A 72,089-nucleotide genomic window follows, 5' to 3' on the forward strand; every position below is an offset into this window, starting at 1 on the left:
TGGAGACAAGTATGTATTAGCCCATGATATACACAGGGACAGGTTAATAGCTAATAACAGCTTTCCTTCCCCATTCCAACTTATGGTTCTACTCCCTATGCGCAGCCAAGGTCCCTGCAACTTTCATGTTCACGATTCCTGCAACCATGGAGCTGCACATTTCTCCTGCATGTCTTCACCTGAGCAGCAGCCCTAGTTCACACCTCCCACTTCCCAAAGAGGTCATTCACTTGAGATATTTTTCACTGTAACAGTCACTAGCTTTCAGTCCTCTTCTCTTGATTAGACACCACAAAACTACTTCTCCGGATTCATCTGTCATCTGTAATTTTGTATCTGGATTGAGAGGACTTTGGGGCAGGGCCAGCTTTTTGTTCTGTTTGTACAGTACCTCCCATAAGGGCTTTCCTGCGATAACTGAAATAGTAAATATGTAACCTCCATGTCATTAAAGAGAGTCATTGGCAAAAGGAGGAAATGAGTAAGTGCTAATACCCATCATGCTAATCTGTGGATTATGCTTCCTCTCTATGACCACAGGGATCCAATGGAATAATTAAAACTGATCAGTCTAATTGTTTCAACATTAGATGCAGAACTTAAAATCAGAAACTGAGCAGCTGCAGGGATTGCTTGAAAGCCAGTGTAAGTATCACCATCCTTGCCTGTAGGTAAAGTGGTGAGACTGAAGATAGTATTCTGATTCACAGCATGGTAAAAGTACTTTACTCCAACATTTTCTAGTAGGCTTCTCTGCAAAGCTACCGTAACTAAAATGAATTTGAAAAGGTGTTCTTCGAGAACTCCACAGTAAAAGAGAGGGGGGAGGGATTTTACCGCTTTTTCCAAAGCATGCTAGTATCACTTGACAATTTTTTGTCACATTGATTCAAATTCACTTTTTCCCCTGAGAAGTATAAGAATTCATCAGCTTTCCCTGTCTGATTTCTGCCCTCAAACACATCAGAAAGCATGTACCTCTCCATAATTCAAATTCTTTCCTGCCCACCTTAATTGTATGTCTCTTTTCTAGATGTAACGTAGTAAGAATGGGCCATCTCGAAGGGAGATTTCCTCTAGATGTCCTTATATGGCAGGTATACATGATCACTGAAGGATAAGTCCTATGCGTAATCCTTCTGTCATCAATTTATTTTACGTCCCCATGCTTCATGACAGCCATTTTGATGGCCTTGTCTACAGGGAATATTGCCATGAACTTTCTTAGACTCTGAAAGGAATGAAAGGAAATTTGTTCCTCCAACTATAAGTAATTCCAGCTGTTTCAGGAGAAAGCAAAATAGTAAATTCATGCTCCTTAGAGGCAATAAAACAAATCCTGATTTAGCTGACTGTCTTAACGTAGGAGTTGAGGATAACTTCACATTTCTGTGGAAGCCAGTTAAGATCTCGCGTATTTCCATTTACCTTTAACAACTTCCAGCCAGCTGATAAGCAGATCTGTTGATAACAAGAGGTTGGTGTGACAGACGGTAATTGCTAGCAAAGAGTAGATGTTCATCTCTGTACTTCAAGTTTCACAGAGCTCTAACAGGCTGTAGGTCCTGGAATTTGGATGCACATGGCTTTTTGGTTATACTGACTCTGTCCCCAGTGTTATGCAGAAGGCATTTGGGCCCCTATGTTGTTAGCGTTACATCTTCATGGATTAGGGCTCTGCAACTCTGCGTCTCTACCCTTTCAACTCCAAATGTCACACGTTGCTAGGGAAGATCTTTAAAAATACCTAAAATTTGATCTGCAGCACTGTATTCCTTCAACACAGTAGCTTTCTGAAACATCTTTACTGTGAGATGCTGTGGTACCCTCTGAGGATTGTAAATATCGTAGAGGTAAGAAAAAAAAAAAAGGAATTTCTTTGCACTACCTAAGTACCATAAAAATATTGAACAAAAAAGAAAGAGAGAAGACTGAAAAGAGAAGGAAGACAAGCCAACTGTAATGAGGAAAGATGTTCTTACCCTAATACATTGGGGACTTCTGAAAAGAGTTCACAACTCAGTGGTGTGAAAATATGTCAAGGTTATTGAACCTAAGGCATGTCTCTGCTAACTAACTGTTGCTTACTCTGCTTGACCTTTAAGTGTCTGCTTACCCAGCTTCCCTAGGACTTTGTAAAGTGTATAAAATATATCCTTTACACTAGATGACCAATACTTTGGGCTAAATTCCCATTGCTTACTGTACAGCCAAAGAGCTGTCCCCTTGCTTGGCTCCCACGTTCAAAAAAACTAAACAGCTATCATCTCTAAACTTCATTGTAAACATCTGGATGCCTCAGAATAAAGTTATATACAGTTAGATATACGAAGGAGGTGTTAAGCTTGTTTCTGATCATACAGAATAAATATGGTGGAGGGGTGTGTGTGCATGTCTGTGTGGTGGTGGGGAAGCTACGAAGCTCTGTCATTGATTAACTTAACCGTAAATCCCTTCAACAGAAAAAAAATAAGCAAAAGAAAGCACATGAAATAAAATGTTGTTCCATTCTTTTCATATTCTCCCAGCATTCCAGAATATCTATAGTGGAGATTTCACCTCTTTTAAAAGAAGAAACTTCCTAAGACTTTTGATTCTATGAGACCTTTCCAGGCTTACCATTATTAAAACAATTTCTCGTTCAGTTAAACCACTGCATATTTTAGAAACCTGGTATTCAGTGTTGTATATTATTCCTTGATGCTCTCAGCAAATCTAAAGCTATGGCTCTACGGAACACACACCCCCCCCCCCCCCAACCTCCAAAACCTGGAAGAAAAGGCACCAGTAGCTGTGCTTGAGAGATGCTACTCTTGTTTTTCTTTTCCTTGCTCTGTTTAGACAGATTAAGCATTGACAGAACCCTGCCATTGCCTACCGCTGGCTGAAGCCCCTTCCTGTGGAAGTCAGAGAGAATCAGAATAAGGTTTGCAAAAACCTGAGAATAAAAATAAAACAATCACCCAGCAAACAGAGTAAAAAGACATTGTAAGCAAGTATTTCTATCAGTAAACTTGAAAAACATCGTCTGCTGTCTTCACTTAATGTCAATAGTTACTGATGTCCACTCTCATAAATATCATCTTGTAACTGGCTTTTCATCCCTTTCCATACGTGCCACCCCTCCCCCTCAACACACACTCTGTTGTAATATATGGGAAAATTGAGCTCTGTAAGTAAATTCCAGGCTGGTGTATTGGCAAATCTCAACAGATTTCCACGTAGTGCTGGCACTTTACACTGATAGCTAATTTGACCCATTAAAGAAGTTATTCTGGTCAATGGATTAGTTTGTTTATGAGTAAAATGAAGTAGTAACTAAAGTGCTATTTGAATATTCCTTATTTACAAACTCTGGTTCAGCAAGGCTTACACTATAGTTATATTTGATTGGAACTGATTCTGTGGTGCAACTTGAGTACAGGTTATTTAATGAGTATCTAACTAAAATAACACATTTTGCTAATAAACGGTAATACTGAACTCTACCTCTGTTTCCTCAACTCTTTCAGAAAAAATATATATCCATAAATATACATACATTGTTCACATGCCTGAAGGCCAAGTGAATATACTTAGTGCTAGTTGAAATAAGACAGTTGAATGCTGCTGAAATCTTACTGAAGTAGCTAGCAAAAGGCCTGAGGAACAGAACACAATAAGCGTTCAAAAACATCTCACAATGTAATAATCAATGTGTAATATGAGCTAGGGGTTAGTTAAATAAAATGTGAAAGCTGTATTAATGAACCCTTTCGCTGTCCAACACAGCATTTCATTTTCTTTCATAGGCTGCATAATGCAGGGCCTAGGAATAAATTATAGATGAAACCCCCATCATATGTTTATAAATACACTAACATTAGCATTTTACTTCCTCATAAATCTGCACCAAACATTCAGGCGCAAGATAGAAAGCCCTGTAAAACAATGATATATTCTCTGCTTGCAAGACTTGCCTAGCGGCCCATTCATTTCTACCGCTGTTCTTCAAACATTACTTTCTTCGCTCATGCCCCCTCATTTAAAATCCATTTTAATTTAAAGATGTTCGATGCAGTCCTAGTGGTACATTTACTCATCCTGGTTATACATCATGGAGCAGGGAAAAGAAAATTGTTTAATCTAGAGATACGGTTCACTGTGGTCACCACTGAACAGTGGAGTAATTACCAGATCAGCTCCGCTAAAAATGCACTCAGGGTGTTCTGTGACCTATCATCTTCTAATCTGCATAGTGAAGTATAGCTTCATAACTATAAATTGCTGACTTAATTAAAACCAGGACCTTTCTGTCATTTAATTACAGGGAGAAAGGTTATTGCTTAAATGCAATTTTCCAAATGTGATTTCTTAACAGTTATTAACTGCTTCACCATCATTTATTGTTTCAGATTTTTCAATTTGAAAATAGTCCCCGTGACAGAAGTAATGACTTCATGAAAAACTCAATCTAGATGGAGCTGAGCAGACCCATTTGTTTTTCGTAAGTGGAGCAGACAGAAAACTTGAAAATGTCACAGGAGGATCCTGTGATTGCTCCACTTTACAGGAGTAATTAAAAACCAAGAGGTTGCATTAAAGGTGAAGAGAAGAGGTTTATGACAATTTCAAGGTTTTTCCCCCTTACCGAAATATTGTGCTTGCATTTTCAACTCTATTAGGAGAGGTACAGATTAATAATTTTTAATTTATCCCAGTCCAATACACGATACTAGTACCAATACACTAAGATAAACCAGTTAGCTCTGCAGCTTTTCTACTGATCTTCCAAGAGCCACCTTAATTTGAAGGAAAATAGGTTCCATATGATTTCCCTCTGCATATAAAGCTTTTCACTTGCAAGAACTGCTGTTTCCATGAAGTGCACAAGTGCATTTTAACTAAAATTTGAACAGCAGCTCATTGTCTAAGACAGACCGTCTCATCCAAGAATGAACTTGATTCTGCTAAGCCACTTTTATACCAATCTGAGTCCGGTGAGAGAAAAAGCAGCATCAGACCTCCCCTGCAGAGTACTGCATGAAATTCTACTTGAAGGACAAACCTGGCCATTATAACTCAGAGGAACAGCTAAAGCTTGAAAGGCCTCTTGCAGGGCACTGCAAATCCAATGCAAGGCCAAAAAAAAAAAAAAGAAAGAAACCCGCACAAAAAAAGGAGAGAAAAAACCAGATGCTTGCTGTTGCCAGGACAACAATTTCTTGCTCCCAATAAGAACACGTTTTTAATCTGAATTTTCCTTGCATGCTTTTTTGTGTAATTAACAGTCCTTCCAAAATACGTGTGAATGTTACATGCAAGAGGTTTTGCAGACCAAGGAAAGCTTCATTGTTCAGGAATACCATTGGGAGATAAGAAGCTTTCTACCAGGCAGTCACATACTCCTTTGCCCTCGTGGCGAGACTCCTACATTCCCATAACGCTTCACTGACATCACTGATGGGGGCTTTAAGGTATCGGAGGAGCTGGTAGTGGATACGGCAGGCAGCACTACAGATCCATCCATTTTAAACAGCTTTGTGATCCCATAAGCATATCGTAGTCTTCAGTTCATTATTCCTCCAACATCCTCATTAGTGAGGGGAGAGCTGCTATCCCCAGGTCCTTGGTGTGGAGCAGGAGGAGAGAGGCCATGTCACTATGGTCCGGGACCTCCAGCTCCTGGGTCTGAGCCCTGAGAACAGAGCCTCTTCTTTCCCGAACAAGTCACAAGGATTCATTTTATGACCACTCTTCTGATGTATTCAGCTGCATATGGACTAATTGTGAGAATCTGAAACTTAGTGGGAACTGTTACTTAGTAGTTAAATTCTGCAGAGCAGTTTGCTGCAGATATTCACCGTATGCATGGTGCTGGCTGGATTGCATAAGCCATGTGGCAATGTTTCCCCTCCCTGCAGCAACACAGCTGAATACTGCCCATTCAGAATTTGCTCTGGATTTACTATTAACACAACACCCAAAATATTTTCAAACCATGTGTCACCTCTGTTCCAAATTGCGTTACTAAGTGGAATACAAGATTTTAACTCTTTTTTTTTCTCTTTTTATTGTGAGGACAAATCATGTTTTTGGTTAGTCACCAAACATATGTGGTATTGGTTTTGTTCCCTGACTGGTAGACTTGCATAACTTAGCAATGGAATCAAAACTGTAAACAGACAACATATGTGCATGTACGATGTGCAGTTTGCTTTCAGCTAATGATCAAGCACTCTGGGTTACAGTTTGCCCTTGGCAAGTATCTGTACTAGCATAGCTTGAATCCTTACATGTTTACACTCAGTGCTGGCAGGGGAGTGGCAGTGTGGCACAAGAAATAGCATGAGGGAACATGAATTATCTATTTTAGGACTCTCTGGAGATGGCCTCTGCAAGAATAAAAACTACAGAGAAAGAAAATGCAAGAGAGAGAGGAAAAATGGAAGGGCTTAGGAGAAAATGGGAGAGAGAAAATGCAGCCACCGTAGACAGAAAATAGGAAAAGGGACAGTGGGATACAGCCATATTCCCTGGAATGAAAATGCAGCAACTCTGAGCAGAAAGCACCAGGCATAGACAGTCTTGACAAATAATCAAAATCTGGACTATCCTGACAGGCCAAAGCAACATCCTAGTGATATATGCTGTGGCCTTACCTGTTTATTTAGAAACCAGGGTTATTGCCAGGTTCATGGAATTACATGGTAGGGCTAATAAATTACATGATTTTTGTGACCTTTTCACTATGCAGAGGAAAGCCTCTCTTCTTGCTGAGAGATCTGTCAGAGTGCAGAAGTATCTCCTAAAGAAAACAATGCACCTTCCATCCCCATTTAAAATGAAGCTAGAAATTATATTCTAAGGAATGTGCACTACTCTGGTGCAGTGGAGGAGTCTGGTAACAATTTTCCAGTCTCGGTTCTACACTCAAAACACTTCTGTTTCATTTCCCAAAGCCAATAGCTACTCTGCAGATGGAGGAGGGAAAGGCAGTGCCTGACACTGCAGACTTCCTGCTGGGTTGTGTCCTGTGGAAGCTGCAGAAGAGCTCCCTACTATCACATCCATGCTGGGTGTGAGTTTTCATAAAGCCCTTATATTCATACAGGACTCCTAGGGAACAGACATTCTCTAAAAGGGCCTAAAGCGCACTTGTAAAATACAATGATGGGTATCTTTTGTCTCCAACCCTTCTCAAATACTTTTCTATCTCCGATGCCATTGTAGATGGGACTAATCCGAGAATCAGAGACCGAGTTCTTAATAGCAGAGGACAGGTCCCCTCCACAGAAGAAAGAATTTTCCAGACTTACCCAAGTTTAACTGAAATTCAAAAAGAAGTAAACCTAATAAATTCCAGGTGGCATTTCCCATTTCCCCTGGCAGCTGCTGAGGCTCACACAGCAACAGGACACCTACCACAGTTCGGGGAGTGAGGAAAGTGCGCTGAGGACAGCGACAGTTACTTTACAAATACTTGAGGACTAAATTCAAGTGAACCCACTAACATCAAAGCTGTTTCTTCTTTAACACCTGACAGATTCTCATAGATTTCTGTAAAGTAGATACTCTTTTAGCGAACACCAAAATAGTAACGGATGCCCATAGGTCAGTTAAGTTCATCACTTAACCTTGGATATGCTGGGGACTGTTTATCTGCTCTGAAGCAAACTTCTCATGCTCACCTATTCAGAAATATGCAGTCCTATTTCACAGACAAAATTGGCTTGATCATGTGAAACAAGACCCGCTTTCAGTGGGGTCTGCCCAAGCGTGTGCTTACAAAAATCATCATGCCATGCTGTCTTATGAGCTTTACATGTTTCCCTATGAATTACAAAAACACGTACTCTCAGAGAAGCAACACATGGATTGCAAACCACACCATTAGAACAGGACATAATGGCCATGCAGGTTAATAGCCTGAAAATATAGAATGAGCCTTTTTTGTAATTCCCTATAGTTTGTTCATTTGATTAATTGAGCCCATTCAATTTCCATTTAAGACTATTAAGAAGTCTGTAGCTTTAGCTATTTTTGTCTGCGAGACTCAGCTTGGAGATTTCAGAAGCTTAACATTCTAGCTGCATGTCACTGCCACCATTGTCTCTTGTCACAACTCTAATTCTATGTTCTGATAATAAAATTTCATTAGTGTCTGCACATCCTTTGCCTTACCTTTGAAGTACTGTCTTGTGCTGAAACGATTAGCAGTACTTTACGTCATATCACTTGACTGTTTGACAGCCATTGTGAGTGAGCTAAACGGAGAGAAATTAAAATTTCTGACAATTTCCATTACATCTAAATTGCTGAGAAATTAAGGGATATTTACTTTTACAAATATTAAAGGTTGTTTAAAATGTAAACTGACTTCATTTTATTAGTAGATTCCACAATGTGCTAATTCAAAATGACTACATGGCCTTCTGTGAATAAATTACCAACTCATTTTCCAAAAGCGAAGGACATTTCCTCCAGGCTGCTTTTTGACTGTTTGTGTCAGTAGAAAAAGAAAACAAAAAAACTTATGAATATTTCAGAACAGAAGATATTCCTTGGTGCCTGTATTCCTTGTTTCATCTCAACAGAATAATGAGGTTATTCCTGTATGATACGATTTTTTAACAACTTAACAAAAAGTATGCCATGAAGCCCTGAGTTTATCATATGATGCTAGTTTATCTTGGGAGGCATCCCTCCTCGATCAATGTCTCGACCTCTGCTAATCCAGACAATCGCACCCCACATGCCCGTCCATACAGTGACTGAGCTTCATTTTAAAACTAGTTTAGGTTTTTCTATTCCCCTTCTCCTATGCACTCTGCACAAGAACCTCCCCGCTTTGAGAGGTATATACATGTGTATATATGATGACTTTTGCAAAGTAGTAGCTTTGTTCTTTCCACATGAACTGGCCGCCTTTCCCTCTGAATTCACCAGCCAGCCTTCCAGGCCTTGCTGGCTGGCCACCAAGTTAGACCACCTATGCTGTGACTTCAGGTCGCAAGGTTGAGGGTTTACATGTTTGGTGTCACAGTTTTTTCCATGATTTGGTGTGTCCTCAAAACTAGTGGCCATTATCATTGCAAACTCTGAAGAGACTTCAAACACTTAAGCAAAAGAGATCATAAGAAGCTTAGCACACCTGCATGGGCTTGTGGGGTGCCACCAGTCAGGTACCTATTTCAGACACAAATATGTTGCTGAAGTCTGGTTTGCCATTTAACCACCCAGAGCTGTAGCTCAGTTTTTCTGCCGATTTAAAAACCGAGTACAGCTGCCTATAGTTATTTAGGTTTCAGGTTGGGAATGAGTGTTGTTAACAACAGTCATGACTTTCTTTTATCTCTGCTGAAGTATTACAGGGAGGCCAGGCTCTCCTATGCATTTTGGATTGCAGCCAAGAAAATCTGGTCATGGTTCCTCCACTCTAAAACTTTTCCTTTGATTCCCCCAGACTCTCTTCCACATTAGCTTTCTTTCCAGACTGCTGAAACTCCATTCCGTCATTTATTAGGGTTTTTTATCTTGAATTCTTTCCAAGACTTTTCTTAGTGTCTAATCACAGCTTTCTTCACAAACTTTTTTTTTAAAGGTCTCTGCGCAAGGCCCAAAGACAAACACTGCTCCTAAAAGTCCTAATGCTTTGCCTTGTAGGTACCTCTTTTACAGACTCCATTGTAGACAGCATTCACATGATCATTCTAGGACGAAACCCCGAATGACTGTTCATAGTGTGCTGGCATGTTGAAAGCAGCTTATTCCATGAAGTCTGGCACCCATAAAATGGGTATAATAGTTACCTACCACACAGGATGTTGTAAGGCTTAATTTATTACTGCTGTAAAGCATTTTAGACCCTTAGAAGAAGGGTGTTACGAAAACGTAAAGCGCTATTGCCATAAAACATTTGTCTGGCTGAAAGCTCTCTTATAACACTGGTCTGCTTGAAAAACAAAGAGGGATGTGTCTTACCAGGCATTTTCCATTAAGAAAAAAAGTACTGCTTTAATTTATTTGGTGTCAGCATACATATTCTAAGACTCTTGGTGATGGAGAAGGAGGAAGAGCAGTGAGTGTGTCTATTGCATAAAGCATACGTGAATAAAATATTACTAGGACATAGAAAAGCATACAAGCTATTTCTCATCAGCTAAGTGCATTTACCAAGAGAAACAGATATGCAAATGCAGGAACTTTTAAAACTTTAAGTCCTTCAGATTAAAGCAAATCATTATGAATAATGCAAACTGTGTAAGAAATACTGAGTGAGGATGTGAAAACGGAGAAAGATTACAATATTTCTGATGACTTGTTTGTGGGCAAGTGTTTTGTTTCGTTAGGATTTTTGAGAAGCAAGAATCACAGCAGTAAATGCAACCATGTTCAGTGGCTGCCACCAAAGCTCACTGTGCTTGAAATTCTTTTTTACATGCTTTGCTGAATCAGGACTCTAGCACATGAAATATACTTCGATCTTGACAGTGGTTCAAGGCTTTTCCTTAAAGTCAAAGACCATTTTGGGTTTTTTTTGCTTTGATGCACCATCAAGCTCATGCACATTCTTTGTCAAAATATATCCATATAATAGGGTTATAATAAATAGTTCTTTTAACAGTTCATTTAGGATTCCAAAATGATGAGGTTTGCAAAATGCAGAGAAAAATCACATAGATTTTTTTAAGCAAACAAACTGTAACAACCCCTGAATTAATACTATGACTGAAAGAAAATTAAATCTGAGATAAGTTTACATGACCTAGAGGCTTTGGGGCAGCACACAGCAATATGCTAAAGACAGACTCATAACCACAAGCTACATTTAGGACTCAAATCACATATGAGTGGCACATTTCAAGTGTTCTTCTACTCCTTAAAATAGGTATGTACTTACCAGATGCTGACAAATGGCCACTCCATAATGGGTAAAGAAAGATTTCTTCTTGTTCATATTTGATTTTCTCTTGCATTCCATGTCATGTCCACCTTCTACTCACATGCTACTAAGTCAAAAATAGAGCTATTCCATGAGAAATGTTGATGCATGGTATTTTTGATCTGCCCAGAAGACAACACGGTATGTGACAGCACATATTTCTTACAAGATTTTCATTGAGTTCACTAGAAATCCCCATATAGGTGCTTGTAACTTGGGCTCTACATTTTGATGCCAAGAATCAGAAGTTATAAGTCTCAAAAGGACCTTTAAGACCCCAGGCTGCCCTCCAGCAAAACAAACACCACAATATTCCTCCAGCAAATTGGAAAGCTTCAGAGGAGCATCTCAACTTTCAGGAATATACTTAGATCAAACTTCCAAACCTCTTCCAACAATATAAAAACAGAAATAAAACTGGCAGGTGCATCTTTTGCAATGTCCTGTAGCATAAAAATCATGGGTCACTTAACTGAAGTGATTGGTAGTCAAGAAGATAATCTGAATATATACAGCCATTCTGTGAAGTCTGCTACATTGCAGCTGGACTTCCAGAAAAGTTTGCTATGAAACTAGTAATAATATCTAAAATTAAATAGCACAAAATGAGCTTTACTTTAAATTCTGGTGAAATTTAAGACTGATATCGTATCCTAGAATACAACTATAGGAACACACTACCGCAAGAATAGCTTAGGTGAATTCAGCGTGCAATGGCCAGCTTCACAGCAACTTGTCTGTGTCCATGCTCTCCCTCACTGAAAGTGTGCTAACACTGCTGTGTAGATAAATGTATACTAAGTCCATACCTTACCTTGCTTCACAGTAATTTGTGTAAGCATTATCTGGAGAGGGATTATTGTCATGATCGTGCCAACAGACATTGTTCTCAAGGCACTTACATAGAGGGTACTCCTTGCTAGTAAAACCATGGCTTGCTCTAGGTTGAACGTGGGATATTGCTACCAGTGAAATGGCAGCACTATGGCTCCCAGGGAAGCCGCAGAATTTATGACCTCATGGCACCACTCTGCAAGTGTCTGCCCCAGTGATATCAGATCTTTGACAAGTGTTTCTAAACTATCCAAGGGTGGGCAGTTCTACCTTCAGACCACAGCCTTTCCCCTTACAGAAAGTATCGTTAAGCAAATTTAGCCCACAACTTGGTTGGTGTGCTGCCTACCCCTTGTCACCAGTTTTACAGTGTCAATTCTGAATTTGTTTCATGTGAAATAACAAATTTAAGTACCCCACTCTAATTGACTTTAGCCTTGGAAATTTTGATCGTAACAGAACAGTTTCACTGATTGCATAGTGGCAAATGGAAGATTGTCACTTGTTTTTAAAGTGCTTGCTTTTTACAGTGAAGAGCATGAAGTGTACCAGCAATGTTAACCTTCCGGAAGCACACAATATTTAAATTACACTGCTCAGAGCACAGTAATTGAGCCAAACAGACATAAGTTCATATCCACTGAGCTTTCAACGTAGCAAATGCTGCCATCAATCCCTCTGAAGTGCCCTAAGGATGGTTTGTATGTCCAGAACATTGTGTATTTTTTTCCAACTCTAGCAGTAGATTTAATAAACTAATAACTTCCCCTTACAAATCTTACCTCAGCCATGTACTCTAGGCATGTTCAGATTGTTGGCTAACTCAGATCTTTCTAACACATCTAAACCCCTGAGTAAACAATAGAATACCTCTATATAATCTCTCTGCCCCATTCTTGAGTGAGCAGACTGACAGGAGCCCATGCGTAGACATGATCATACATTTGTTAAACTGCCATGTTTATGAAGAGTCACCACATTATTAACAAGCATTTTAAGAGAAGATTAATCAATCACTCCAGAGTCCCCTATTTGTTTATGACCTGTACCTAATAACAGAAACAATACTTTCCACAAAGACTGTCACGATGCCTTTATCCTTCAGAGGTCCAGATTCCTGTTCATCAGTCTTCACTACATTATTTGCAAACAAAAGTATAATAAAGGATGACCCACTTGCCTACAGAATTCCTCAAGAAAAACATACTTTCATTCCTTTTGTAATTTACCAAACATCTGAATCTACTTTGCACTCACATATGAAAATTACAGACACCAGAACACTTAGTTGCCACACAGATGTCGTTACCAGATGTCTCCACCTGGGTGCTGCTGGATTCCAGGATAAATGAATACTAATATTCCTAGAAAGGGAAGGACGGTCTTGCCTGTAAGGTAAAGCAAGGGCACATCCTTACTTGTTACACACCACTGCAATGACTCTGGCATCAGAGGTACCTACAAGGATGCTTTACACTAAGAGAACAAATAAGGCAACTTCCAGCTACTTGGTATCTTGCAGTTAAACAATATACATCTAACATACCTAGGGCGATATTTCAAAAGGCATCAAGAAATGCAGCAGCTGCATTGTTCTCTCTCCTCTTTACTTTGTACGTAATGCACTGAGTTTCTGGATTCACTGCACTTTGTGGCAGTCGTGACATTTTAAGTTCTTGCAGGGCAAAGTATAACCTCTATGGAGAACCTGCACATAGTATATGAACCACTACTGTGCCTCCCTCATCTTCAAAGCAAGACACATTCACCCCTTCTGAGAATATCAAAAAGTGCTGTGCTCTCCCTGCTGGGTTACACAGGCACAAAGCAGATTAGGCAGAGACAGAAGCAAACACATTTACTCATCTAAGAAATCCAAACATCCTCTTAAAAATTAAGGTCTAAACTATCTTTTGAGAGAAAGTGTATTATATTCATGAATAAAATAAATATATTTGTTATCTGTCAAGAATCTGTGGTTAAGTCTTTTTTGTTTTATTGACTTTTAAAATCTTGCTTCACCGACGAATCCAACTCTCAATACACAGGAAACAACCAGATGCTCAACATTGGCTATTAGCTATCCTATCAGCCTATCAAAATGACATAGTGAGACTTAATAACAGATTTTTTATAAAAGTTTTATAAGCCCAGGTGTAAAACACATGCTATGTCACAAATACAAAGGGTTTCACAATGTCAGCTGAAGCCAGTTTTGCTGGCTTTTTGCAGAGTAGGTATCTTGGAAGAAGCTCTGTCCATCCCAGATAATGCCAGAACTTTAATTCTACTCACTTTAGTAATAAATTAAACTATATCAACTATCTTGAGCCCCCACACTCCCCCAAACTAAATAACAACACCTTTTCACTCTACTTCTACCTGTACATATCATATCCTATAAGCAGGAATAACAACACATACATTCATGCACTCTCAATTTCACATTTCTAATGGATGAGCCTAAGGAATCCTCATAAGCAAAGCGTTTGGAATCTCATTCCAGACCCAAATTTTGCTGGTTTGAGTCCCTCTCTAATCCCAAATGCAATGTAAAGTGTCACACTGTAGGCTAGCAAACTCTTCTAAAATAAGATGCTTCGGGAGATAGTGATCATTTTAACTGTAGGTTTGTTCTAGGGGAAGAAAAGCTGATGGTCTACATCCTGATTCACAACATCCAAGTTGACTGAAACAGAACTGTTACTGAGAACAGGCATGAGCTGAAGTACCTTGCAGAATATGCAGATATAAAAAAAGGGAAGCCTTTGGACAGAAAAGTATTTTTCTGCTCCAAAAGCACCCTGATCTCAAATGAATTCTGCTGTGTAAATAAGCTTTACTCCCGATCACTGTGCTCATCTCATATTCATAAAAGCAGCAGTTTAATTTAAGAAAAAGTCTCTTAATACCTCGCTTAACACCCTATCCTTTTTACAAGTATTGGTCAATTAAAAAGCCTCATACTTATTTTCTTTCTTATTCTAGGCAGGCTTGTTTGTGGTGTTCTCATTTCTAAAGAGAAAAAAACAATATAAAGTCACCCGCCTCAGATTAGAATAAAACCATCTCAGGAACCCTAATTATACCTTTGCCTTTGTAATTTTTTCTCATTTGGATTCACAGAGAGCTCTTGAAACCAAATGCTAGTAAAAGCAAAAGATCAGGGTTATTATTATCAAGCACTTATACTGTGTGTAAATTTACTTAGTGCTTTACAAGCAGAGATAAGCTATACTTCCCACCCAAAAGAGCTTAGAATCAACATAAGATATGACAAACATAAGGACCGCAAAGAATTGGGTGCAAAAGGAAGAATGCAAGGGTAAAAGAGGGTGATAAGAGATAGGGTAATCTAAAATGACTCACTCCTATCACATAATCAGACTGCGTTAAAGGACCAAGCCGCTTCCTTCCTATCCAACAGCAGGTGGGGCTACTGCAGTACCAACCTCTGCTAGGGGACGGCTGTAGCCTGCGCTGGCGTTTCAGCCTTGCAAGGGCCGTCAGAAACGGGAATCTCTGGCATTTCGCACTCAGCTGTAGAAAACTGAAGTCTCAAATTCAGAACCACAGTACAAATGGCCTGATTTTCATCATTCCTGTTGGCCTCAGCAAGGTTTACCAAAACTCCAGAGTGCTTTTTGCGTGTGACTAAAACAGAGATTCAGAAAGATGCAGGCCATAGACTCATCCCAAATCTGGATCACATCTTTAGCAGCAAAGCTCCACTGGCTTGTGATACAAAGTCAGTCTACATCAGTTGAGGAGCACACCTGAATGACTCCTAAAAAACTTCAGCGCATCTCATTTAGACACATATTGCAGATCAAAGCTAACTATTTATAATACAAGGGTCAACTCCATGTGCAGTTCATTCCCACTACCCTATCAAAGTTAGCAGCATGTAGAAACGATGTTCAAAGTAGAATGCAAGAAAAAGTCCTGAGGACAAATCTTGTTAGCCGAAAGACTGAGATTATTTTCAAGTCCAGAGGTCCAATTCTGCTGAATGGAACAGGAAGCCAAGCTCTTTCTCAGGAGAGGCAATGGGCACAGAAAAGTGGTATTTGGTTCAGCATCCAAAAACCACCTGCAAGGATGATAGATCCAAGTTCTAGACTCCACCAAGCAGGTACAGTTCAGTGAGGAGAAGCACTGGCTGCCACTGCAGAGCCCAGATGTTCAGTTCAGCTCTGTGGAGCTTCGTGACTCTGACAGCTTACGTAAGCCATGCCACAGGGTAAAACACGAGAGCCCCAGGGACCAGCCTGTGGCAGGTAACCTCCCTATATCGTTGTTCGGGGTTTGAGGCCCAGTCTTCATGCTCTATTTCTACCACTTCTGAGTCAGTGGCAGGTTGTTCTGCAGCATGACACGGTCTCTGCCAGCGCTTTGCTTCTTCCAGAGTCAGGCACCGTGAGAGGGTTTTAACAGTCCCAGTCATCATTTTTCCAGCATGGACTCATACTGCCAGCACTGGAGTGGAAGCATCGCTTTGTCCCCGTCCCTCCTCTGACATGCCAGCCATAAAGTTGCTCTACAGAGGAGCCAGTCTTCTCTTTGTTCACCTCATTTTCTATCTTTAGTCACTTAGCATTGATTCCATATGTGCTGAGGACGTGTCTGGATGAACATATACTCTGTTCATCCAGAACACTGTCACTGTTTCCCATTAGCTAAAACAGGTGCATCCCATCCACAGCAGCATGGTACTCAGGACAAGCTGCAAAACCCACCCAAGAAGCGGAATAAATGTTGTGGCGGTTATTTAACTCGGTCATCACTAAGTAACAATTCACTCATTGTGAAATTGTTGACGTCTATCTCAGGGTACCCCTGCAAGCAGCAGTTGCTGCAGTGTCCACGTACCTTGAGATATATACACAAGGTCTCTGAAGACTTTATAACTTGGTTGCTAGCCAGTGCTGTTGTGTCCTCACTGCTACTATTACCTCTGCCAGTTAAATTAAGACAGGCCAACATGCTACAATCACACCTTCATTTTGCCAGGTAGACCTATGGAGATAAAGACAGCCCCAAATCAAAAGAGAGTCCCTGATCACAGTGAGAGACAGATGCATAAAAGACAGGCCAAACTGTAATTTTTCTAGTGAACATAATCGTTCCATGCTTTGAAGAGCAGCACACAGAACCAAAAGATGCTAAACCAAGTGTGGGGCTGGCCGTCTCAGACACTGCTGGGGTAGATAAAGCTGCTTCCTAACAAGTGCGCAGCACCTCTCAGGCCCAGGTTCCCTGCCAGCCAGCCACAGCAGGACAGCAAGCAGGTGTGGGGAACAGGAACAGTAAGGGGACATGGTGCCAAGTTAAGGACTCTCCTGACCTTTTTTCCACTGAATGATGCTATCTTTCCTCACCTTTCCACCATGTGTGGATGCCCCTATGTGTAGGGCCATGCACAGCTCCCTGAAGACCACAGTGTCTGAGCTTGGCAAGACAGCAGGGTTTTCTGCTCACGCAGAAAGAAATGGCCAGATGGAAGCACGAGGGACAGTCAAAGGAAGAAACAAACAGTTGGAGTCACCTTCAGAGCAAAAACAGACAAAAGAAAGCACTGCTCTTTATCCAGCAATTTTTGCACACCCTGTAAAATGCCTGGCTACAGGAGAGGCACTCCACAGGGAGAGGAGGAAGAAGTTGCTGTCTGAACGATGGTAAGTCCTAGAGGCAGAGCTTCAGATTTGCATACACACTCTTTCGGTCAGTCCCTGCCTCACAAGTTTAGCAAATGTGCCCCCTCCAACACATGGCCTGTTTTCTCACTGACTTGTATTGCCCTAGGACTGCAAGGAGCCTTTCAAATCAGAGGGTCTGATTCTTCCCCAAAGACGTTTTTACACCAGGCCAATTTCACTTTCTTCAGCAGGCTTAGTCCCGATTTGCACTTTGCTTGAGAGCAGAATCAGGCCCACAAATCTTGTGAGATGCAACGATGCTGTGTCAACATTTTTTCAAAAAGCATCATTCCAAATCGACACCTACCCCTCACAGAAGAAGGGCACACTCTTAAATGTGGTAATTAACAGGCAGTACTACAACAAATGCCGTAAACATTAATAATATGAAATCTTTAGCAGACTTTTTGCCTCTGCTTGTAGAGGGTTTGTTTTTCATGGAGGACAAGCAGTGGCTGTGTGTAAATTACTCTCATGTCAAGTGCTAAAATGCAATAATGTACCACTCTAGAACATGCATAGAAATGACTGCTTTGCCATGTATTTTGTACTAAAAGCAGTAACCTAATAATCTGAGTAAAGCTGAATGAGCAGTTATGCACCCTCAGCACAGCCCAGGAGCTCTTACATGTTGTGATTTGAAATTGGTAATTCACATTTCTCACAGAAAGCCAAGATCAAGTGGCACACAGAAACTCCCTCACCCACATCAGATAAACGCCTGCAAAGAAGCCCATCTATACCACCTAGAATAATGTCCCATGCAGCAGTCAAGGCTGCAATATCCAAACAGAACCGATGGTCAACTCTCTCCATCCAGCTTGGATATTGCTCTCTTTAGCTGTGCTGGACTGCAAGGAACCTCATCCACGGCCAAAATTATGTAGCATTCCTGCCTCAGGACACTCCTAACTCCCTTGTGCGCTGCTCCAATAGAGAAATCCAAGAGGGAGCCTCTTGCAAAGGGGATTTCTTCTTTCTCATCATGTATGCTTTGAAGCAGCAGAGAAAAATGTCACAGTCAAAACCTGGTCTCTTGTGAAGAAGTCTGGATTTGCCAATGCAACAGCTCTCTTCCCCCAGGCACTTTGTCCTGTTCCTCTAACTCTGTCCTCTGGAGTTGCCAGCACAGGGCAGAGGTTGCTGCCACTGGTCGCTGGGGGAAAAGGGTGAGTTGTGGTGAGTTGTGGTTTGACAACTGGGACAGCCATCATCTGACATTTCCTCCCTGCAGTTGCCCTCACAGGGGGAAGTTGACTTTGGCTGGAGCACTGTGTGTTCTGGCTAACCCAGCTGGCAGACACATCCCCAGGGACTCCTGGCAGTGCGAAGCAGAGCAGCCTGAGGCTGCACTCCTGTGTTCAGGAAAGCCTGGGGCAGAGACACCGAGTCCAGGGCAGAGCCCAGCCTTCATTGCCCCCATAAAAGCCCGAGCCAGCTTACAGTGAAGTCGGTGCCAAGGCTCCTGTACGAAAGGGAATCCAGCTTGTTCAGAACAGTGTCTTCTGTGTCACTGCCAAACCCCACAGGATCTCAGGTCCAGTGTTAGTCATGCTGCTGGTGGTAGTACACATTTATGGGGTCTGTTGTTTACGCTCTGCCATTTACTGCTTTGTTCATTCAAGAAAGTCAAGTTGGCTTAATCTTATTGTGTTAATAGATCTAAATATGGACATAAAGAACCTGAGCATACATAAGCACAATGAATATGAGTCTCTCATTCATTCCTGCATAGTACACGGTAAATTGCCAGTGCAGCCCTTTCGGCTTACTAACATCTTTAGACTTTGCCTCACAGAGATTACGTTCCCCACTCAGCAATTCAACCTCCTTCTAATACTTTTAAAACAGAGGAAAGGCCAAGACCCATAGAGAAGATGCCAAAGATCGAACAGTTGGCCCTGAAAGCAGATGAACTGCAACAGCCAGTAAAGCAAACAAACGATGCCAACAGCGGTGCTCTCAAGCAAAGGAAGTACAGTTTCTGTTCTGGCATCCACATAACCCGAACACTTACACACACAATGCAGATCTCTGCAAGGCAACAGCGAGTATCTGCTTGGAAGGGGTCTTTGCTACTTGGAACTTTTTCAGGCTTTCTCGATGCTGTGGCTTTTCTTACGCTTCCCTCACCCTTCTGGTCATTTTGGAAAAATAAATTCATTGGAGCCCAGGCTCCCTCACTTACTGGACCCCAGAAAGCTGCAACAGCTAAGGGCTGGAATACACTGGGCGATACTTTGTTTTCTTTCTAACAAGAAAGGATTTTCATTTCCCTCTGAACCACACCAAGCACCCATCAGGAAACGAGCGTTTGCAAAGCTGAAATCTCAGCATCGAGCATTATTTAAATTTGTAGGGCTATTTAATGTTCATCACACATTTGATCCTAACAGTGCAAGTGATTTTCTATCAGAGCATTTTTTTTCCACTTCAACAAGGAAAACTGCCCCTCCAAATATAAGCACTGCTTGTTATTTTGAGGCAGTGAGGCAAAACATACAGCACATAGACCACATTTGGCTTGCTTAGCAGATGTCTACAGATCACTTGATGTTAATTTCAACATAAAAGCTATTATATTTCTGGCCTTGCCCTATTAGTTGTTAAATAATTATTTATGCTTGGCAGATAAATTCTAGGAACCTTGAATAAAGCCCGTCAACCCTACTAAACTAACCATATTTGACACAACAGTTTTGACTCTCAGAAGACCCTAGATGTAACGTTTGTTGCCTATATGATTCTGTTTCACAACCTAAAAGGTAATCCCATATTTATATTTAAACATAAACTGCATATAACATGCGTTCCAACATTACTTCACAGGCAAGGAATTAGCTTGTCTGGTTCACTGACATTTACAGCTGTGTACTATAGCTAGTTTCAGTTCATAACTCAGTTTATCTAAATAATCTCTTATTCATTTCACAATTCTGGCACTAGTTAATATGTTTTTCCATAGATGTTTTGGCTTTGCCTATTGGTTCGCTATACTTGTGATCAGTTAGGAACTGGTGTGCTGTGGCCTCAACGGCTACAAAACAAAATGATAATTGGACTTCCTTTAATTAATATATTTAAGCAAAGAAGCTAACCCTTCTTACATGAGTACTATTTATACACACTCAAAAGTGCAATTGTTGTGCATTCTGGTTGAACGGTTTGTAAATTCCAAATAGCCACTCTACAACAAAACTCGGAAAAGGCATTGAGTGCAAGGCCCTGTACAAAAGCCTTTCAACCAAGTCTTTGGACATTCGTATGTTGTTGTCTGAAGAAAATGTAGTTGGTGTGTTGTCCTTTGTGAGCATATTTTAGTCTAAATACACTTTTGTATCCTTAACAGACAAGTTAGAATTTAAAGATTTGGGAAAATAAGGAATTTGAAGTTGAATTCACTGAGGAGAACTCATTCAATATGCCTATTTCTATTTCATCTGTCTGGTTAAAAGAGCACAGCTTCTCTATTATTGCAGTAATGTACATTATGTCTGCATTTAAGGTTGTGTGCAGTTTATGATTTGTTTGTGTGATAAACTTAACCAAAAATTAGTGATTCAAAAAAGAGCAAAAGGAATTCATATTACTTACAGCATACTGCACTTCCTGTCCTAAAAGCTGCGCAGCATTGTTTTGCACTGTTGACAATTAAACCAAACTCACTACAGTTATTAAAATGCTTTCAGCTGATTCCAGTGGACATTGGGCAGACCCCTTTTGCAGTTGGTATGCCTCTATTCTAAGGAAGCTTAATTTCAGCGGGTAATTGTGCTACATATTATCAATGAAAAATGTCTAAGCTTAGAGGCAGTTTCCCCTTTAATTTCCAAGCCAGCCCTGTTCTGCTTCTCCCAGAAAGCCAAGCTGCCTACTGAGGGCTGAGTGTTCATGTTTCTTCCCACTTATGCTTCAAACCACAGAGGTGTGAGCCTGCAGCACCTCTGCTGTAGCTTGCTTTAGAACTGTGAGCTATTTTGTCAGGCCCCAGTATTTGTCAAAACAAGGACCTTAATCCAAGCAGGGAAACCACTGGCAGGTCTGAAGGTTGAGAGATAGGAAGAACCTGGAGGCAGCCACTGGAACGTGTTCCCCACAGCCACAGTTGCTCATAGCCGTACCAGCCTTTCAGAAATCTCTACAGGAGCAACGTCGGAATCCACGGGTGTTTCAGGAAGTGAACTGTTACCAGGGCTTCTTGTGCCATTTCTCCCCTGGCACAACAGACACAAAATGGTCAGTCTTAACCAGAAGCTTGCCATTTAATGATACCCTAAGAAAAAGCTAGGAAGGAGAGCTGAGTTCCCCCGTTCCCCTGGGTACCTACATTCCAGGTTGCTCTGCAGCTATGGCCGTTATGCATCTCCCAGCCCTGTGATGAGCCCCATCTACACTTGACCTTTGCACATGGAGAATTTAACCCTGCATTAAAAATGATCAACAGATGAGAGCTGTGGATATTGTTTCACTTCTGCTCCCAGGAGGCAGAAGTTGTGGCCAAAAGCAGGGTTTATTGTAGGGTTGGTTTTACAATTATTATTAATGACAAGCCAATTTCTCTCCGTTGATGTCTGCTGCGTGTGATAACGCAATGTTTCCTTGAACATCATGTCATAAACTAGCAAAGGTGAGCAACTGGCGAGGCGGAAAAAGTGAGGAGAAGAGACAGTAAATAAAATCATGCACATCAATTATTATTTATTAAATGCACATGCTTTTTTGACATATGAATTTGATGTTATTATTTCCTTTGCTTTCTGATAAAATACAACCACTTGTTAAATACAAACTGCACAGCTGGCTAATACAGCGTTTTTTCACATGCCGGCAGGCTCCCTTAGTTTTGTCAGCTAGAAGCAAATAAAAATATGGGGACTACGTAGTGCAGGGAGAAGGCAATACCCTTGCTAGAGCAGGGAACCAGAATCATTAAACACAATGTTAACCCCACATGCGGCATTAACCTAGGCAAAGCTTTTCTCATGCACACCTTCTTCCCTGTGTTGGAATGATACTGCAGCTCTGAGGGAAGATTTGCAATGTCAGCAGTTTCTGAGATGAACTTTTAAGATCTTCAACTGAACACCTGTGCTACAAGTTTCACTAACAACTGACACCGTTTCTCAGACATTCCTAGGTTACTTGCAGCCTTTTCATTTTTAATCCAGTGTTAATAATACCTCACTCTGTGAACAAAAACAATAAATCAAAACCATAGAGACATACTCTTTAACAAGTCCACAGGGAAACAGAAAAATATGCCGGTTATGATCCCCACTGTCCCCTGAACTTATTTAGGAAGAGGTCAGTTCAGTCCTGAAGAAGACATCCTAGCTGTGGAAAGCAGAGGACTGGATAATTACAGTCAAATATTTTATCTGGCTGTCATATTGGTCAGTCAAAGAAACTGGCCTATAAACAGGGTTTCAGGAGGTCTAGTGCTGATATTATGAATTTTATTTTGAAAAGACTGTGTATTTAACTTGCCAGGACCTCAGGTTGGCTGTCCCTATAATTCCAAGGCATCTAGTCTTCCCTTCAATGTGATATGGAGTCTAAGGAGAGGCCATCCTCAGGCAATCACATGCTGAATACAGAAATGACAAAGAAATATGTCCATTATATGTAAAGTAGGCAGACAGGCAAAAACTCCAGGAGGCAGTTAGGCTCGGTAGTTTCTGTCAGATGATAAAACCCCTGACTTTATATATTTCTTTCTGGTGCAGTTTGCTTTTCTTAGGTGGGCATCCTAGAAGATGTGTTTTTTTTTAAAATCCAGTGTAAATCAGGGATGTCTGTAGCTCCAAGTGCTGCTGCAAGGTTTAACAACAAACTGGATTACCTGGACATGGGTACCTTTCAAATTCCACTGCCACCAATAGCAATTCTTGGCAGGCTGGCACAGCTGAACAGTACTATCTGTGCTACCATTGGGCAAAGTATTGAATTGTTAATTCACAGAGAAATTAGAGGGGAAAAGATTAAACCTTACAATCTGGGATTTGTAGGCAGAGCTGTAAGAGTGGCAGACACCCCTGTACAGATACCAGGGGATACAGATTGGCAGTATTTTAATCTCCAATTAATTAACACTCTCTACATCTACTACCTCTAGCACAAATAAAGTTGCTTAGTGACTTCCACTCCCCACCATGGTTCTGTTTGAGAGAGACCATGTTTTTATGAAGAAGACAATTCAGTGCTGCCTAATGAATAGCTCAACTTGCTTTGGGAACGTTTTCCTTACAAACTGGGATCTGACTACATATGTGCCTCTGGCTGCCTGCACAGTCTTTCTCTGACTCCACAAATCTCCACCCTCTTTTATCAGGGTATTTCCTCATTTAATGGCTGGGGCAGTGCATCCTTCAGTAATCAGTAACTTCAGCACTGATTGCAGGACTAACACCCACATTCCCATTATTTAACCACAAAGCAAAAATATTCGGCAACAATTTCATTCTTCACCAGAAAAACAAAACCTTTACTTAACCAATTTTCTTGCCTGCTTTTTTTTATCTTTAACAAAAGACTCTAGTTACAGGTTAGAGGCTTATCTTATTTTCATACCTCCAGGGTTCTAAGGTTACACAAGGACTAGTGTATACGCAGATCAGCATTCATACAGATTTTTTTGTTTCTCTTGCTTATGACCAAACAAGGGATAACTGTTACCAGCTTCCTCTCCGCTATTTCTTCATTTCAGTAACAATGCAGTGGCCCTGATAAGTATTCAGCCACAGCATGTCTGCTTTGAAAAACAACGCTGCTCTCCCATATCCTCTGTAAATGATTTGAGGAGGTTTACACCTCAGTCCAAACATCTGTGGCTACAATTCCACCCCCACATGCTCACACTCCGTGTTTACAAATGCAAGAACTTGGGTTTAAGCACAACGCGGCCCCGCAGTGTATCCAAGTCTCTAGACTTTTATGCCCTACATACACTGTGGAATTTCCACTGTGCATACAAAATTATTCATGACAGAAACATTGAAGGACCACCCTCCCCCTCCCTCCTTGTGAATACCAATGAGAAAAATAGCAAGAGGTTTTCTTTTCCTTCCCGATCATAGTGAGGAAAGGAAATTTAAAAACAACACGTATGGGGGAGGGGAAGGGAGAGTCGCTGCAAAATGTTGAAGACCAGGGGTGCAAGTACATACTTGTATTAACATCCTCCATCCCTGGAGCTGCAGTAATTTGCATGACATTATCTACCTGGGATGTTGCTATGGTTATCACCATACATAAGTAATTACCAGGGCAAATTGCATATACAGCGCACAGATTCATGCTGTCAGAAGCAAAGGATCTTTTTATACACTTGAAAATGTAAATGTTTGAAAAAACACTAATCACAAAGATTCCTGATAAGAGAAAAACTTCAAGACTGCTCCCGAGTTATCTAAAATGGTTGTTAACCATGCTTATTGACAACAGTACCTTAAGGGGCAACTCAGACCATGCCCAAGTAAGCCAGACACTGCACAGGCTCAGTAGAAAATCAGTAGAAACAGTAACCAGTAGTAGTAACCAGAAACTAATCAGTAAAAATGGCAGAAAATCCCTGCCCAAAGAGTTTACGGTGCAATTAGATGAGAAAGGTACAGAGCAAGAGAAGTGGTATATCAACACAGAGCAAACACGGTTGTCAGCCTCACGATATTGGCTAGATTATTTTGGGTAGATTATGTCAAGACACTTGCTTCTGGCAAGCTAGGCACAAAAAGATGAAAAGAAGAGGAGGAGGGAGTGATGTAGACAACACCCATGCAAAAAAAAAAAAAAAAGGGACATGGTGTTATGATGAAGCAGCTAGTCAGGATAGGCCAAAACTAAGTCTAATCAAAGTGGTTCTCTAAAAGTTCCCCCAGTTCCCCTCCTGCAACATTTCTGCTGCCATTTTCAGGCTGGGATCTGATTGTGCCTTGATCTCCTAACTTCTCGTTTCCCACAGGGGCTGAGATAAAAGTTACAGTCCATCTACAGTTGTACACCCAAGCTGAAGAGAGCAGTTAACGCCTAACAGAATTTGGCTGAAAGTACAAATACGGGGTATGTAACGCTAGATCATCCAAAACAAATTAGGCATAAAAAGCTCATTCTGAAAATACTGCTACAATTACATTTCCAACAAAATACAGCAGCACTGTATACAAACAGCTTGAGCTGCAGTCTATTGGTGTCAATGGAAATTTTTCAACAACTTTCATGGTGTTTTGTGCCCTAAGGAAAAGACAACGTTTTAAAAAATAGTGCTGCTGCTATGATCTGAGTAAAGCATATTAGGCTAGCTGGAATATAAAATATATATCTGGAAAATACAAAATAGGTTTCTATAATTTAATTTGAGGTGACATACATTAGTCTCATATCCATCCAAACCAATCATATGTTCTGTGTACAGAGGAATACTGTAATTTAGTTATTCTGGATTTACAGAGTATAGTAGAATTGAGGAGAAAAAATGTTATATTTTCCATTTCTAGCTTCTCTGAAAAACAAGTTCTTCTTTTGCTTACTTCGAAATCATGCGCTTCTCGCAGACATTTATCTTTAACTCCTAATATTATTAGCAGAGTTATCATCAAAGATCACCATTCTCCCTAACTGAGCTGCAGAATACATTTTTTCAGTGCTGAAATAGGCTCTACTCCTAGACCTAGCCTTTCACAGTTCTCCCCAGGAAACCAGGCAGTCTGCCACACTGACCCTAACAATGACGGTACTTCCCCACACTCACCAACAGTAAGTTAAGCTCCCTTGTGTTTCAGCATCCAGCCCCAGAAAGTCATCATTCCCTGATAACGAAGTGCCACCATGAGAGCCTGGACTGCTGAGTTAAATCTACTCTCTCATTCCTCCAGGTTGCCTCAAGGGACTATTAATCATAGCTACATGAGACTCTGAAATGTACTGGATTTGTTGATGAGAAAACCAGTGAGTGTATCAGCGCTTTACCTATTTACATAGGGATCTCTATGTAAATGAAGCCAAGCTCCATGAGGAGCATGTGAGCAGGAAATAAAAAAAATGAATTTTGCAAGGGACAGAGGAAGAAAAGTATCAACGCCAGGATAAGTGTGTCTTTGCATGATGGTTAGGAATACTGCACAGTCCGTAAAGATTTAGACAAGGCAGAAGATTCCAAGCAGTTTTGCAGGCTGACTTTTTAACTGAAGATATATTTGCACTCTAAGAACTGTTAGGTGCTACATCACTCTTACTTTCACCATATCCTTTCAAAGCAAACTATCACTCAGTCTTCAGGCCTGAATCTCATTCTAGTTTTAATATGGACTTCAAATGTAAGTAAGAGTACAAAAAGGTCCTTACTTAGAAAGCTACACTATGACGCCATCAAGTATTTTGACTGTTTTAGCAGATGGGACTTGAAAAACGTACTGATAGAGATGATATGCTCTGAGAAGAGTTTTGCTACGGAAAGCATGGTAAGAACAGGTATTAGCCAGCAGGCAGTCAGAAAACATGGCATCCCTTAGGGATCATTTACATGGCCTCAGGAAAGGCACAATTAATGATGTCCAGAAATACTGACTAAAGATGCAAGATGTAAGTGTAGCCTTATTAGGATGAATGCAGACTGAAGACTTAGTAGGATATGGAACAAGTCATCTTTGGCTTTATCTGGGTAACTGGACCCACATGATGACAGGCATATTGAAACTAAGTATATTTCATACAAAATAGTTTGTTGACTGTAAATATACCAGTGAAAGGGAAAGTAAATATGTGAAGAGCAAAATGCAAGATGGAAAAAGCGAGATAAATATTGTTAGATTCAGGGGAAAAATGCTATAAACAGTAAGCAAAGCTTTTTCATTTGCACTGTTTTCCAGCCCATAAAACCCTAATATCTGCCAGCGTTTCATTAAAAGCTTATAAACTACCCAGCATGCCTGCTGCTGCATAAATGTATTGCTAAAAAACATTGTCGATGTTGCAGACCTGGTACTTTGCAATGTTTCAAAGAAACCTTATGTGTATAAGACTCAGACGCATTACTGCAAGGATTATGAAAATAGCACCTTAAACTCTAAACCTAATAAATATTAATCATTCAGTAGCAGTGGGTTTCTCTCGGCAAAGATGTTCATAGTAACACTACTAAAACAGAAAATACCAATATCTCAGAGAAAATTATTCAGTATTTTAAGAAACAAGTGTTGTGGATAAAGGATTTAAGAGAAAACTACCATTTTGTGAATTGAGTAAAAGGAGTAGAAGGCATGACTTTTCACGGAGGAATGAGAGTTTAAGGTGTTTGATGAGGTCACAATAGTCCAATGGCAAAATCTGTAAACGTTAATCTGAGTGATACAAAAATCCGGCAACACTAAGACTGACCAGATCAACAACTGTTTTGACTGAACGTGCAGTCTATTCTCAGCACTAAAATCTAAGACTTCAGCCCTCTAAGGACAAGTAATCGCAGTATCTTTCCTTTTCCACAAAAAGTCATATTGGATCAATCAAATTTTTATTGTTATTACCAATGGTCCTGAACCAAGTCTAGAGGGATCAGAACATTCGTGATTTCCCATCTTTCATAAGATCGCCGCATTTCAGGGCTCACTCACACTTGAATCCAAACACAGGGCAAAATTAAAATGTTCCAATGGCCAGAACCCATATCCCTGAGGCAAACCCTCCCAATGTCTGGAGGCTTTCAAATGAATGACCACACATGCACGTAGCCCATTCTGCACTGCTATTACTGTAGCTTTTCTCACAGAAGCAGCTCCAAATTGTTCTGACAACAGAACATACAGATTCATTTCCCACATCCCTCAAATAACTTCATATTCCTCTGCTACTAAGATCAAACATCAAGCTACAATGTTACAACACTGATGGGGTGAATGGGCAGTAAAACATACCTGTTACCCATGCAAATGACTTAGCTCTTAACTAGCAGCACACTCTAGCACCATGTGGATCAGGAAAGTAAAAATTCAGCACCTCAGCACAGCCTTACCTCTGGAGTAACATTAGAAACGGTATTACAGATGCAGGAATCAGGGACAGGGACATTAGAAGACTGAGACCAAACAAAGAGCAGTATCTGAATTATTGCACAAATATGAGATTCCTGAATATGTTAATGAAAACTTTGTTTTACAGGTATATGCTTAATACAAAAAACCCACAAAAAAACCCCAATAAAAGTATTGCATCTCACTAGCTTTGTAAACTCAAACACAGTTGGTATGATCAGCTGAACCACTTTTAAGCTGCCACATGCGTATATTGCAGCTCTTACCAAAACAACACTGAAGCACTTGCTCAGCTGAGGACGTCCAAACACGCCTAGAGGACAGTCTATCCAGGCCTAAAGCAAAGGGCAGCTCGCGTGGCTGAAGTGAAAAGGGTGTTTTGCTCTGTCTAGACTTAAGTAACAAACCAACATATCTGGCTGTTTAAATGATTGAAATCTGCTACTGTCGCCAACGGTTCTGAGGCAAAACCACCACTAGCCCTGCATGGCTCTCGTTCACGCTTCGCACGAGTCACAAAAGGCAGAAAACAGCAAACGTGGAAGTCTCTGACACCACCTTTTTGCTGTCAGTACAGTCAAGCCCTGTGCCAGACATGGTTCAGCTACACATGAGGTTTAGGTCAAAAGGATGTCTACTGGGGTAATAACAGTGGAAGAGAGGCCGTGGTCGGGTTCAGCATCTTACATGTCAGCGTTAGCGGCACAGCCAAAGGCCACATCATAAATATGGTTTATATACCCTGTGGACTGGGCTGAAGAATCAGACGTTGCAATTTGAAACTAGTAGTACCCTCAGGTCCGAAGTGCCAATGGACAGGCAAGCCCGGGTGGCGATGCTTATCTGCACGGTTGGTCGTATAGCTTAGAAGAGGACCCCGTAGCAACAGGATCATTAACATACAACATATCGCATGCAATGACAATCCTCCTTAGCAGTTAATTAAGGATATAACATAGGAAAACGAAATGTACTAGGAGCAAATTTCAATTACCTCTGTCTAGACTTGTACAATCTTGAGCAAAATAAATTGTAATCTAAGGAAAAACCAAAACTTTTTCCTATGACAGATGATTTGGGCCTTCTCTCTCCCGCCATTTTCAGGATCCCGAGTCCGCTTCCCTTACAGCGATAGTGACCCTGTTATGATAAACATCTTCTATGAGAGTGCTGACAACCTTTTTTCCTGCATTTTTTGGGTAACAGCTTGCTGTTACACTCAAGACAGAGCCACAGCTTTGGGTTTTTTTGTTTTCTTGTAGCCTTATTGTTACTTGCCTTTAAAAGAAAAAAATCATACTTTTGTCCTTTCCTAACCAATTCAGCACGACATCAGAAACCATCAGCCTGATACTCCGGATGAACAAACTGTACAGAGTAACAGAGAAACACAAACGACCCGCCACCCTGTGCTGACGTGTCTTTTCGACAGCACAAGCTTAGCACGGTGGGATGATAAAGGAGAGGCAGAGGACTGCACGCTCCCCACTCCGATTTGCCCAAGGCGGTTCTCCCGACGTCCTTGGCAAACCGCTCGGAGCCCCGCGGCCCTCAGGCTCGCGCGGCGGCCGTTGGGCGGCCGTTGGGCGGCCGTTGGGCGGCCGGCCGGCTCGCGCCGCTCTGCAGACGTGGCGCCGGGCCGCGCTCCCGGCGGCCGCGGCCCGACCGCGTCCGCCCCGCCCCCTGCCCGGCCGGGGGAGGAGCGGGGCCGGGGAGCGGCGGGGCGGCCGCGGGGCGGGGCGGGTGCGATGAGCGGGGCCGGCCTCGGCCTGGGTCGGCGCCGGGCAGCGGAGGGGTGCTAGCCGCCGCTTCGGCGGGACTCTCGGTGCGCGGCGCCCGCGGGGCAGGGGCGGCGGGGCGCGGGGCATGGGGAGCGGCGGGGCGGGGTGGCGCCTGGCGCTGGCGCTGCTGCTGCTGCCGCCGGGCGGCCTGGGCAAGCCGACAGCGCGGCAGGAGCGGGCGCGGCCCGGCGCCGCGCAGCACGAGGACCGGCCGGGCTTCCAGTACGACCACGAGGCCTTCCTGGGCAAGGAGGAGGCGCGGAGCTTCGACCAGCTCAGCCCGGAGGAGAGCCGGGAAAGGCTGGGGTAAGAGGCGCGGGCGGGGGCCGCTGCCCCCGTCGCGGCAGCGTGGCGGCCTGCGGAAACGTGGCAGGGGGAGGGCCCGGCGCGGGCGGCCCGCCGGCCGGGGTGGGCGCGGGGAAGGGCGGCGGCGTGGGGCTGCCTTCCTGTGTGTCCGAGGGGGCGGCGAGGGCCTTGGCCAAAGGAGCGGGGCGCGGCTGGAGGGCGTTGGGCGCTGCCTGCCCCGCTCCAGCTCCCCGGCCCCGGGGGAGACTGGCCCCTTCCCACTGCGAGGGGCTCCTGGAGTACCCTGTACCTCTGTATAGCCGGTGATACCTCTTCCGTTAGACTTCTTTCGCACCCCGCTGATTTTGCAAACGAGCAACCAACAGTTGATCACTTCTGCATTTTTCTCTCCTGCCTTTTCTGGTCCTACAGCGATAAGCCTCGTGGAGGGAGCTGCTGTGTGTGGTGCTGTGCCCGGTGTCGGACAGACCTCACCCGCTGCTGGAGGGCTTTGCTGCTGCAGCGCCTTGCCTCTGGGTCACTTGCCTGGACCATCTTAGTTTGAATCAAGTTTAAACCATTCCTTCTTCACAGCTCCATTTACAAGTCCACTTGAAGCCATCTTCCCACGGCTTTTCCACTTGTGACATCTTTGCCCACTGTCTTACAGTGTTGCTCTTGCTTCCATGCTGCTCTTTACGCCAAGAACAGAGTCCATACAACGGTTGCCTTATTTTACTGCTTTTCCTTCCTTTACACTTACAAGGAGTCAGACCATTAATTAGAACTGTTTAACAGTAGTTAAAGAAAGATCTTTTTATGTATTTACTAATGAGAAAATAGTTTAAAACATCTCCATGTTGTCACTAAGATTAGCTTTGCCTTCACTCCCCTTTCATAGGGAGTGGGACTTATTGTATGTCTGTCTAGTTCCATCATAAGCTCTAAGAGTGCAGTATCACTGTTACCTCACAGGCTGACCTCTTGATCCTTCTGGAAGCTGTCACTACTTATTTACCTGTATCTCAGTGAGTAAAGTGGTTATCAGAAATGACCAATTTCATCCACATTGTTTCAAGAAGGAGCAAAAGAAACCATGTTCTCAGCGTACATGATCTATGACTTAGATTCTCATAAAGTGTATCACTAAAATGGCCATACCTTTTTAAAATTGGTCTACACTTGCACAATTACAGATACTTTAGTTGGGGATATGATTTAACAATAGAGTTGTTTTTAAACAGTTTTTACAAATGCTAACTCAGCAAGGGAGGAAGCTTAGCTTTTAGCAGTCTCACTGTGTGCACCTTGGAGAGGTGACACGGGCATGTTAAGCTACAGCCACAGTCAATAACCTTTTAAATGGAGGTGACTAAAGCGTCCCTCTGAGGACCAAAGCCCACATCGTGGGGTGAGCATTGTGCAGCAGAACATCAGAGATGTGGTTCCGGGGGGGCCCTGTGGGACAGTTCCATAACTTTTAGCATTTCCTAACCTCGTAATTTCAGATATCATACTGGGAGGTAGAGGGGAGAGAGGATTTTTAAAACACTTCACTTTCTTTTGTTGTGGTTTAATAATCAGATATACCGAGAAAAACAGTTTTGTGATGGGCAAACTCTGCAGTGAGGGTTACAAATAGTGTCACTTCTCAGCACGTGAGTGGCTTTTAGGAAGAAGACATTTAATGAAAAGCTATTTTTCAATGCTTTTTGGGAGAAAACAGGAACATATAGTCTGCTGCTCTAACCAAAGTGCATGCTGCTGCATTTGTAAGTTATTTTACCTTGCTTAGGAAGGGTGGCAGCACATTGGTCATCCCAGTGACCAATGCTGGGATTGGAATCCCAGGGCTAGACAGCAGTAATGCAAAGCTACTCTCATCATCTTCCAGAAAACAAAAAGGAACTAGCTAGTATACAGAAAAAGCCCTGCAAACTCAACTACCTGCAGCATCAGTGGAGGAGCAGCTGCACAGTATGATCTTGGTTTGAGATGATGGCACATACCAACCCATGTCATGACCTGGGAGTGTACCTGCCCTTATGACAGATTCCATGGCAGGGGATCCCCTCTCACTGTCCTCCCACACCGGCTCACGTGACAAGGGAAGAATCATACATTGCCCACCCATGCGCAATACCACAACTCACCTGGCTTTGGAGAAGCATGACATAATCCTGGTGCAGCATCCAAGGACTGCATTAAGGGACTGGAGATGGGCTAAGAAGGAGGGGAGTGGGGCTGCAGTCCTCTGAACCTTCTTCCTGCCATTTGTGATGGGCCTGTCATTTTCAGAGAACATAGAAGATGATTACAGATCCTCAAAATGTTTCTGTTCTTTATACAGGCCAAGGCTGTATGTTTATCAAACTGTATGTTTATCAACATACAGTACTCACATCAGGTGCAGAGGGGAAGCCTTCCTCTTTCACCCACTTTGTAGCAGTGATTTCCTTGCCCCAACTTCATTTCATCACCAGATCTCTTTGCAGACTGGCAGCTTAAATCTCTGTAATAGCGGGTTGTATGTACCTGTTGCATGTGCCCTCTAGCTTCTTCATTATGAGGTAGGAGACTAATAATGACTGTAATCCCACATAAGTTAAAGGGAGAAAGTAAGCTTTCAGGTATTACGCACTTGTGCGTGTAAATTCCTGTGTATGAGCTGACATTTTGTGTCTGTTAACATGTTCCTTGAATTTTTGCTGTATTCAGGAATTAACTATTTAAAATAAAGGCACTAAGGCTTTTCAGACTGACCAATGTACGCTAGCTCCGCTACAAAACTTAGAATGATCCTGAGCCATTTTACAGGTAATTATCAGTATAAAAAGTGAGGTCCGCAGTCCATACAATAGCTTCTTATCCATACCTTTGGGAGCCTGTAGGCAAGACTATTTCTTTGTCCCCATCTGCAACTGGGAAGCACAGTGAAATACTAGTGCACATGGGTGCAATGGACCTATAAAAACAAGAGTGTGGGTGAAAAGGAAGAGGCATGAAATATTTTCTGGTAAACAGTCCTGACTTCTTTTGTGTTAAAAATACTAAAGAGCTACTAGCAGAATCATTTATTATAACTAATACATTTAACAATAGAAAGAAATATCAGCTAAACCAATTAAATCAAATTCATTGTGGGGCAAATCCGTTGACAAATACAGTCCATCATGCAGTGAAAGGGACCCTTAGCAGTCAATTCCCTATGAGATTTATACAAAAGAGAAAAGGTTTTCTAGTCAGTTAATTCATACTTTACTACTTCAGAAAGCAAATTCATCAGCCTCTTTTTCCCCCCGTAGCTCAGAAATAGCATGTTTATAAATTCAATCTGATACTATCAGACTCACATAAGATTGCTGGAAATTCAGCAGAAGCTGCTGCTGCTGTTACTTGACTCTACTTACCACATTCATAACTAAGGCTCAGGAAAAGACATCGCTTCACTAGTTGAACAGTTCCAATTGGCCAGGGTCAGTTTCTTTGTGGAGAACCAAGATGTTGAATTGAAAAGAATATTTAAAAGTACAGAACTTTTCCCTGTGTCCTTTGGCTGCCTGGAGGTTTAGGGAGCTCACCTGTTGAGTCTCAAGTCAGGATTTAGGTAAGTCAACTCCTGCTCTTACCCCTTCTTACAAATGACATATAATCACCATAGGCATGGTGATTCAGCCTATGGGGAATGGTCATTCAGATTATCTTGAGCTGGCCACTGGGTGGTCACCAAACTAGGTGCAGTGCAGCTACAGGCAGTTTGCTCCTGTACCTCATGAGCAGTGATACAAGGGTTAAAACTGCTGATGTGCCTAAAGCCAATTTGGATGTGCAGAAGAGACATGGTGCTACCTGCCCCAGTTCCAGGAGCAGGGTACATAGTTTCCCGCAGGTCAGTGCCCAGAATATAACACAAGCTTACCTACAAGTTGTGGGATTAAAGCTTCATTCTTATTGTAGATAAAGGTTTTGTCATCTGGTTTACCACTGTAGCTGGGACAGAAGCCAGTTTTACAAGCTCAAACCCAAACTGGTGGCGTTTAGCAATTACAGGCATCCCTTGAGAGATTTATTGCAGAGGACCTAAATGGTATAGGAGAACGTTGCCTCTTTTTTTTTTTAACATAGTTTTTCAGGTCAGTTTTATCTGCAGCTGTGTGTAGAACTTTTCAAAGATGGAAGTTTCCCTGGGAGTACACCAGTACCTTACTCCTGCTGATTTCAACAGGACTTCAGGCTAGCAGCTTTATACAGGACAGTGGCTTATAGCCCAACTGCCAGCAATGACTGGAGACCTGCTGCAGACCAGCTATTGCTTTAGTGAGTAACAGGCATTCCTGACAACACAAGCAATACTGCTTTTTGCTGGAAAAGAAAGAAAAGAAACAGAAGTGGAGGGACAGGAATGGAAGGGAAGACTGTACATGGTGTACATGCCCAGCATTACACAGTCATATATAACTCACTCCACTCTAGCGTCAGTCTGCTGGAAAGTCATAGGAGAAACTGCAGGTGTCCACGAAATCCTAGTTTTTTGCCCTGGTTGCCTCCAGCAAGCTGCAGTACAGGCTCTCTCCCAAGGTGAAGTTAGTGTCTCCTACTCTGAGCCCAGCATGGCCACTCCCTATTGACAGTGAAGAACAGGTCCCCGTAAGTAGATACAAGCTAAGAAATCCAGGTATTATATGAGGTACTTTGTTCACTAATTTTGATCGTGCGAGTTCCATTTCAATTATTCATAGCAATATTGAATAATGAATAGAGACATATCCCTTAAGATAATCTGCAAAATGCAAGAAAGCCTTAGCCAGTAGGACAGCTTTATAAGTTTTGGGCACTGCGTTTTTGTGGAAAATCGGGACCAGATAAAGATTACTCAAATTGGACTGACATGCAGTTTGTTCTGTCAACTCCTAAGGATGCTGGTCTCTTTTTACAGGAAGATTGTGGATAGAATAGATGACAACAAAGATGGCTATCTCACAACAGAGGAATTAAAAAACTGGATTAAACGGGTACAGAAACGCTATATCTATGAAAACGTGGCTAAAGTTTGGAAAGATTATGATCTAAACAAGGACAATAAAATCGCCTGGGAAGAATACAAACAAGCCACATACGGTTATTATCTAGGTAAGATAACATTTTCAGATTATATGCTCAAAGACTATTGAGATTATAAGGCTTGATTTCATGCCTTAGAGTCAACAGGAGTTTGGTGTCACATTTAGGACTCTTGAAAATCGCATTAAATTTTATAGATGCTCAGAGGTCAAAAGCACTTCTTAGTTGTTTATTGCAGCCATTTCCACATGGGTCACCAGCACACAGAAGGTTTTGTAGAGGGATTATTAAATGTACTCACAAAGCTGAACTAAAGTCTCCTTCAGTTAGAAATACATATTTCTTTAACATTAAAAATGGTACTTTAATTAAAAAAGAATATATTGTGTAATTAACCGGTATTTGTTAATTCAGTCTCTCTAAACTCTTAAGAGTCTAGATGCTAAAAATTTAGGCTGGGTCTAAGCTATAGCAAAGTTATTGATTAAAATAGTTCTTGCAGAATAACATGCTTCCGACTGTGATCAACTGCAAATGAAAATCCTTAACAAATCAGGCAAAAGGAACGTATTAAAAAATATACCTGAATCTTTTTTTCCCCCACATACATTCCCTTTGCTTTTTATAAGTTAACGAAGGGAAAGGAGGAGAAGAGATCACTTAAGCTAAAGGGCAATGCTGACAGAACAATAAATTGGTATTAACTGACCATTTATACTGGAAATGAGAAGACAATATCTACCTACCATAGAGGCACTTTCTGGAGCAAGCTTCCAGTAGCAGTAATAAGTACAAAGTCTGCTTTAGATTAAAATTGAGCTTATTACATTTGTGGAAGGAAGTATTTGACACGCAATCCCTGCAGCAGTATCCCTGGGAGACCTTCTCAGCTCTTTGTCTTTGGTCTCTGTAATCCCCAAGATTTGGAGAACAGCTTCTACATTGTGGTCTTGTGTTAGTGCACACTTAAACTTCCCATCTGTGATTCCTGGCCTAGTCTTTTTCAACTGTGTTTGTCTCCCAACATGTGAATTGTGAAATATGAGTTTTTTTCATGTTTGAAGTCAGTTTAGTGATCCTATTTTTAAAATTCTATCAAATACCATTCGTTTTATGCCACCGAACACCCTGAAAAAATGTCATTGTTTTAAACTGAAAATAATTGTTAGGTTCCCTGTAGCAGAGGCGTAGCAGTTAGATAATTTCAGTCAGTCTGCCAGCTTCTGAAATCACTTTTCTTTGGTTTGCTTGCTTTTTGAAAAAGTTGTATAGTTCATATTGATTCCTAAGAAGAATAAAACTTCTGTGAATGAAATCTGCCCCAAATATTGCCTAAGCAGTGCTTGTAAAAGCAAATTAAAAAAAAATAAATCTATGAAGGATAATATACAATAGTGCAAAATCCATTATCCTGGACTGCAACAGAAGACTTACTCAGACATTTACCTATACTACTAAGTCACCTTTAAAAATCAAACCAAGTGCTTGACCTCTGAATTTAAAACTTCACAGGAAGGAGAAGTTCCATTTTAACACAGCAGCTATTCTGGCAATAAGCGTTTGTATTTCTAGACTCTAACGGCAAATTGGGGTGCTTCGTTGTGGTAATATGTTTTAAAAGGAACATAGTTTTGAGATCTTCTCGATTAATTTGCAGAAAATCCAGAAGAATTCCAAGATGCAACCGATCAGCACAGTTTTAAAAAAATGCTGCCCAGAGATGAAAGACGGTTCAAAACTGCAGATCTGGATGGAGACTTAGCTGCCACTCGTGAAGAATTCACTGCTTTCCTTCACCCAGAAGAGTTTGAGCATATGAAAGACATCGTTGTCTTAGTAAGCAGAGCAAAACTAATGACATTATTTTTACTTTTATTTTTTTGGATGAGCTTTGAAATGCTTCTCTAATCTTTCTGCACAGGGTTTAGAAAAAGACGCACACATAGCCAAATGGGGAACGGAAAGGGATGCCTTTCACGAAATTCACTTGATTTAGAGCTCTCAGTATAAGAAAGACTTGTTAAATGCACTTAGCTCCTAAATGGAATCAAGAAACAGTTTTGGGGCACTGAGTTACACCAAAATAAAAGGAAGGGTATGCTGACACACAGCAGCTAAGTGTTTGATGCAAGCATGTATCTGCCCCTAACTTAAAACTTAAGCATGATGTCCAGTTCATTCATGCAGGGAAGTTTTTCAACATGAAAGGATATTTGTATATTCATTGTATAAACAACAATCACACCGGAGTCAGTGAGAGTACATTTGCCTGTGTACAAGGGCAGGTGAAGGCCTCAAAACGCGAAATGATCAAAGAGGCGAGTAACCAGAATTCTCAGTTCTCTCTTGATTACTTCGATGCAAAACTATTTTCCAGGAAACCTTAGAAGACATAGACAAAAACGAGGATGGTTTTGTGGATCAAGATGAGTACATTGGTAAGTGTTGAGGTTTGTTTCTTATATAATCTACAGTCCATCTTCTCTCAAATTTGCAGCAGTATTAACAACCCAAAGGTGAACCTTTCTGTGCTCCAGTTCAACTATTTTAAACCAGCCGCCCAACCCAGAAAGTTTAATTTCATTTTAGGCAGATAGCAACATCATCAGCAAAAGGTTCCTCACACATTACAGCATAAAATCCTCCTCTTACTCTTGTATAATTTGGCTAAGAGGGTCTGGAATATTTTTCATGACAGGAATACTCTCTGTATACTTGACCACACTAACAGCTTTTTGAAGGCATTGTTTAGAGATGCAGGAGGATCAGAAAGTGAATTAGTCTCTTCCCAAGTTTGAATGGTACTTGACTATGCAAAATAGCTGGGAAGCACACATTGCAAAAAAGAAAATTCACCTTTTTTCTACTAGTTATTTTCCTAATTTAATTAGTAAGTAGGTACCCATACTTCTCTAATGATTTGTATGGTGATGCCATTATGTTTCTTCTAGAAATATAAGATACATTAGAAATGAACTCTAAAAATAGCACTAAGATTTAAGATTCTCGAAGTTGTGAAGCGCGTGAAAGTCAGCTGTGCATTACTTCAGTGGCAGAAAGAGAACAAAATGGGAAACACCAACAGCAGATCAGTCACAGTTAATTTGCACAAACTTTAGTCACACTAGGCAGTTAGCTGCTGTCTTGCACTTAGGCCTATGAAGACAAAAATGGAAGCAGGACTGGAGATTACCAGTACATAATATGTTTTAGCCTTTTGAATCATTATGCTGATACCAAAAGCTAACTTCTCCCACTACACTTACTTTGATAGGTTTTAAATGAAGAAAGTAGCACCAGGAAAGCATTAGTTTAAACTCAGATGAATCTTTCCATTTCTAGTGGTGCTATAAAGATCACTTCACATATAATCAGGAACAATATACACACGTTAATTAATGGCAGGGGGTTTCTATTCCTTGTAAATTATATTTAGCCTCAGAATGTGAACGCTATTCATTTATGACTGAAATAACAGAGCAGTATAATTTCCACAGTAATTTCAGTTCATTCAGTGACATTACCTACATATAATTATAAGGTAATTGTCAACATTTGTTACTATGTGAATGCTGTTTTTTCTTGTCTTCTATAGATAGGAACATAGAATGTTCTAGTCACGATCACCCCACATTGGCAAGGATGATAAAAATCAAATTGACAGGACGTGTCAGTTGCTTCAAATAAACAATATAATTTGCACTTTAAAAAAATGAGAAAAGAAAGTGAATGTGTTGTCTGAAGTTTTCTTCATGAGTTGAGGAAAACTATACTTAAAATATTCCTACTTCCCTTTTTTAGACGTAATTTATTTTATTTTTGATCAAGCTGGGGTTAAAAAACAGAAAACTAAATCTCTTCTTTGGTAGTTTATAAGGAACAACAAAAAGAAGTCCAAAAATTTCAGTCTCTACATCAGGTATTTGATGGGGAAATCTCCTGAAGGTTATAGAATGATTCCTCCCTCCTCCTCCTTCCTTCCTCCTATTTTGTCTTTTACAAAATTTGGTTTAGATTTTGCAGAAGCAGCGAAGCAAAATATCCCTAGTCATGTTAAGCAGAGAATTAAATTCTTACTGTGCATGAGCAGGTAATAGAGTATTTCAGGGACGCTGTGCACAGTTCTACCAATAGAGAACTTAAGCCTAGTGTACATGCTCACACTGCAGGGTGGGCGGAGGTTATTCCTAGATTTGAGACCAGCATTTATACTTCCTATAGATACCAGCCAGCCTCTGGCCCTGAGACCATCCATGTGGGGTGCACTTACAAAGCAGGTTTTAATTATAAATAGAAAAGTGGAAGGCTTGAGGAATAAGCAGCCCTGATCATCAGGAAACGATTGGCCACAATAACCAGAAGGATAAAATGGACCCACTACTCATCATTTGGAAGGCCTGTGCTGTAAAGAACAGTTACAAATCACTTGCTCTTCATAATCACTGCTACTCTCCCAACTGTTGATACAGATAGCCGCTGCCACTGTGGCATTTTCCCTCTTAAATATAGCCCAGGACTGATATACAGAGCAGCTCATGTACGTAATCTATGCATCCTATGTCACAAATGGTACTCCATCCCAAGGTACCAATCTATGACAAGTACACTGCCTGTGGTTTCTCACACAGAAGGCACCACTGATTCATAATGACTTCTCTAGGTCTTTCTTTGTAGAAGAATACCTTTTACTGGAGTGTGCTGCAGCACTGCGTGGTTAAAAACGGACTCATCTACTAAGATGAATTTCTCTTACGCAGACCTCTCTAAAAGCAGGACAAAAACATTCAAGTTCCATTTAGCAATTTTTGTTTTCCTAAATTTCCCCTGTGCCTTTCTTCCCTTAACCACTCTGCTGGCTGGAGTCTGATCGTACACACAAAGACATTTGCTGGCAGGGACAAGATTAAAGTGCTGAGTTCCTTTCTCCCCACGTGACTGAGCCCAGTACTAAAGCTTATGATTGCTATTTAGCTAAAGATCCTTAAAGAATTTTTTTCATTCTGAAATTCAGTGGATGATGGCCTTTGGGCAGGTTGACCTCTCATGTTAGCCTCACCAGCAGTGCACATTACGATACAAGGGTAATGTAAGAATGGACAGGATCACCAGCAGTGAAGAAATAGGCCTGAGAGAAGTTATGCACAGCTACTCTATTTACACCCCACATTTCATTTTCTGTACAAAGAAACCTGTGCAGAGTGAAAAGTTTAGTCTTCCTCTGAGGAACACTCTCTTTAGTTTGTGCATAATTTCAAATTAAATATGACTCAGGTGAGACCTTTATTTCCTCTCCAGCTGATATGTTTGCAAATGAAGAGGGTGGACCAGAGCCTGACTGGGTGATTACAGAGCGTGAACAGTTTTCAGATTTTCGTGACCTCAACAAGGATGGAAAGATGGACAAAGAGGAGATTCAGCACTGGATTCTCCCACAAGACTATGATCACGCACTAGCTGAAGCCAGGCACTTGGTCTATGAATCGGATGTAGACAAGGTACTTAAGTGTTCTAGTATACTTTTTTAAAAAGTTATATAAGGTGTTGTGTTTTTTTAAAACATTGTAAATAACTACAGCTAGCAAGAAATTCTTCCCAATATCTTTTCTTATTAGTACAGTTCAAATGGAGTTTTAGAGGCTAGAATTGCTAGTGTGTTAATGTGTCAATGCCAGTTTCAGTTGGTAGGGTTAGAATCACAAAGTAAAAGTAATAAAATACTTTATCAGCTCTAGAAGTCCCATTGGCTTTCATTAGGTTAGATAAATTATTTATCATCTTAAACCTGGAAGTTGTAACACAATAGAAATATTCTTCCTTTTATGAGTGGTTTTTGTATGCTTATTTAGACTGCAAGAGAAAAAGAAGAGATACATTACATAGGAGGTAGCAAAAAAAACCCATTTCTGTAATCAAACACACATCTGTGACTTAAAGACTGGCTCAATACATCCACGTCCTCTAACATGGGAGATTAATGGTTCAGTAGATCCCAGATGGTGATCTTCAGAAGTGTAGAGTGAGCAAAGTTGGAACCTGAAAAGTCAAAACACTGTTACACAGAGAGCGTGTAAATTGCTAACATAAGCAACCATCTTCAACAAAATACGCCAGAGGATTTTCATTTTTACTGTCAGGAAAGCAAAACTAAACCACAAGGCAAAACTGTGTACCAGAGAACCCATGTACTGTTTGGCAGTGAGTCAATTACAAAGAACTTTCAATTAACAGTTTGACCCAGCTGAAGCCAGTGGGGCTTCTGTCTTCCACTGGGGTCCAAATTTCACTCACCATGACAGCTACAGTGATTCCTGAACGTGCAGTCTGCTGCTTTGAAGAACTGTCTATTTCCCAGGGCTCTTTTAAGTCTGTGCTGGTGTGTCTCTTACTTAGCTTTGAAAATGTTCTTACAGGGATTTTATTTTCCTTCCACCAGGATCAAAAGTTAACGAAAGAGGAGGTTCTAGACAACTGGAATATGTTTGTTGGAAGTCAAGCTACTAATTATGGGGAGGACCTCACAAGAAACCATGATGAACTATGATACAGTGTACCAACCGTTATGCCACAGACCTTTTCTCCGCTTTACTGAAATCACCGTGTCCATCCTCTCTTTTTGGGGAAGATGGACAAGAGACACACTCACAACCGAATGACTTGCATTAATATATTTTTAACATGCCAGCTTATTACCTCAGAAACCGCGTAGAAATAGCTTTTTACTCTTTTCACATGGTTAAATACAATATCTAATTACTACAGTTTTATTTTGGAAAACATAAAAATGTAACTTTTCTTAATAGATTAGAGCCTGACCTGGAAAAGGCACTTCTAAAACATAATTGCAAGGATCTTTAGTAGTGAAATATTTTCTTCAAATACCCGTTTTTACTATAGTGAAATGCAGCTAGGATTAGAAAGAAACCTAATTTTTAAACAGACTAAGTTATTTAGTCGTCTTTTTTAATAGCATATAACAATTTAGTTATACTTTGACCCTCCTATCCAGAGAAAAGGTTTGACACAACAAGATCCACAGCCTTTTTCTCCACACTGTTTTTCTCTCCCAGTTTGGGCCAGAGGTGCTGAGGAAGGTATCCAGCGGCCCTCTGGCTCATAGCTTTACAAGTGCAACATGTACGACTGGCCCTTCTCTCTAATCCCCATCACAGTGCAGAGACAGCACACGTGGCCCAACACCCTGTGCCGGCATTCCTCAGCGAGGATTGTGGAGTTCATAGTGACAGCTGCTCCTTCTGACAACAGAATAACGTACAATTGTTTGTAGGCTGTTGCTTATGCTGTTTCCTGGGAGGAATTATGCCACATGGAGCATAATTTATCTCATGCTTTTCGCGCTTTACCCAAGCCGTACTCTTGTTCACACAGTGTGAATGGCAGCAGTTCTGTGATGGAGAAAGAATGAGACATATCACCCCTCTGGGCCTTCTGTCTTCTCTGCCGCATAAGAGGACAGATTTATGTGGCTGAAGTTCTGGTTTTATATGTATATACGTGTAAGTACGTGTTACTGAAGCAACTACATGAAGACAGCTTTCCTTCCAAAGAAAGGGGTAAGCTTTCCACACAGGTGCTTTCTTTTTTACTGTATAATGTGAGCTGTTACATGTATATTTTTATATACCCAACTTAGGTAAGTTTTGTTGTTTTTTAAATGTACTGGTTTTAAAATAAGCACAATAAAACCAGTACTTCTTTTTGATACTATGAAGGTGCAATAACACTAACACAGACTAGGATAGAGAGGTGATGTGAAAGCAGGAAGCAGCCCTATTAAAGCCAGTAATTCCCAAAGCACTGGGTCATTGGCAGCTCCTGCAGCACTGGGTGGTCATCTACGAACAGCAGCTGGACATACGGCACCAACTGTTTCTTCTTCACCTCATTAAAAAAAAGAAAAAGCTAGAAATAAGTCCAATAGACATAGTTGCTATTGCTATCACTAGAATCTGTTCTGAACACTAATACTAGGAGATCAGGGCTCCACAGCAGTGTTCACCTGGAGCTTCCTTGAAGGTTTGGTGTGCAGCATCACACACTGGTCATCACACAACCATCCAGAGAGAAGTTCTGAGACTCCCAGGATGGGATACACTTCAGCAATTTAACAAATCTGTGAAAATCATGAGACAATGCAGAACTGTGACTTCCATAAACAGTGTCATTTTTATAAGGTTATATAAGAACTGTGGTGAAATATCTTACATCTTCCAATTGAAGACAATTAAATCTAGATATCAGAGTCTGGCAGAGATTACCTGTTCTTGCTAGCACAATTATTAAGCTTTTGGTGTGCACTTCTTATGACATTGCCAGCAATGTCTCTGAAAAGTCCCTACCTCTTCCACTAACATACAGTAGGACAAATGTCATAAGACATAAGTGAACCATTTTTGCTCTTCCAGTACCCTCAAGTTAAATAAATGCCTAAATGCAGTGTTATCTGAGAAGCAATAAAATTGTATCCTGGCACATGTAAAAGATTATCTGTTTTGTTTATGACTTGGATTTGGAAAGGTTTATTGTAGTCAATAATCCTAACAACCTTGAGAACTTTTTTTTTAAGTAGTCCTTTCGTACTAAATTTTAACATTTTAATATTTTACAGAATTGTAGTACTCTCTCTGCGCTTACATTATCCTCTGCTGTTTCAGGAAACAATACCTTAAAAGACTTCAGAAAAAGCTTGTTTCCTGCAGCTCAGACTGGATACTTAAGCCAAGGATTTTTACTGAAGCCCAAGGGAAGGTTGTTCGCTAACTCTTGTTGAAATTCAGTGGGAGTTGGGTGCTGAGACACTAAGCATCATTGCCTTCAGCTAAACATGACACTTCCAAATCCACTGCGTTCTGTCCCAACAGAAAACTGCATCTGAGCTTTGACAAGCAATCACATTTTCTTCCACATTACTCAATGAATTTGGAATAGAATTAGCGTCAAATGAGAGAAAAATCATGTTCTCGTGTTTGTTCTCTATTTCTATTGATGCTTGGAAGACATTGGGCATTTTCCGGTATAAAACCATACTTACATGAGTAACAATGCTAAAATCAGAGGAGTTACTCGTGCAAACAGGAACTGGAAATTTAGATCCACTGTATTTTACAGTAAAATCTTTTTTTACAAAAAGAATGGTACTCAGGTAGACTATATCCAGCTATGAAAAAGGCAAACATGCCAACTAGAATGAGATTTAAAATACTCAAATTATTTATCAATCATTGTAAGGGTAATGGGGTCATATTAAGATTAGGAGCTTTTTTTATAAACCAGAATACAGGAACATTTTTTTAGAGAACATAAGTATCACTGAAGTGATTTCACTCTAAAGGCTACCCTCTTCTTTCCGCAGCTCTTCATAGTGTTTCACTTACCAACATCCAGTAATGCACAGTACATTTCGTGCACTAAATTTTCCTTTCAAGCTCAAAGCACTAAGGAAGAGTAACTCCAAAGAGACTAGAGCTTCTGGGTTTAAATTTAACACTATTTAAGGAAAGCAAACCTTTGCTAGGGGATATGACTGTTAACATTGTGATTTTTCAAGCCTAAGGTTTCTAATGGGGTTTGACTGTTCCAGAGATAACATTTTTTTTCCTAGGTAACATATTTCAAGTCATATTATGAGCAAACGTTACAAAATTTTAGTGTAATGTGAAATACTGTTATGTCAGATAGCATTATTTATCTGCTTAATATGACTAAAACCATTAATTGCTGGGAGCCATACTTCATCCCAGCAACATGAAAATCCATTTTGTGCCTATCTTGTCAGTTATTGCCGATTTTCTTAATGAATTGTGACGTAGTGAAATTCTGTTGGGAAATGTGCTTATATATTTCCAACTGCAGGTTCTGTATGGTAACTCTTATTACATAGATCCTCCATTAACTAAATGTTTTCATTATGCCTATGCCACAACATATCAAAGGTGCATTTTTCTTACTTAGATATCTGGAATAGCCACTCTTATTGCACATGCAGTTTTAATTATTAGAATTTATGAAATGAACTAAGTGGCTAATGTTCATTGTCTTATATTTCCATTTAATGATTCAATCAGGTTAGATCTGTGTCCTATTCCAATCAAGGTACGGTACATAACTCCCTGAGGAAAGGAGAATGCATTTCATCCTGATGTAATTACGCTTACACAAGTATCTTACAATAGTTGCATAATGCTTTACTATTTGCACTGTAGAAGTAGAAGTTGATCTTGATCCCAGTGAAGTTAGTGGCAGAACTCCTAGTCCCTATATAGAGGGACTAAGGCCTTAGCCACCCAAAGGCAAGCAGAACAATAGGATGGTGGGACTTGAGGTTAGAAATAACCTTATGACCATCAGATCCTGATCTCCTTACTACTACTACTGAACACTAACTTTTAGGAATTTAGACTGATTCATACTCATGTAAGATAATTAGGGCATAAGTCTAGCTCATGGAAGACAGTGTCTAATGTTTTACTGGTCTGTTCAAGTAAACTTAGCCATTTTACTGAGTGGTGGTGGCATCACTCCTCGGCAGCACATTACTATTAGCAAATGGAACTAGTTTTATAGGGTGGCAGAAGGAGCCACAGAAAACATTCCAAGGCCAAATGTTCTGCAAAACCTGACTTGGCTTGTAGTCAAACACTTGGAAGCATCCACCACTAATAAGCAGTGCCCTTCTATTTTCATCACTCCAATTTAGTGTGCGCTATATTCCATTTAATATGTCCAGCCAGGAGCATATTAACCATATTCGCTAATTACAAAGGAAGAATTTAGGATTATCTTCCACTGAAGTTTCAGACACCAGTAAGATGTCCCTCAAACTCAAGTGATGTATAGATTATTCCAAACATGATGAATTTCAAAGCAACCACAGAAGAAAAAGTTACCAGCTTTCCCATGGTGCAAAATAGTGTATCAGGGACATACATGCGTATGTGACACAACAGGCAATTTCACACCTGCATTCTGTCTCTCCACAGGATAGGGTAAAATGTCTTCAACAGATGGGAGCATCTCTTCACTATGCCAGTGACAAGAATACAATTGTCATGTATACGCATTACTATTCCTGTTGATAATTAAGGGATATCCATCTTCAGCACAAGTGTTGGCTCTGGTGAGGGCAGCAGAGTTCTGGAGCTCAGTTTCATATACTGCGTGTTTGTCATTTTCCTTGTGGAAGAATTTATTTCATAATCATAAAATGTCCAAATATGATCTGGTTGGCTAGCATTTGAAGTTTTAATATTTGCTTAAGTGTTTTGTAGTTGGCCTCACATTTGTGAGGTTGGCCACATTTGTGGTCTGAAACCACCACATACCTGAAATTCCAGGACATCTATATAGAACAAGTCATGGCATGATACTGAATCTGAATAGTAATTAAGGGTGACACGTACATTAGAAATGACAATGTTTCATCATATCAACAAGAATTTAGATATGCATCAAGATGCTTTCACAGTTAAGTGGGAAATCTTTTCTTTATATGGGAATAGCCTGACAACCTTTAAAATGAAAGTCCATTGGACCAATGAGGGTACAAAAACTTAATGAAAAATTAGTATAGCTTTTGAAGACATACCTTAAAATCCTCAGTAAGGCTCCTTGGTGCTTTTGTGGATGGTGTCACAGAAACATGAGTTGATAATCCCATAGGTGTATGCCACATTCTCAAACAGTTCTAGTACAGCACTGCCCAAGAAACAGCCATCACTGAAGACGCTGCATTCGTACCCAACAGATTGCTGAGGTTTAGGTAAAAATAAAGTGTAAAAATAAAGCTACTCAATAGGCTGCTCCAGCGTGCACTATCTTCTCCCACCTAAGGCTGCTGTTAGATTCTGAGGAAGTTTGATGGGTGCATGATATTGAATGCTGTGTTGGTCACCATGAATCCCACCACTAGGACTGAAGTTAACAAGTTGGATATCAAGGCCACAGTACCTAGGAAGAAAAAAAAAAAATTGTCAATTACTGAACTCCCAAGAGCATGATGTTCTCAGGACTTCTCAGGACATACCTTCTGTTTGGTTAAAAGTCAGTGACTTTAATGTTTCAGGAGGAAAAAAAAAGGGGGGGGGGGAGGAAGGCTTTTAGCATTAGAGCAACTGTAAGATAACACAGACATACCAAATAGTATTGACTAGATTGACAGGTTAGACATGCCCCCCCCCCCCCCCCCTTACTCCCAATGTCCCCCCTCACCAACTCTAAATTCAGGTAAACTGAAGTTCTGCTGACATTGCTTTCACTGCATCTCACAGGGCCTTGGTTGCTGGGACACAGAAAAGAAAGGAATGCTAGTTGAGAATGCATCAAATGAAGAAGTGCAAAAGAATTCAGATGTAGCTAAAACTTCCTGAAGCCTTTAGTTGGTAAGATTTCTTTACTGAAAGAGTGGTTAAACATTGGAACAGGCTGCCCAGGGAAGTGGTTGAGTCCCCATCCCTGGAGGTATTTAAAAGATGTGTAGATGCGGCACTTAGGGACACGGTTTAGTGGGCATGGTGGTGTTGGGTCGATGGTTGGACTCAGTGATCTTAGAGGTCTTTTCCAACCTTAATGATTTTATGATTCTATGATTTAGATGAAGTAGTCTAAAATCATAGGGAGGATATTTTCTTAAAGGTGAATTCACAAGTGAATTCCATGAGTAGTAGAAATGAAGGGAAAAGAGCGGCCGGAGAGGTGTCCTAGAACCTAACAAAACCAAAAGCTTTTCTCCATTCCTGCTTTTCATTTAGAAGATTTTGCATCAATTCCTTTGCCTGAGTCTCCCTATTCTTTCTTTGTCCTCAAGTTTTAAATTCAGTTAACAGTACAGACATAACATTTCTGGGAAATCCCAAACCTCCCCAGTCGCTGATAACTTTGAAATGCTTTATGCTGAAGAAAGGAAGTTTTCACAACTATTACATCTGCTCTGAACAGGATACAGCAAAGTACAGTTAAAGGAACCAAATGCAAGATACTAAAAAGAGTATTATTCCATTATTCCCATTTATATTCATAAAGAAAAAGATGCCTAACCTGGAACAGACAGATTTAGGATTATACTGAGTTGGAATATTTACTACAAAAACATTTAGAAGTGAACTCTATATAAGAAAAACATTTGTATACTTCTTGTAGGCTACAGAGTACTGTTTTCCTAGGGACAATAAATGCAGTAATTTACACTTGAGTTTAGTCAAACTAGCACCTTGTGAAGCAAATGTTCCCTGCATTGGTCTTTCTTCAGTGTAGTTGCATGACCATTAAAATTCTAGGATACCTTCTGGAGCTAACAATCAAACCCCAAGACTATTCCAAGGCTGCCTACTCAGTTTCTTAATAAAAATCTCTGTTATATCAGCTGTACAATTGCTGCATGTGCTGGGTGCAAAGCTTGGAAACTCTCAGTCGCCACAAAAAGGTTATGAAATTATTGCAGTCTAAAAAGGACCTTTCAAAAGCCTTGCTATCAACTAGCATTAGGTTTACAGAACAGTTATGTAGACATCTGAGTGGATATAATAATTTCTTTTCCCTCTTTTTGCAAGGAAATCAGCTTTTCACATTTGCTACCCCAAAGCTTGTCAAAAGGAAGATTGCATATACACATTAAAATGGGTCCTCTGGGATAAAAACAACATATAAATATCAGATATTATATACAACTTAGATCTAACCAAAGTTCATTCAAATAATCTGTGTGTCACAGTCAGGAACTTGGGGATAAGGTAGGTTTTCCCCTAAATCAGACTGTATCTATGGTGCAGCTTTGCAGTGTATTCAGAGAATTTTCTAGGCATGTAACTGTGGTGTGAATAAGCATTAGCTTAATAGTGGGAACCTAGGTCCAAAATGCAGTCAATATAGACAAGTAAGGTCCCCTCAACTACGGCTTCAGAAGGTATAATTATGGGTGTATAAAGCAGGCAGTGCAAATATCCTCTCTATGTTTCTGCATCCCTTCATAACATATACAAACACAGTTGAAATAAAATGGGCAAGATGAAGAGCAATGAGAAACGACATGATGAAATACCGCTTTTAAAATCTACTTTATTCAACTGGAAACAAAACATTTTAAAAGGTGATAATGCTCTAAAAGCTATTTAACTCACCAGCCAAATCAAACTGACCAAAATCTAATTTATTCCTTGTCTTGTGTTTAGCAGATGCTTAAAAGATCAATATAGTTGTCTCTGTAGATCGGCATGAAATATTAACCAGTCTGAGTGTTCTGAAGCTTTTTACAACATATTCAGCCTCATTAAACATTAAGCAGCCTTGAAATATAAATATAAAATAACTATCAGCGTCCTACCCTTCAGACACAGAACAAAGGTAGCTCAAATGTGGGAAGCAGGAGGAAAAATATTAAATGAACTGGGAATTCACAGAGAAGTTAACTTAGGAAAGCTGTCAGTATAAATTGACTCAATCAGATACATTTTACCATAAGGAAAGATAATACTGCAATAACAGAAGAATATCTGCTAAGGAACAAAACAATAGTGTGACATTTATAGCATGAGAAATTCATAAAAATATGCCTCTGACCACAAATACACTCATCTTAGGCCCAATCCTCATACTACAGCTCCTTTCACCCCTCATATTTGCTGTAAGACCCACTCCATGGGTTCAGTGAGAATGAAGCCCCCGTCTCTTTTCTCTGCTTTTCATTACTGTCTGGTACGTTAAAAATATCTGGGCAATACAGCAGAAAAGAGTTTCAGGTTCACTAAAGGGAAATGTCAGCTTTGCAAATCACTGAAAGTAACCGGACATAAACTGTCAAAATAAGTCAGCGAAACAGTGTGGTTATTGTCAGTACATAACTCCAGTCTGCAATCCAAGATGTGGCTAAAGGTTATAGACAATATAGCAAGACGGTTCTACTATGATGTACATATCAACTAATTTAGCTAAAAATGCTGTTTAATTTTAATACATGCAGTACATTTAAGACCTTTTTCTCCCATTTGTCTGCTTGCTTTATTATTACTGCATACTGGTAGCGAAGAATAAAATTCAACCTCACACAGTATTGTCTTTACCACTGCAGAGGTTGTCAGGGTTTACAGAGAAGCTTTTTATGTAGCTTTCTTATTGCTACTTCTCCTAGTATTGTCTAGTATTGATATCGGACCAGACGTACCGGTGTTAGAATTTATTACAGCTGCCTTCTCTCAATTTGGCAAGATGGTAACAGCAAGAAGTGAAACTGTGTAGGATTCATTCCCCTGCAGAGATAACTAGGTTTTGTAAACAGTATACTGAGCTATTAAGTTAGAACTATCAGATTCTCTTATACAACATGATGGTAGGAATGCCATCAATCAGTCATTGCAAAAACCATAAGGAGTTGAGAATGAAACGAAGAAACTAATTCAGTACACCTAGAGGCAAAAACCCCCCATATTTTTAAAATAGATATTTTTAGATTTTTGCAGCATAAGCAAGATATCAGTGGGCTCACATAAAGAGTAAGTGTATCAGACACATTAAGAAATGATATTCAAATAGCATTTGACATTGGGCTATTTTTGCTGCGCTCTCAGAATAGAACTGAAAAGATACTTTCACATTCCACTGCATTACACCATATTTTTATACTTTCTCTACCTGTATGCTACACTGTCAACAAGCATTGATTAGAACAGCATCAAATCAAATGTTTTACACTTATTTGCATGCCAAATTTTCAGATGTGCTTTGTGGACAGGGTTACACCATCTCCAAAGACGCATTTTAAAATTAAATTAAAAAATACATTTAATGGGAAAAGATCATACACATCATGAGCAAAGCCCGGCACCTTGCAACGTAGTCAAAGGGGTGAATCATAGCCTAACCGCAACACAGGCCCGGGGAGGGCAAGCAAGGCCTTAGATTTCCTGTACCCTCTTCAGTTCTGCACCATCCCACCTTGTTCTGAGTTTTACCAGCAGCAATCTCGGATAAAAAACAGCCCTGTGTTACTAGAACCACACTCCTCCCTTCCCTGTTATGCCTTTTTTTTTTCCCCTGACACATGGGGGATACACAAAGCTGCCTCCTCGGTCCCACTCAGCAGAGGCAGTTGTGCAAGGAGGCGCTCACGTTTCTTACGGCCGTGAAGGAGCACAATGAAGCCGTAACAAGGCACGTGGATGAGGCTGCGTGGTGCAGACAGGAATGCACAAAGTTCATGTAACAACTTAAGGAGCACTATGTGGTGCCTTGCTTGCTTCTTTAATCTGAGTGCTTTGCCTAAATTGCAGGCCCTGCAGGTTGCTTGGGAAGAAAGGTAATTTGATGGTAGTGTCAAGCATTTCTTTGATACCATGGTACAACACAGAGGAGTTGAGCACGACAAGTTTTCTTGCTGAGACTGCCACAGCTCTTTTATCCAAAAATCCTCTTCTCTCAAGGGTGTGCTCATTCATGTGTCATCCTTGTATCTCACTGAGCTTCTGGCATATAGGCAACAAGCCAAAGACTGGAGTAAGATGCTCACCTAAGTGCTATGAAATGGGCATTGAGGCTTAGGGTAGAACATGGAGGCACAATGATGGGGATATGTAGGCAGCAATAGTACTGCAAAGGGAGAGGAATTTTGCCTATCCAACTCCTTTCCAATCAAACCTGGAAAACTAGCCTTTGCACAGATGAAATCTGTTTCACTTTTTGTGCTCTCCCCCCCTTGAAAATTTGAGAGAGAGATGAAAAACACTAGTGCCAAATTTACTGTAAATACCTACTCAGGCAAGGTGTAACAGTCTGCTTTGATCACGTTGCACTTACATTTCTCTTAGACATCCATCCAAACCCAGTTTCTGGAATGCATTCTTTGAAGTCTCTTTTTATACAAGACTTCTCCTGTCCATCCACACAGCTAAAACTTTTAACTGGGCAGTCCCTCATTACTCACAACCTTATTACCACAATATCTTTTTCCTGCCAACAGACTTGTCCCTGCACATGCTCAGCTCAAAGCGCTACTGCAAAGCAGAGCCAACACTCCACTCCCTCCACTCCAACAAACTCCAAGTGACTCATCTTCACTTTCAAAGCTCTTCACAGCCTACAGTCCCCAATATCCCTGATCTCTCACCCACTGCTGGAAGTTTTATTCCTATCATTCACCCACAACACAAACGGTTCGTTTTTTAAAGGGCAAATAGAAGCCAAAAATTTTGTGCTTACGCTCCCATGCTGTTCCTCATATTTGAGAGGGTTTTCTAAATTTCTGGTGAGCTCACAATACACTCCCAAAGCTCTCCTCAGCCACGATGTCTTCTAAAAATATAACTGCCAACCGGCACATTATGATGTTTTCTCTATCAGCAAGACAAAATGGAGAGAAAGGAAGGAAGCTTGCTAATAGACCAATTGACATTTCAGAGGGTAGGGAGGAAGAAACTTCTTAGGACTGCCACCAGTCCTATCCTGGGTGTTGAACACAGCCTACATGCATTCCTTCTTTTGCTCCCACCCATGTGCTTTCCCTTTTCTTGCGCTGTAAATTCTTCGGCAATGTCTTTTGGTTCAGCGCTGGTACAGCGCTTAGGACAGTGAAATTGTGCCTCATGACTTGGATTCCTAAGAGTTACAGTAATACAAGCAATAAAACAACCACAGTTTTAACTTTATTTGACTAAAATTCATACCTCAAGACCACCAAACCATGAAGAAATAGCATACAAGGGAGAGAGAGAACAATCACACAGATCAGAATGGCACAATGCAAATGCATCAACCCTCAGCTAGTATTAATTGGTATGGCTCCAAAAAATATATTTTCTCTCTCTCTCTTTTAATGTACCTATGCTCATTTACATCCACATGCACTGTTTAAAATAAATTTGATTATAAACAATCCTCCTAGATAGAAAGGAACACTGAGTAAAGCATCCCTGTACAATTTTTTGCTGCTTTAGAGGGCATATAATGGATGTGCGTGCAGCAGCACATGAAAGACGGATGGGGAAGCAAATTCTTCAGCTGTTTGGATTAAAACAGAATAAAAATGTTCACATACATGCAAATTTCTTTCACTGAGGTCTCTAAAGATATCCTGGTACTGCTGTAGCTTTCCATTGTCTCTAGAAGAATTGAAAACCTATTTAAGATCAAGAGAAGGACAGGTACATACATATCAGAGGGCAGTGAGAATGCCATCAAAACGTGTCAATAGGAATATGAGAGCTCTTGGAACATCCTAATAGAAATCTATGACCTACTCAAAAGCCTTTGAAACTCTACTTACTGTAGGTCACTGAAAAAAATGAGTTTCTGGAGCAGATCATCTAATACAATTAAACTTTTTTCTTTAGGAGTTAAAGGACTATTTGATACATACATAACTGGATACAAGCACACACAGAACATAGATGAACTACCAGCAGCAAAGTCACTTGATCACTTATTATCTTAAAATGTCTGATATTCTTCAGTATGTTTATTTTCAGAAGGCATCGTGCTAGATTTGCAAACAGGCTGGAAAAAACTAATTAGAACTAACTATTGTTGAGAAATGTTAATGTGGAATGGAAGGCATTTAGAGAATGGTAACGGAGTTTAAAATATAAGTTCATTCCAGTAAATCAGTGTCAAAATGACAAGAGAAGCCAACATGGCTTAAGACAGATATATGGAACAATACGTAAGATAAACAAAAAAGCTTTTGAACCCATCCACGGAATATGAGAAGTGAAAGATTTGATTAAGTATTGAAAGAAAAAGGCTAAACCAAATGAAACAAAACCAAAAGTGAATCATACAGCTCAAAATGTCTCAGTGGGGATGTGGGGGTGTGTGTGTTTTCTGGTTTGTTATTTTAATTTTTTTTTTTAAATCAGGACAAAACCAAAGAATTAAGAATTCACTTTCCAGAATGAGAGTGAAAAAGATCAAACTAAAACACAGTGACTACCAGAAATATTTAAAGAATTAATTTGCAACTATTCTAAGATATAACTATATCTGGTGCAACATACCTGAATACTCCTATAAGGGTGTTTTTTTAAGGCTTTTCTCCACCTTTACTGCTTTCTTGTATCAATGCAAATTATGCACTGACAGCACTCACCAAGGGCAAGTACTTTGACTCACATTCAGGCAAACTGAATAAACAGACGAGGTGATCACTGTGTGAAGGACCATCAGTGCATAACCAACCTCACCTCTGCAGTAGCAGACATTTGAGGGGCAATGCCTTCCCTGAGTTTTTGCAGTTATTGCACCGCATCTTCATTCAGCATGAGTGAAGGTAATGGCCCTTCTTCTCACAGACTCTAATTATCGGTGTGGGGTGACTGGGAGCTGTACACGTTTCCTGGTTAAGGTCCTTCAGAAGCTTTGGCGGAGCATGGGGCTATAACTTACTGCACACACTGTCCTTCCCCATCTCAGCCCCAGAGCGTTCCCAGCACGTTACCTCTGCTTGACATGACAGCAGACAGCACAGACCATGCCAGCCCTTCACAATGACTGCTTTGCAACAGGTTACTGGGACAATGTGGCTTTAGCAGACCTACCTGGCTCCTTACCCTGTGATAATGATAAAAAGTGGAAAGGTGAAGTTTTTCACAGTAACTGAGCTCTGCTGAATTAAAAGAACTATGATAACATTGTTTTTTGCATGATTTGTCTAAATCAAAGCAAACTTTTGAGAGAAACAATTTAAAATTACCAGCACACTGGGTCTTCTACAGATCTTCCTCAATCTTTCCTGCAAGGCTTCCCATAACTTTGACTTTACATGTAAACCAGAGCTATATCCTAAAAGACTTCACTGCTATTTTAGTCTGAGCTTTCTAACTTTGATTAGACAACTAAACTAAGGATGCAAGCACTATATTGGCATATCCTGGTATAACCAGTCAAAAGAACTTATTGCTTGATGGTAATGTGCTCACTGGTAACGTGACCTATGCCAGCTTTTTCCTGGTACAACTTATTTTCCCCTATCAGCTCAGAGGTAGTAGCAACTGCTCCTTCACATTGTGCCCTCCTACCTGCACAGCCCATGCAAGGGAGTAAGGAAGTGACTTATGCCCCTTTCTTCGCTTGCAAAAGGAGGCACAGCTACTTATAACTGAGCCCTAAGGAAGCCCACAGAGTAGACATCAGATATCCAAGAGAGCAAAGAAAACAGGAACAGAAATTGAGAGAAGTCTTCACTGACACTTTACAAGTTCATGTAGTTCAAGAGAGATCTCTGAAGACAAGAAAGAGACCATCGTAATGCCATTAGTTAAGGGAAAGCCCAGAGAAACTGAAAATGTATGTAGGGAAAGCTTAAAAATCATTTTAGAAAACCAAGCGAGGGAAACACTTTAAACAAGCACACTAGTGGTTCAATTAAGGGTTTCAGAGATGCCTGCAGGAGAAAATCTCCAAGGATATTACCACTAGGATAGACAAAGGGAGGCAATGGGAACCTGATGTGGAGATGTTCAGAATAATTTCCCTAAGTTTTGTACTGGAAGTTAAATGCATTAAAAGATTTAGAACAGCAAATGTATTCCAGAAATGTGTACAAAGTGCATTCGATAAGCTGTTTAATCCTATATCGGTACAAACAGTGGGTTAGGCTAATAATTTTACAAACAGAAACAGCACTGAAATGCAAGGAAAAGGAAGCCTTGATTAATAAGGTGGGCGGGGGGGAGAAGAGATCATTTACTCTTCAATAAAATAATTTGGACACTTGTTAAAGAGAAGATGCAAGTTCTCTTAGGAAGAAGTCTGCTAGTTAGTCTATCAAAGAATCCAGAATGAAGGCAAAAAGTAGAGAAAAAAAACGTAAGGAAAGCTGCTTTAAATTATTAATCAATACTTGGAATGACCAAGCGCTTTCCAAGACAAAGTGTAAACAATACGGTGTAAATAATATTATTTAATTATACATTTTTTCATTAAAATTTTTTTCTTTTAACAAGGATGGCGAGGTTGGGAGTTTTTTGGGGTGAGGGTGGCAGTGGTGGAATTTAACAATAAACCAGGGTACAGAATTAAAAAGGTGAGCAAACTTTATCATTTAGACCTTTCTTTTCCAAAATGGTTACATTTGCCCGAGAAGCTCAAACTGTACAGATGTATTTTCCATCCACCGGTTAGTATGCATTCTGCAGCCCCCAATCTGAACCCCACACTTAAGTGCCGACCTATTCAGCAGAGAAATCTAACAGCTTCCTTCTCCATCACCACTGGCAAGAACTACTGCGCCACATACTCCCACGTCCATTCTCCATGATCATAGCTGTATGGCCTTCATTTAGAATTAGGTCTGCATTTGCTATTGCCTCGTTCACAGGGAATGGGAGGTTTTCACTGTAACTACAAGCCTTTAGCTCTAGCTGCAGCCTCATGCTTTTAGCTTGGAGGAATCCAGTTTGATTTCCCATGTGTTGAACAAATATCAGAGGTCACATAAAGAGAGAATATATGGATCTATAGGAGCATAAAACCTGGGGAGGAAGGAGAGAGAATAAACAACAGCTAACACCACCACAAAGAGTAAATAAAAACAAGCCATTTAATGTGGTTTAAAAATACTGACTGCAAAGACTGGCTTTACCCAATGTCAACCAAACGGAAATAAATACTTAAAAGGTGTACTACTCAGCTGTTTTCTCAAAATAGTAAGCCCACATAGTCTTTTCTGAAAGATTGGCTTCTAAATAAGATGACAACCGCATTCCGAAACAGCTAAAAATTCAATATGATCGAGCATAGTTTGATTGATTTGCAACCATAGCAAAACAATATAACAGACAATAATCCCTACACCTCTTCTCCTCAGCCTCTTCATTTAGGAGTCATGTTCATAAATGGAGCCCATCAGCTTGACTCGTGTTGGCAGAGGTAGGAGGGATGAGGAACAGCAGAGGATGGTGCTCTGCACATTCCCCTAGCTGGGCTGGTTATCCGACACTCTCCTCGGTCTTTGGCAGTGACTACGGCCTGCAAAATAATGGCCTCAACAGCTTCTTAGGCCACTCACTGTTATAATCTGTATAATAAGTATTAGTTTAGCTTTTCGTATGGAAAGTTAATCCCCTAATAACATTTCAAATTACTGAACAGTGTTTGGAAAAAATCATAGCTACCATTCAGAAACCTGTGCTGCAATCAGCTACACAAGACATACAGCATTCTGTAATTAGTGCACACCTTTCAGACTTGGCTAATTACCTCTTATGAATTAAAATTCCCCACACACACACTAGCTACTATACTTGAGAGGAAAAAAAAAAAAAAAAAAGAAGAAGAAAAGATAAGCTCTATACTTCCAAGGTGGCTGAAAATTCAGTAAGATAATGTCACTGATTTGGTTATTTCCAGGTGAACATCAGGTTATTCAGCCTAGATGAATTTAATGATTCTGGACAGGTTGTGCAATGAATCTTCCTATAAATCACTTATAATTGCAAACATAAAAATTAAAAATCGGTCTGAAGAGAGAGATAACACAGTACTAGTGATGGAAAGCAGTAATCTACAGATAGTGGTGCTGCCATTTTAATTGAGGCCATTCTGATGAGAAGCTTCTGAACCTAACTTGCAAGAGTTTATAAATTACTACATGTGATTAACAAACACGTTTCCAATATACTGACATAAAAACTTCACAGTTTTTCTAATACAATGTTCTGTTCCATTCCTCAGAAAGACCAAGCTCAACTTGGCTTTCCACACTTCCTCCCCCGTATCGGTTACCAGCTGGCTATTACCCCTGTGCTGAGCTATGGATTAGAAGATTTGCTTGCGTTAGTATCCCAAGTCAGTATTTTGAAAGATGCAGAGCATTTTGGATGATGCAGAGCATTTCAGGTACCAAATTCCCTGGGTGGAGACCACCTTTTTTATATCTCTGAGTGCTGATCAGCTCAACGATGCCATGACCTACTCATAAAAGCAGTTGGAACACCCTAGATCAGGGGGAGACTTGTGCCCCAGCTCGACGGCAGTGCTGAAGTCTCCAGTTCAGTTGATGGAGAGAGTGTCCTGTCCTGTGACACAGGCTGACAGCCCACCGTGTCTGCCTGCCCTTCCCATTCTTTCAAGCACAAAGGCCTATCTCATTTGTAGGTGTTAAAACACAAGAGCTGGTACAACACCTCCAGCCCTGCCCTGCGGCTCCCCAGTCCTCCTGGGAGTCGTCACCACACAGCCCACGCAGGGTGAGTACGACAAACAGCAAAAGGACAACTGCCTCCAGAGCAGTCACAAGGGCATTTCTATTACTTAGAACACCAACTGAAAAATACAGCTTTTATCTTCACACTGAAAAAGGAAGGGGGTTTCTCCACCCCTTACCTGCCAAGAGCCTGTAGCAAGGGGCTACACATGCAGCAAGAAGAGTGCACATGTCCTCTGACCTGGTCTAAACATGTTTCGTCACCTTCTAGCAGGAAACCCAGCCTTATTCATGGATCTCATCTAATGAAGAAATCCTGCACTTGTGAAAATAAGTGCATTTTAATTTATCATCTCTGGAACTTTTGAAAGGTTTCATCCCCTTTTATTTTAGACCAAAGCTTTGAGGAATATTAGCTGTGCCAAAAGGAAAAATTGAAAGCCATAGTACAGACTTTCAGAATTAGAGCTTGCTTGAATTTAACTCTAGGAGCCAAACTCATCTACTTTGTCCTGTATGAAGTTTGGAGCCAAGATTAAAACCAGGCTTTTTCTGGTCATAATTTAGATAAGATTGAACTTTTCTGACATTAGCCATTTTTATCAGATTTTGGCTCCAGTTGAAAGAAACCTTGCAGGTACAATCATACAGCCAAATGACTAACTGCCACCCTTTGTGCCTGTTAATTATTTCTGGCCACAGCATTCTGTACATAATGGAGCATGGACACAATATGATGGCTTTTTTTTTTTTTTTTTTTTAAATTTGGCTTCTAGGTCAATATTTTGAGAAGTCAACACTTGTGTTGCTGAAAGTCAAGGGATAATCAGCCTGGAACACCTTGGGTTGTTTTGTATAGGTACTCAGTATTTGTGGCTCTCAATGACTTTTAACTAGAAATGCGAAAGCAACCATAATTACAAAATCAGGCCCAAACTACTCCAAAATTAATCACTTCAAAAACCCAGGAACTATTAAACAAGTATGGAAATGACGTTGGGGGGGTGGGGAAGGAGTTTCATCCCTGGGAAAAATCACGAACTCCTTGTCCCAAGCCACTGTATTTTATTTTATTTTTAACTTCTTCCTACTTGTCATGGGACAGAGGTATTGAAATCTTTATATGGTATTACATTAATATCAAATCATTCTGCTTTTTTTCTCATGTGATAGTGAAGTGTAGTCACGTTAGCACATTTCATTGTAAGTTAGTAAAAATGAACGTTAATATGACCTGATACTAATCCACCATGACAGAAAATTCCTAATACGATAAAACTTTCATATCATATTAATAGAAAAAAGTCAGTTCCTGCCTGTTCCAGGTCACTTTCAATGTTGCCTTTGAGCATAAAGTAATGGCAAGCACTTTTCTGCCTGCAAAAAGGGTCCCTAGCACTGTTCAATGGCAAAATAAAAATTGTATTCAAATATGCCTTTTTTTTTCCTGTGTGTGACTTAAGCCATTGCAGGAGAGCCCTCAAGTCCATCATATCAATTAGCTTTCATTTCTAAGCTTTAACTCTGAGTTACTCAGAATGCCTCTTGTAATGAAGAGCAATCCTCATTTTCATACCCAGTCTTTGAAAGGAAAGAGTCAACCATGGGCAGCATGTTCAGTGAGTCCTTCAAAGCAAATGCCAGGTAGAAAAATACTGTTTTTTTTTTTTCCTGCAAGAGCTCAGTAGAGGTCTGGACAAAGCAGAACCAATTCACAGCCGGCTCCAGAGCAGCATGCAGCCAACTTTCAATGGGGCAACTCGGGGAGTCTTTGTTGGCCAACAACCGTACCAGTTACACTAGCTAGTTTGAACATTACCATCAGTCCTTCAAGTTTATATTACACTACCATTTACAAAAGCTTAAAGTCTGATCCCACACGTTTGCCATCTCTGGGATACCTTTGCTTGTTTGGACCAGGATTTGATGAGCAATCATCCTTTCTGTAAGACAAAAGTGGTAAATCTAATCTAAAATATCTAAATAAGATGATCAGGTATCATCTGAATAAGATATCACATGTAAATAAGAAAGTGCTTCGCAGGACTTGTTGGCATTTCCCAGAAACTGATAAAAGATTTGAAAGAAACACCACCAGCTTACTACAAAGCTTTGCAAAACCTCTGGTCAAGCTGAGTCTAAATGATAATTAAATCCATTTCCTTTGTCCCTGGTGACCCAAGTGAGGAACACTTGGGTCATTCTGTCACCTGGTGTAAACTAGAGGGTCTCAATTTAAATCTAGATCTCGATGCCAATTTCCAACAAACTAATGTCTGGTTTTCCTGGTGTAGTCACTTTTTCATTGCACTCTCACTCCCCTGGACTGTAAGAACAGCGGTACAATCAGGTAATCCTAAGAGCTGCAAATACTGAGCTTCCTTACATAGGTGGTATAATTAATAAGTTAAAGTTAGTGTTACATAGAATTTGATTTTTCAACACCAAAATGTAATTTTGTCAACAGAAATATATCCAAACAACAACAACAACAAAGGAATCTACTCATTTTACTTTTCCTCCAGAAAAAAAGAGGAACAAAGAGTTCAATTTAAACTGCTGTGGAACAGTACTGAAGACAAATCATGCAATGGATCAGCTTAGTCTAGAGAACATCCCACAAGTCAAACAGTGTAATACTTACTTCAGTTTGTTCTTTAACTCTGATTATTGGATACCCTTCTGTGTTGAAGACGCTAAAAAAGCCCCAAAACTTTTAAGTAACTTCACTGCTGTACCTTAAGAGGAAAAAGAAAAAAAAGTGGTTCTGGTGGGGAACAGCCAGGTTACTTCAACCAAAAGAGTAATTTTCAGTTATATTACTGCCTGTGAAACATTACAAGTGCAAAATGTAATTACCTTAATGCTATTTTTGATATCATATCAGCAAATTACACTGAGTCCCTACTGTGACACTTATATCAGGGTAAGAATTATCCTGTTGTGAGTGTCGATCCCAGGGGAAAATGAGGCAGCATAAATGGCTGTGATTCTTGAGCAATTAGCTGCTCCAAGGCTGCAGACACTCTTATTTAAAAGATACTTATGGAATGTTTAACCTGTAAACATCTTGAACATTTACCTCTTATTTGTTTTTTCAGTAATTAAGCCTCCAGGGGATCATCCTATGTAACAAGCATTTCTTCCTTATTTTGCCACCCATTTTTCTTTTTAATCATGAGAAAATCCCTTTCTGCTATTAAGATACACACCGTGAAATTTGGAATTGTTTGTAATAACTATGTCTTTCCATTAGTACTAATACCCTAATGCCACAGGACAACCATGTAATGTGCTGAAGGATTATATAACTTCACGTCGAGCAAAAAGAAATTACAAGTTTCAATCACCTTTGGGAGTTAGTTTTTCGGTTTTCAAAGTTCTTTAAGAATCATTGAGGGAGGAGAGAAATATTGATCATTACAACTAATTTCAGATCTTAAGCATTTACTCTTAGAGTCAGAGACATTGGCCTGAAAAAGCCAAAAGTACAGACGACTGGATAAGCCAAAGGCTACATTAACACATGGTGATAAAAGGCACAGGAGATGAAACAGTTCTGCAGTAGGGCATCAAAAGTATACACAGCCCTTCAAGAAAATTTTATACAGACAGCAAGAAGAAAGCAATATGATATTAGTGCAACAGTACCATTTCAGCATCAGATTATTCAACAATATCTACATCCCTACATCCCTACTTTAAATTTTGAAGTTTATAAGCTTATATGCTGCAATCAAAATTCTGGATGAATGTAGACCTTGTATTTTTCCATTAATCTGTACAGGTAAAGGCCAGCCAGCTCTATAACTGAAAGTAAAAGTATAAATAGAAGTACAGCTTAACATTGAAAAAAGTGTGCACTTTCAAAACCATTTTCACCTCTAGGCACAAATGGGAAGATGAACACATTCTGAAAAAGAATCCAGAAGTCTCTCTTCTAGACATAAGCAATAACTTTGTGTAACATTAATTTATAGACAAAATACAACTGCATAAAAACATCAGCTTATAATTAAGTACTTTAAAAAACAATAAACAAAGTCTTTCTCCTTGTAAAAAAAATCAGTTTCATGACACACAAAACATCAGCTCAACATCTCCAAATTTCTGATATAGTATAATTCTGTTAAAAGTCATTCTTTTAAACTAAACTAAATTACAACTGTTACCACATTTTCATCATTTTAATGCACCACTGAAGCAAACTGAAAGTATATGCTTTGGTAAACATGGAAATTATTCATTTGTTAAATGCTTTATATGACACATACAAGACTCACAATATTATCCATATACATGCTAAGTTATTCTACCATCTTTTACCATGGTTTCCTTCCTCGACTTACAGTTGCCATACCACTAAACTTTTCTCCTGGCTAATAACTACTGATTTTTCTTATATAATTAACTGTTTAGCAGATATTATCTTCTGTTTGAAAATAGCAACAAAAGGGTTTTCTTTACAGTAGTTAAAGTGCCTTGAAATACACTGGCAAATGCAATAAGCTCTGTTCCAGCTGTTGGGAATTTTAAATCTGGGCTTTGGGCTGTTGTTATTAACTGCATGTGTGTCACTACAGCTGCTACAGAGCTCTGTGCCGTTCACGTGAAGCACGCTATAGAAGGACGAAGCTGCCTTGCACCGTGTTGGTGAACACGGAGCACACACACAGAACTTTTTTCTCCTGGTAGGACAAGGGTGCTGTTAAAAGCACAAAGTATTTGAAAACAGCAAAAATACGAAATGATGCACAATTGTGACATCTGGTGAAACATTTCTGCATTCATTCTTACACCTGCCAACTGCATCAGACTCTCATGGGTCCTATATAATACAATAAGAAGTTATGAAGCAGAACAGATTTTTCTCAGTACCAAGAAGACCATGAAAACAGGTGGCTTTCACTGCACTATGTTTTTCCATTAAGTATCTGAATAAAAGGGTTCATATTAATTCCTTCACATGAATTCTGACATCACTGGCAATAAAATACAGGTTTAAATTCTCATTTAGTGATCAGTGGAGTCAACTTAGTCTACGCTGGCAGAGGAAAAAGGATGATTAAGTGTAAAATGACTCATCATAATGCAATCCTTTAAAACAGTGCATGCCTGCAAATATCAATAATGCTGTCAATTACCTTTAATGTATCAAAAGTTGTGCAAGGCCATGTTTAACATCCACTTGAGAAGAATAGATAATAACAAATACTTGAGGACTATCCAAACATCAACAGTATATTAATAAAAAATATGGAAAACTATCACAAATATACATAAAATATGTACATCTTCCTTGCAGCTTAAATTGCCTGAAAATATCCGTGATGAAAACACACATCTTAACTTTCTTAAATTAGAAAGAAAAGGGACCCATCCCACATGTGCTTTCTACATCTCCCAGATCGCTGATGATTCCTCCCTCGCATGGAAAAGGGACAATCAAGAAATACTTACCAATGTGCCCTTCCTGGTCACTGAGACAATGTTCCTCACACTTAATCTGCATTAATAAGATCCGTGACAGGGAGATTCACAATTCTGAAAATAAATTCACTAAACACCCATTAAATTAAAATAATATCATTGCAGAAACCTATAAAGCAAAGAGCATTAGGATGCAGCAGCAAACAGCTGGATTTTGGCTGATAAGATTTTAGGGGGCAATGTCTTTATTTCCTCATAATTAGTGCTAAGTGCTACATAGAGAGAAGATTTTTTGGACAGAATATAGCTGGTCTTTCTCTTGCTGCTTGATATTTCCTTTCTGTGTATCATCACATTATCTTCCATTATGCTTTTCTGCTATAGAATCTCTATTCTTAGATGAGACTGAAATTAAAAGGGGGAAGAGTACATTTCACGTCAATTGTCCGTCTATCACCAATATAAATGTAACAATGGCAGTAGAAGGAAAAAACGCCAACAGCAGGAGAACTGGTCCAATCTTTAAAACTTGTTACGAAACAGGATACAGTTTAAAAAATAAGGACAAACAGGAGACCCACACACATCCCCTTGGCACTCAAATCTTTCATTCTCATTTTCTTATCCCTGAAAATGATGCAGGCACTATTACTTACACAAAATATTTTGATGCAGTAACTCCCAGATCAGCCAAACTTGCTGCCTCAGAGTTTCTCTTCGCAGAAAGCATTATAATCAAATAGAGATTTTTTTTTTCTTTTTTTTTTTCCTTTTGGGAGCTACATCATAAATCCAAGTGTAAATGCAATAAAGATTTTCTATACTTAGCTGTAATGAACCTTGTATGCTAGGGGGACATTCAAATTAAGAAGGGACAAATCTTGTCAGAAACAGAATACTTTTGAATATCTCATGATACTCCTTTTTATGATACAGTGTACTTGAAAACACGATCATTAAGTAGTGCTTCTAAAAGTATCATTATAATTTCAGCAGTAACAAAGATATATATTAAAAGAAAACAAAACACTTTGTAGCAATCTGTAATAGATCTAAAGTAAAACTTTGAATTACCTTAACTAAATAATGCTTCCTTTGTCCGTACCACACACTCCTAATAAATATAGAGAAGAAAAAGTGTTCATGCAAAATACTGAGATGATCTTAAAAATAGCTTTATGATAGATAAAAAGAAAAAAAGTCATATAAAGCAACTGCAGTGGAGGGTAATTTAGAAGAGAGGAATATATTTCTATACAAAGCTGAGTATAAATATTTATCAGATGCATAGATGGTCTAAAGATATTAAGAAATAATGAAAAATTACTCTTTCATTGTCATGTGCTTCTTGCAAATACATGCTGGGATAATGCTTCAACTATAATAAAACTGCTCATTATCTGGAGATGCAGTAATAGGAGAACAAACATCATTTATATTGCTGAGAACAATTCTGCGGAGGCAGCGAAGGACTACAGGAGCAGAGATTCCTTTTTGATATTTGATGTTTATGCAGGTTGATTGAAATGGAATGATTAAAATCATTTAATTAGAAACTGTACATGGGAGTTCTTTGCGAAAGAGTAATGTATGTTTTTGTTCAAATTCACAATACCCAGTCTGGTAGTAGCACAAAATCATTTTGGGGGCAGAGGGAAAGGAAACTGGGAGAGGATATTTGTGCTGCTCTACAGCTGACCAGAACATACTTGATTTAGTGTTTGTCACACGGGCAGAGTATTGGATATACTATTCAGGATGTACTGTTCTCCAGTTCCCTCTGGTTATCTGTTGCTCTGTTTCCACTACTCCACATATACACGCTGTGTGCAGTAGCGCCCATCTATAAGCCACACCCCAGGTTATTAATGTCCGTCTAATGCTCAAACAATACCAGTCTAAGTCCTGCAAAAGGCAATGAGCGTAATTTCTCAAGTAACGTGGACTTTTTTCTGCAACTAAGACTTAAAATGTAGATGTGCATGATAGTAAAAAACCCTGTTTAATAATAATACTTTCTTCCATTTAAAGGCTTATAGAAGTTCTCTATTATCTACAGTTGTCTTACACTATACTGTGAAAGTATTTTCTCTAAGTAATGAGGACGAGAGCAGCAAGATGTGAAGCGATTTATTTGAGGAGAGCTGGTAGCTGGTCTGAGCTGAGCTGGAAGCTCAGGAATTCCTGGATGCTATTACTGCACTTCTCTCCATAATCTGGTGCTGCCTTTGCTGTAATAATCTCCCAGCAGCATTTGTATTAATCATTTGCACTGCTGTAGCATCCAAAGAGCCCAGTCAGGCCTGTTACACCAGTTAATGTACATACACAGAAAGAAACAGAGTATCAACGTCAAGAATATCTCACACAATAAAACAACTTTTTTTTTTGTTTTAATTAAAAAACCAACAAAGGGAGAGAAAGGGCAACAACCTAAACTGCAAAATGAACAGTGCATGACAAGCATGTCTGTTACTTCCACCTTGTGATACAATACATAGCACAATAAATGCTATTTTTACTACGCTACTAATCTGAATTTACTTTAGGCTACCTTGCTAATTTAAAGTTCTTCTCTTCCTCTTATTTTTTTGTGCAATGCAAAGTAATGTTAACTTTGTTAGAAGTTATAGGATTAAAAACAGTTGTGTATTCTGTTTTGTACCAAATAATATTTTTCTTGTTTCCTGGCAGCACATTCTTTTTGTTTTGTTTTCAGAAGATTTCATTAGAAGAACTTAATTTTTATGAGAAAATATTTTTATATATCCATACCAATTTGTGACATGAGTGTTCATAAAACATTCTATGTATTTTTTCAGATATATCGGCATTATTTGTCAGTCAGGACTGCTACAATGTTTTGCTTTTGGACCTCCACGTGTTCGCACTGAAAATTAAAGACAGATCCACACTATGTAAGACAGGTTAATATAAAAATTTTTTATATTTGTAAAATAACATTATCTACTGTCAGCAGAACTACAGCTAGCATCTGTGATTATTCACATGATGGGAGCATGAAGGTCCTCTAGTCGCACTCCATGATAGCATTATACACAGGGAATATATCTGGGATATGTGGCGTTGGCACCCACACCTGCCCGCCTGGCTAGGCAGCCCTAGGGGCAGAGCACTTCCGAGTCACTCCTTGATTATTAGAACGTCAAATATCAGGTTTGTTTATTGAATTAAGTTTCATGTTGCAATTGAAATGGTAGACAGGTCTCCAAATGAAACACTAGGAAACGAGCCAGTTGTCCAGTTAGATACCATTTAAGAATGGAAGCAGTGACTGGAGATGGGATAACAGAAGCAGCACAGGAAGATGTCCTGGCACTGAAACCAGCACCTCCTCCATTCAAAGGTGCCGAACTAAGCAGATGGGAGGTGTGGGTGGGTGGTGCAGACGCTGACTTGGGAAAATTTGGAAAACTATCGCCTCTGAGTTTCCGTATGATGATGTAGTCCTTCTTTAAAGAGCAGGAGGAATATCTGACTAACACCCTACAACTGAGACACAGCAAACACAGAGGTAACAGCAGGAAAAAAAGTGAAAAGATAGTGACCAAGAATTACAGTTGTGTTACGAACATGGAACTATCTAGCAGTGTTACAGAAGTGGGAGCCAGGACTGGCATGTTAACAAGGAGGAAAAAAGTACTGGAAAAAAGTACTGGAATATAGAATAATTCAGGTTACAAAGTTTGGCCTAAAGAAAAATGTATACAGCTGATGGTTTAAGAAAAATTGCTAGCTAACCCTGTTCATTGAGCACAAAATTATTCACGTCAAGCTAAAAGGAGTAGAGCAAATAATAGATTCATTTTAAGAATCTAATACTTTTTCTGACAACAAAACAAAAATTCCTACCTGGGAAAAAACAAAACAGGATCTCTTACTTCTCCCTTATCAACAAGCAACAGGGAGCTGCCCAAAGATAAAGTTCTGGGATATTTAGGCACTGTCAGTTTTCATACGCAAAAAACCAAGCTTGTGAGTCAGAAGAAAAATACTTCATTTAAGAGGTCTTGCTGTCATTTTTGGCACGGATCTGAAAGAATACATGTATAATGTTAAGACCACAGCCAGATCCAAGCGTTCAAATCTAACCTGAGACTCAGCTCCTGGTTGCTCCGTATCGCACACCTTGCTCTGCCAGAACTGGGGAGGGGGATGAGTACACAAAAAGCTCCAAGTCTGCCTTTTACACACACTCATGACCAACTTCTTCAGCTGCGTAGCTCAGCCCAGAATTGACAGATATTCTGACCTGAACTGGAGAGAGTTCACTGAGCACAATTCTGCCTGGCAATGTCCATTGTCAGGCTTCATTTCTGCTTTCACCTCTTTTTGGAACATTTAAGAGTTGCAGGGAATTCCCCTCGGCAACAGCTGGGAGAAGCTCTTCCTTGCAACACCCTGAGGAACAGGGGCCAAATTGGCCGCGTTTCATAGCTGAAAAAAGAAACAGCCCTTAGAGCAGATGGCAGGCAGCAAAGAGTGGTGTTGGAAACAATCTTTCAAGGCAATTCAATCCAAAAATCACAATTCCACACAGCTTTCAAGTGAGACCCCAGCTACATGAAAAATCCTTAACATCCTAGCAAAGAAAATTCTGATCCTTAAAAAAATAATGGTAAAGATACAAAACATCTATTGTTATTAAAAGCAAAGGTACATCAGTACAGATTAGTGCTTGGGTACCACCAGCTGAGATGCAATAGAAAGAGACACCACCAACACCACATTTTTCCCCTCTGTATGGATATCAAAAGTAGCAGACAGCCTGATCATCGGCAATGATATGAAACTTGCAGCAAAAAAGTGTTCATTGAGACCACTCTAAGGGAACACATTTTGCCACAGGACTGGAAGTATCACATACTCCTTGCTGGCCATAGCTCACTCTACAACATTTTGTGTCAAAGAGCATGTATGGTAATATAACTATAATAATAGGTACTAAACTGATTAGTTTCACACCATGCTAAACTGGCTTATTCTGAGATTTAAATTTAGAGTAGAAACTAATGGTATTCAAAGAATTTATTACCCAATTTTACTCAACATAGCTCATGCTGCTGTTATCTGCTAAATATCATCATCATCAATGTGCCCCCTTGCCCATTCTGCCAATTAAAATCACCCCAAAAGTACGACATCAAAAAGATTATGTTTTCTTTAAGCTGACCTTTAAAATTGAAGTTTACAATGCCCTGGTAAGAACGTAATGTCTTCATTTACATAATTTTCTTCTAAATTACAAGTCATGTTTTATCAGAACAGAGTAAGCCAGAGGACATGAGGAAGCTATGAGCCAACGGCAAAACCTTCAAAGCCCAATGGGCTAAAAAGTTCTCACAGACAGGTTATACAATGCAAGAAAATGAGAAAAATTAAAAAATCATCTGCTATTGAATTACACATGCCCTCTTTCCCTTGGGGGTTGCCAATCATCTTCTGCCCTTTCTCAAGATTTTAAACAAATATCCAAATAAGATGGAAAATAAAAGTTAATAACTGTTGAATTGCTAGGATTGTTCATAGCCATCTGGAATGATATGGCAGCACAACTTCTTGAAATAAGAAAGGTTGCTTCCTTCACTTGCTGCATGGAAGAACATCTGAACTGAAAGTTGTTGAGTCCACTTCTAGCCCCAGCGGCATCACAGAAAATTAACATCAATCCAGAAGGAACAGAATGATGACCACTGGATTCAAAGTGTTCTGGCTAGAGGAAAGTCTCCCTCAACATGTTAGCATCCAGCATCCCTCAAACATGTCATTGTTCCTCGACAAACGTGTGAAAATACAGAGCGGGGCCCCAGAATAGTCCAAATCTGGGAAGTATTTCATGTGTTAAAACAAGTTTGCAAACATTTCTTGGTAGGAATGGTAGTAGTTAAAGACCTGTATGCAAGCATCTCGACACATTTTCAAGGCCACATGCTAGACTTCCAGTAACTTAAAAGTATAACTCTGATGGGAAGCACTTTTAAAATTCTTAGGCAGAAAATACGGGGCTGCTTTCATATCGTCTGTGATGCTGATTACTCACATTTAGAACACCTTTGCACAAAAACTGAATAGAAATGAAAGGATGCCTGGCATCCCTCCCAAAACACATTACGTGATGTGCTAGGAATAAAGATTATTTTTTTTCCTCCGTATTAACTAACCATGATTAAAAGACTATACACAGCTATTACAATTTTTACGTTTGATTTCTGAAGCAGACAAGGTCCTGCTAGCATATCATGCACACTTAATAGAACATATATACATGCCTTGTTAGCAAGGACATACACTAGAAAGAGGAAAGTTTGCTGAGCTAAACCAAGTCAGCTGCTCTAGAGCAAGCTCTGCAAATCGGGTTTCTACATTATGCCTTGGCTAAATCTGCATAGAATCATAGAATCATAGAATCATAGAATCATTGAGGTTGGAAAAGACCTCTAAGATCATTGAGTCCAACCATCGACCCAACACCACCATGCCCACTAAACCATGTCCCTAAGTGCCTCATCTACACGTCTTTTAAATACTTCCAGGGATGGGGACTCCACCACTTCCCTGGGCAGCCTCTTCCAATGTTTCACCACTCTTTCAGTAAAGAAATTTTTCCTTACACCCAATCTAAACCTCCCCTGCCGCAACTTGAGGCCATTTCCTCTCGTCCTATCGCTTGTTACTTCGGAGAAAAGACCGACACCCACCTCGCTACAACCTCCTTTCAGGTGGTTATAGAGAGCGATGAGGTCTCCCCTCAGCCTCCTCTTCTCCAGGCTAAACAGTCCCAGTTCCCTCAGCCGCTCCTCATAAGACTTGTTCTCCAGACCCCTCACCAGCCTCGTTGCCCTTCTCTGCACACGCTCCAGCACCTCAATGTCCTTCTTGTAGTGAGGGGCCCAAAACTGAACACAGTATTCGAGGTGCGGCCTCACCAGTGCCGAGTACAGGGGCACGAGCACTTCCCTACTCCTGCTGGCCACACTATTTCTGATACAGGCCAGGATGCCATTGGCCTTCTTGGCCACCTGGGCACACTGCCCGCTCATGTTCAGCCGGCTGTCGACGAACACCCCCAGGTCCTTTTCCGACAGGCAGCTTTCCAGCCACTCTTCCCCAAGCCTGTAGCGCTGCATGGGGTTGTTGTGGCCGAAGTGCAGGACCCGGCACTTGTCCTTGTTGAACCTCATACAGTTGGCCTGGGCCCATCGATCCAGCCTGTCCAGGTCCCTCTGCAGAGCCTTCCTACCCTCGAGCAGATCAACACTCCCGCCCAACTTGGTGTCGTCTGCAAAGTTACTGAGGGTGCACTCAATCCCCTCATCCAGATCATCAATAAAGATATTAAACAAGACCGGCCCCAGTACTGAGCCCTGGGGAACACCGCTCGTGACCGGCCGCCAACTGGATTGAACTCCATTCACCACAACTCTCTGGGCCTGGCCGTCCAGTCAGTTTTTGACCCAGCGCAGAGTCCACCTGTCTAAGCCGTGAGCCGCCAGCTTCTCTAGGACAATGCTGTGGGAGACGGTGTCAAAAGCCTTGCTGAAGTCCAGGTAGACCACATCCACAGCCTTTCCCTCACCCACTAGGCGGGTCACCTGGTCATAGAAGGAGATCAGGTTGGTCAGGCAGGACCTGCCTTTCATGAACCCGTGCTGGCTAGGCCGTATCCCCTGGTTGTCCCGCTCATGCCTTGTGAGCGCCCTCAAGATGAACCACTCCATAATCTTCCCCGGCACCGAGGTCAGGCTGACAGGCCTGTAGTTCCCCGGATCCTCCTTCCGGCCCTTCTTGTGGATGGGCGTCACATTGGCAAGCCTCCAGTCATCCGGGACCTCCCCCGTTAACCAGGACTGCTGATAAATGATGGAGAGTGGCTTGGCGAGCTCCTCCGCCAGC

At 40.4% G+C, this 72,089-nt stretch overlaps 1 protein-coding gene across 2 annotated transcripts; it reads left to right on the forward strand.

Annotated features, from left to right (window-relative positions):
- Window positions 1-30,344: 30,344 nt before the first annotated feature.
- On the forward strand, window positions 30,345-46,829 carry RCN1 (reticulocalbin 1). 2 transcript variants are annotated; one of them, XR_012995841.1, is made up of 7 exons: window positions 30,345-30,565; window positions 35,481-35,674; window positions 37,263-37,441; window positions 37,983-38,043; window positions 40,901-41,100; window positions 42,039-43,176; window positions 46,603-46,829. XR_012995841.1 is itself a non-coding variant. In XM_076343888.1 (6 exons), exons 1-6 carry the CDS (start codon window positions 30,345-30,347, stop codon window positions 42,144-42,146), a joined length of 963 nt encoding a protein of 320 aa, XP_076200003.1. In that variant the 3' UTR covers window positions 42,147-44,194. The 2 variants fall into 2 exon arrangements, 1 of the variants encoding a protein (XP_076200003.1); XM_076343888.1 differs by lacking the exon at window positions 46,603-46,829 and having other exon boundaries at window positions 42,039-44,194.
- The last annotated feature ends 25,260 nt before the right edge of the window (window positions 46,830-72,089 follow it).

Source organism: Aptenodytes patagonicus, chromosome 7 (assembly GCF_965638725.1).
Source record: "Aptenodytes patagonicus chromosome 7, bAptPat1.pri.cur, whole genome shotgun sequence".
In the NCBI taxonomy this organism is placed as follows: Eukaryota; Metazoa; Chordata; class Aves; order Sphenisciformes; family Spheniscidae; genus Aptenodytes; species Aptenodytes patagonicus.

Bases quoted from the DNA above. Each gene is read 5' to 3' on its own strand.
- RCN1 (XM_076343888.1), top strand. From the start codon at position 30,345: ATGGGGAGCGGCGGGGCGGGGTGGCGCCTGGCGCTGGCGCTGCTGCTG. The intron at 38,044-40,900 runs GTAAGTGTTGAG...TTTCCTCTCCAG, and splicing joins GGATCAAGATGAGTACATTG to CTGATATGTTTGCAAATGAA. The intron at 41,101-42,038 runs GTACTTAAGTGT...TCCTTCCACCAG, and splicing joins ATGAATCGGATGTAGACAAG to GATCAAAAGTTAACGAAAGA.